Genomic DNA, 67,588 nt, shown 5'->3' with positions numbered 1-67,588 from the left:
CGAGTTTTGCGTGTTCAAATGGGGCAAACCACGTGTTATAGGCATTATACATTGTGTGCAAAATGCATCAGCGCAATCTAAAACAGAATAGAAAATGAATGTGATACAACAGTATACATAATAATTCGTGACAGAGAGTACCATACTACTATCTTTATAACATATATAATTATGTATAATCATGAATTGTTCAACTTCATGCTCCCACTATATGACTATTGTTACAATAATACTGATATCAGGACTGACTGGTATACATTAGTTTGTTGTTAAGCTTGCAGCAGCTACATCTTTTCTGTATTGTTAACTATTTATTTATTTTTGTTTTATTTAAGATGCACTTTGTTTTGTATTCATTTAAAGTATGTTGATTGATGCATGAAGACATAAGTTTGAAATGTTTAAAGAAGTTTGTTTCATGTAAAGCGCAGTGTGAATTTACCCTGTCTTGAAATGCGAGATAAAAGGAACTTTAGCATTATTATTTGTATTAGTATTATTTTTTATTTGTATTATTATTATTATTATTATTATTATTATTATTATTATTATTATTATTATTATTATTATTATTATTATTATTATTATTATTATTATTATTATTATTATTACTATTATAAGACTGAGATCAAATAGAAGTAAATAATGCCCTAATTTGAAACGATGCAATGCCGTTATGGTTCCGATTTCTTCACAAACTTACAAAGCAGTATTGTTACTCCATGGATCATAGTGATACTGTTTATGTTTTTTGTATCTGTATGTTAATGAGCCGCCAGCCAATATCCATCTATGGATACTATGCCTGTTTCTTTGAGGTAAAAAAAAGCATAGTATGTACGTATTCATTATGCTTTATAATGAACAGACATATTGTTATTTGTTTGTTGTTTATGTGTTCTATTCACAAATGGCCACAGAGGCTGTTTTCATTCATAACCACATACCCATATCAAGACAACAAAGACTATACCTGCGTGTACACAGTTGACATTGGTTTTTTTTTTCTGAAGAGGTGTAACAGCAAAATTCACAGAGATAAATAAATACGTAGTGTGGTTCAATATGCAATACTATGTGTCAGTCCATTCTGTATTCGTATGCCACGGTGTGTAGATCTTGTCGATGTATGTCTGTCCATTCAAGGCGTAGTATGTGTGTGGTGCGCGCACCCGTGTGTGTGTGTGTGTGTGTGTGTGTGTGTGTAAGGGTGAGAGGGTGTGTGTGTATAATCAGTACCTGAAGTGAAGTATAATGGTTGCATTGTTTATCTAATTTTTTTTTGAGCAAGCAATCATTAATATTCAACTGAAAGATCACGTTAGAAAGAAATGATAGAAAGATGACGGAATGAGAAGAGGGTTTTTTTTTTTTTTTTTTTTTTTTTTCTTCGATTGAAAGACCTTCACTTGTATTTTAGGTTTTCTTTTTTTTTTCTTTTTCTTTTTGTGAAAGAGGGAAGGAAAATCGTTAAAGATGTTTACAATGACTGATTACAATACTCAAAGCTGAAGCAAAGAACTATAAAAGTATGACAGCAAGTCATCAATAGAAAATTATAGAAATCGAGGAATGGATGGAATGGAATAAAATGTTTACTAAAAGAGTTGTTTTGACATCAAGTCATTTCTAGAAAGAAGTTGATGAAAAGATAGAGAAAGGGTTTAACTGATAAAAAAAAATCACTTCAGGCTGAAAATTTTACCTCTTACTTTTCTGTTGCTGTGGGTTTTTTTTTCTTTTTTTTTCTTACTTTTGTGTTTTTTTATGGCTTAGCTGAATAAAATGTATAAAATGTTGACCTGGGTACAGTGTAACTTGCAGTTGTAAGTGGTAAAGAAGGGAATGGTGGATGAAGGAAAGATGAAATGATAAGAAACAGAAGGAGAATGCATTCAGAGTCTTCAAAAGGAAAGTCTTTCGCTTTTCTTTTCCTTTTTTTTGTGGATAAAATAACTTCAAAAATGTGTAAAATGCTTGAATTTGGTATAAAAATTTAAACAAATAATAATAATAAACATTCAGCTGCAAGTAATTAGAAAGAAATGATGGGAAGGGGAAGAAAAGATAGGATGGAAATCAGACAATGACTCTTCCAATTGAAACTCCTTCTTTTTCTTTTTTCTGGTCGTTTGATGATGATATGTAAAGCTGAAGCAAATAAAAGTATCTGACAGCAAGTAAAGGAAACTTTTGGAAATCAAGGAAAGGACGGAATGAGATTTAACAAAGGGAAGATAGTTTTTTTGTTGTTGTTGAAGTCTGAAAAATGATTCCTCACTTTTCAGTTAGCTTTTTTCTGTAATGTTTTAAACGACAGTTATGAATAAGTCAGGAGAATATAGTTAATTTGGGCAATGGATTTAATTGAAACAGAGTAAGAAGACAGAAAATCCTTCCCTCTCCTCTCGCTGGTATTTAAAATGTATAAGCTGTATATTGAGTATAGGATTATGGAAATGTGGACTTGGATACAGAGTATCTAAAAGAAAGTGATGCAAAATATAATAAGACATTTAAAAGCAAGTATTTAAGAAGGAAGTAATAGAAAAGAAAAGATGAAGAGAGTGTGACATGTAATGAAACATAGGGGAATGTAGATTCTGTAAACGGATAATCCCTCTTTTCTTTTATTTTTTATTTTCGATATCTGTAAAAGGTATACAAAATGGCTGATTTGGGGTTCTTTTAAAGCTGAAGCAAATAGGAAGGTATTATAAAGAATTCGTGAAAAAAAAATTGTATAAAGGATGGGAAGGAAATGAAACAATGAAAACTTTCTTTCAGATTGGACGTCCTTCTTCATGTTCTTCACTTTGAAAAGAAGGGTTAACGACATGAAGCAGAGTTGGAAGAGTTTTTTTTTTTTTTTTCCTGTTTGGTTTTTGTTTTGTCAATGATGAGCATATGTATGTTAAATCATTTTGAGTACAATGCTGGTTTTGTGACAAGTAATTTTAAATGTGAACTCTGGCGTGTCTTTAAAATGTATGTTTGTTAAGGATTGCTTGGTATCCCTCATTTTGTTGAGGTTTGAGGATGGACGAAAGGTTTTGCACATAACGATATTACAGATAATGCGGCTTATTATATTCACTCGCGTTCGTAATCACTCGCGTCGGGTTGGTAATGGGCACATGAGAGTAATTCAACCGCGCGCAAAGCATGTCGGACAGGCGTAAGTAAAGATCACATGACTTTATTGATTAAAATAATTCATTAAAAATGGACAAAATGTTTGTATATCAAAATATAAATGATAGAAACAATGTCATGTTCATACTCTTTCATAATTAAGGCCTTTGGGGAGGCTAGACTGCATTTTTGTATTTCATTTTAATTATTATTACCCACAATGCAGTTCGGGTTTTTCTTGCGATGAACTGGCCGAAATTATGGTTAGTCTTATTTCAGGCCACTTAACTTTTGATTGAGCCGGGCAAGTACCCGATTAACATATCAGGTCTTAATGTACAGTTAATTGTGACTAATGTCAGAGAATTAAAGCAAAATCTATCGAGGGATTGATTTTTGATGATTTTTTGATGAGCTATGATTTAACACGTGAGTCAATGGGGGTCTGTAATACTCATGTGTGCCCTGTACCGCGACTACACTTCTACACAGTCGTTGCTAAGGCTGAGCGTCGTCTGCTAGAAATCAGTGATGGAATGCTTTAAACAGTTTTATACTATGAAATAGGTTATGTTTGACAACAGTTGATCGGTATATAACTCGGCATTTAGTGCATTTATCGCTTACTATGATGAAATGACGCTTTCAAATGCATATTCAATGCTTATTATCATTTATCATGCAGAAATGCGAGTTTCTACTGTCAACAGGAGATCAGATCTGGTTGGTTTGAGAGTGTGAAATGAAATAAGTAGGATTTAAAAATGATGAATAACTACTAATTATCATCAAGGATTCCCAATTTTAGTGTTTAGAGCACGCCGAGAAAGAAAGATGAACAAAACATTAAAATTCATAAACTTGTCTCAGTCAGATGTGGATTGCGCACTTGAATACTATTCACTTCGTTGAAAGCTACGCGAGGGGGGGGGGGCTGAGTCGGGGTACATACCTCATCCTCCTGTCTTGTAAGCAGGGCGGGGTTGATGGTATATATCTATAGCACCCCCCCCCCTCCAGCTTGTGAATTATAATGTGGAAGAGAGGCGATATACGCACAAGAATTGCTTACACTCTTTGTTTGTTATCCATTTTCTTTTATTTACTTTGTTTATTTTTATGCGAATAAAAAAGGTAATAAATCACTTCGAACAAAATTAAACATGCTAACAAGAAGTTTTAACTCCACACAATATATATTTTAGCCCATTGATGGACATCAAACAAGTATAACTTGTAGCTGCAATACCATAGCCTATAGGAAGCGCACAAATTATATGAATGGAACACTGTATTTTTACATTAAAATGAGGGGCGTCTAATGAGACGTTTTCTTTTCTTTTAACGCGTTTAGTCAGATTTGGTATTGAATGCAAGGTATCAATCTATTCAGGAGAACCCACTCTTTCTTTTGAGACCAAAATATTCAACTTTTCTTTGTTCGACCCTCAGTATAGGGCACATGAGAGTAATTCAACCGCGCGCAAAGCATGTCGGACAGGCGTAAGTAAAGATCACATGACTTTATTGATTAAAATAATTCATTAAAAATGGACAAAATGTTTGTATATCAAAATATAAATGATAGAAACAATGTCATGTTCATACTCTTTCATAATTAAGGCCTTTGGGGAGGCTAGACTGCATTTTTGTATTTCATTTTAATTATTATTACCCACAATGCAGTTCGGGTTTTTCTTGCGATGAACTGGCCGAAATTATGGTTAGTCTTATTTCAGGCCACTTAACTTTTGATTGAGCCGGGCAAGTACCCGATTAACATATCAGGTCTTAATGTACAGTTAATTGTGACTAATGTCAGAGAATTAAAGCAAAATCTATCGAGGGATTGATTTTTGATGATTTTTTGATGAGCTATGATTTAACACGTGAGTCAATGGGGGTCTGTAATACTCATGTGTGCCCTAATCACACGCGTTTTTTATTTTTGGCGAATTTTTTTTTTTCGGTGCGATTTTTTTTCTAACGGTGTCTTCAATGGGACAAACGTACTGGAAAAATAAAATGAAATTGAAATTCGAGTTTCGTTTTATTTTAAGCTGGTAAGTGCCTTAAATAAAACGTTCTCGACCACTGTTTTAAGATAACAAGCAAATTTTGACTACTGTTTTAACATAATCACATTCCACATCTTAAATCTTAGAGCCATAGGCGGCGGAAGCGGGGGGGGGGGGCTCCCCCTAAAAAAAGAGAGAGGGGGGAGAAAGGAAGGGAAAGAGGGAGAAAAGAGAAAGAAAAAAAAAGACAGACAGAAAGAAAGAAGCAAGGAAAAAAGGAGAAAGAAAGGAGAAAAGGAATAAAGAAGAAAAAGGAGGAAAGGCTACTCTCGATTTAGCTTTGCCTTTGGAGGATTTTCCTGAAGTCTGTGGTATTCTTTATAAAGCATAGCGAGGTGCTACAATTTCATAATATCACTTTTTATTTGCTTCTCCCTTTCTTTGTGAATTATTTTACACTAACGTAAAAATCAGGGAGGAAAAAAGTGCTGAAGAAGAAAAGCAAGAAGGAAGGAGGAGGAGAAGTAGAAGAAGAAAAAAGAAGATGGAGGACATAAGGGGGTAAAAATGAAACTAAAAAGAGAAAATTGAGGGGAGGATGTAGAAGAAGAGAAAGAGAAGATAAAATAAGGGGAAGACTGAGAAGAGAAAAGGAAGAAGTGAGAAGGGAGATGAACACTAAGGAGAAAGGGAAGAAATTGAGAAGTAGAAGAACAGGGAGAAGAATAAGATGACATAATAATGGGAATAAAAAGAAGACTGAGAAGAAATAGAAGTAGGAGGGGGAGTAAAGTGCACTCTGGTTATAAAGAAGTCCGAGGGACCAACAAAATTGTTCCTTTATACAAATAATTGTGTGTGCGTGTGATATAAGTTTTTTTTATATAATGATGGTGCACTGAACAAAATTTAAAAATGGTAAAATGGATTTTCATTAATCTTGCAGGACGTTGCAGGGTGAAAAATATGAAAAAATTTGGGGGTTATCAAGGACAAGAAATCTACACTGTATTGTAATTTGTATTGTAATGTATTTACAAGTGTATATTTGTTGTTGATCACAATGTTTTATTTATGTTTATGTATCCAGCCTACTGTGACTCCCTGAAGCCATGTCTTCTGTTTTCCAATCCATTATTTCTGACTCAATCTGAGTTACCTCGTGCTTGGAGTTGTTTAAGGGGCCTGGATAAATGACGTAGCCGACAACTTCTGTTTTCAGGAAGGCACCGGGACGGTACGGTACCTTGGCTTTGATCGTCGCGCGAATTTTTACCGTGAGAGCGCGCACAGCCACAGGGGCGGATCTTGACCAAAAGCTTCGGTCTTTGTGTCTATTAATTATTATGTTGGTTGTTCAGCTGAACTCCGTTGGCTCCACTCACCAAATACAGAGAAATTAAAAAAAAAAAAAAAAAATGTTTGAAAAAAACTCCTCGAAACAGACTGCTGCCAGCTGTCTGGGGCGGATCAAGCTTGTTTTCTATTCTTTAATTGCCGGCTTAAAACGAAACTCAAATTTCCCTGCATGTCTGTCCCATTGAAGACACCGTTAAAAAAAAATCGCACCGAAATAAAAAAAATCGCCAAAAATTCAAAACGCGAGTGATTACGAACCAGAACGCGACGCGAGTGATTATAAACTGCCGATAATGCTGTCGTATTTAATCAGATGTAACAGGTGCAAAGTCCGGTAAATTATTTTATTTGTGAGGTTCTCATGCATCTGATTGAGAATATCAATGGGAAATTAGAATGTAGTTTCCCCGTTGGTGTCTCTTTTTTTATATTCATTTTCTATGCATTTCTACAAGGTGCAATTACAATGAAGACAGAATGTTGGAAAAGCTTAGAGATGGAATATTTCATTCTCCTCTCCTTTATTATTTGTTTTCCTTTATTTTCTTTTTATATTGGATCATCTTTGTTAGCGTTTGATGATTTGCAAGCATTACTACTTTTCTTTATTTTGTTCGTAAAGGGTTATTATGTTTTACTTGGAAAATATTTCCTAACGAATTTGTTGAATGTGAATTGGAAGGGAGCTCTCTCTATGTTTAAGGCTATTTTTAAGTATGTGTGTTCTTTACATGGGTCTGTGCTTTTTGATGAATAGTGTAATTGTGTTTCGATTGGCATGTACTTGGTGTTGGGTGTATGCGTGTGTCTGTAAATGGGAGTGTCTTTGGTGTGGTCCAGTGAATGTGAGTGATTGTTGTTTGAAGCGTGGTTATGCCTGTTCACATTTAAATCTGTTACTTGGTCAGTTTCATTTGCATATTTTTCGGGATAGGGTGTTTAGGCTTCAATAGTAGGTCGTATTTTACTTTATTAACTTTAAATGTCAGAGGGCTAAGAGATAGAATTAAAAGGAAGAACATTTTTGAATTTTGCAGAGATAAAGGCAGTAACATAGTATTTTTACAGGAAACATATAGTACGGTAGAGGTGGAAGAAAAATGGAAATCAGAGTGGAGTGGTCAATTACTGTTCAGTCACGGAACAAATCATAGTAAAGGTGTTTTAGTTTTGATTTCTCCAAATATAAATATGAAAATTAAAAATGTGAGTATTGGCGAAAATGGAAGATATATTATAATGAAATTAGAATATCAGCAATCTACTTTTTTACTAGTAAATTGTTACTTTCCCACCAGGGATAAAGAAAAGATGCAAATTGAATTTTTAGATGAATTGGAAAATTGTATTTCAAAGCTTTATAGTTCCGGAGATACAATAATTTTAGGAGGAGATTTCAATATGATAATGAATGGGGATTTGGATTATATGGGGCCTCGAAAGTCTATAAAAAACAAATTTAACGAAAAGTTCGAAGACCTCCTGGACAGATTATTTTTAGTAGATATATGGAGAAAAAAGAATCCAGAAAAAAAACAATTCACATTTAGACAAAAGTGGCCGGTCGTTCAGAGTCGGTTGGATTATTGGTTCCTTTCCTCTACATTACAGGATTCCGTTAACTGTTGTGATATTTTGACATCAATTACACCAGATCACTCAGGTGTACTGCTTCAATTACGTAACTTTGTAAATGCTCCAGACTTTGGAAATTCTTATTGGAAATTCAATAACAGTTTGTGCGTAGATCAAGAATTTGTTAGGATGTTTAAAGATAAAGTAGTTGCATTAAAAGCAGAATGGATTCCAAAAATAAAGGACAAATTACTGTTATGGGATTTTTTGAAAATGAAAATGAGACAGTTTATTAATACATATACAAAAGAAAAGGCAAAGGTCAGAAAAAATGAAATTAAAAAAATAGAGAAAGAAATAGAAGAATTAGAAAATAAACTTTTGTCTCAGCCATTGAGAAATATAATTGATGACATTGATGAGAAAAAATCTAATTTGAACAAGTTATATGATTATAGTCGACAAGGTTTAAAAATTCGGTCAAGGGCAGTTTGGTTTGAGGAAGGAGAACAAAAAACACAATATTTTGAACAGTTATTGAAGTCTAATAAACGGAAAAGTGTGATAAAAGAATTATATGATGACGATGATCACATCATTAAGGATAGAAAGGAAATATTGAAGAAGATTGGAACGTATTATGAAAACTTATACTCATTGAGTGAAGCTATTGTTAATGAAAATTCTTTGTTCCTTAAGGATATTCCTCAATTAAGTAAAGAAAGTTGTAATATATGTGAAGGTAGAATAAGTATTCATGAATGTTTAAATGTTTTAAAAGAAATGAAATATAATAAATCCCCTGGTAACGATGGTTTTACGGTAGAGTTTTATTATACTTTTTGGAATTTATTAGGGGGAGTTTTGGTAGATGTTTTAAATGAAACATATGAAAGGGGAAAACTGACAACCTCACAAAAGCAAGGTGTGATAACGTTATTGGAAAAAAAAGATAAAGATCCATTATAATAGTCCAAAATTTTAGACCAATTACACTTTTAAATGTGGATTACAAAATATTGTCAAAGGTTTTAGCAAAAAGATTAAAAGGTATACTAAATGAGATAATTCACAATGATCAAGTTGGCTATGTAAAAGATAGAAACATTGGGGATGGTGTAAGATTAATAGATGATATGTTATATCAATCTAGTTTCAAAAATATTGGATATTTAATCACTGTTGATTTTGAAAAGGCCTTTGATTCTGTTTCACATGATTTTCTTTTTAAGATCCTTAAACTATTTGGATTTGGGCACTCATTCTGTTCGTGGGTCCGTGTTTTATACTCGGATATTACTAGTAGTGTTATGAATGGGGGGTTTTCTTCCGGTTATTTTAATATAAAGCGAGGGGTAAGACAGGGGGATCCCCTCTCCCCATATTTGTTTCTGCTCTGTATTGAAATACTTGCTCTGGCAATAAGGAAAGACAGACAGGTTGAAGGAATTCAATTTCAGAACCGTGAAATAAAGCAAATTTTGTATGCTGATGATATATCATTGTTTGTTAAAAATACACACTCTTTAGATCGTCTTCAATACCTTTTTGAAGAATTCGAGAAAATTAGTGGTCTAAAAATAAACAAAGGAAAAACTAATATTTTGTGGATGGGTCGGGATAATGACAGACCTCAGACACAGTTGTTTGGGAATTTTGTTCAGCATATTAAAATTTTAGGTGTTTACTTTTCTCTTAATGTTATAATAAAAGAAGACATGAATTACAAAGAAATACTTAGTAAAATAAAAAGACTGTTGGGATGGTGGAAACAAAGGGATCTCACACTTATGGGGAAAATTCACTTGTTAAAAACATATGCATTGTCAAGGCTAAACTTTGTTTCGTCACTAATAGTGGTTCCTCAGTGGTTGTATGCTGAGGTTGAAAAGATCACATTTGAATTTTTATGGTCCGGAAAAGATCGGATAAAGAGAATTATAATGTACCAGGATTACTCACAAGGGGGTTTAAAAATGATGAATTTTAAGTTGTTTGTAAAGTCTCAACGTTTAATGTGGCTTAAGCGATTAATTTACGGAGAACGAGATGCAGGATGGAAATTGTATTTTGATTTTTGTTTTCGATCAGTTGGGGGGAGATTTCTGTTTCTATGTGACTTTGACACTTCAAAATTAAATATAAAAATGCCCCCATTTTATTCAGAAATGATGAAGGCTTGGCAAGACTTAAGGAGATTTCGTTATTCTGAAGAGGAGGTTAACCCTATTATATTCAATAATCAACATATTTGTATAAAAGGTAAAACAATTTTTGACAATGATCTTTTTAATAAAGGAATATTTAGCGTTGATCAAATCTTTGATAATGGCCACTTGAAGCCTGTGACTTTTTTTCAAAATCTCGGTATTACCGCAAATCAACTTCTCCAAATAATAGATATTGTGCACGTTATACCAGCAAGCTGGAAAATTTTTAATAGTTTAATAAAGTTTAAAAAAATTGATTTGGTAGACTTTGGGATAAGTATGAATATTGGAAAACAGGAAACAGCTTTTGAAGTAATTAAATCAAAAACAATTTATAACTTGTTTATAACTAAGCTACAAGAGCTATACAAGTTAACACTTAAGGATGGTCACAGTGATTTTGATTTTACTGATGTAGAAATTTGTAAATTATTTGAATATATCAGGAGTACAACTCTTATAAGAAAACAAAGGGAATTTCAGTTTATGCTTTTACATGGAGCAATATATACAAAAGAGCATTTGATGAGATTTGGTTTCGTGGGAGATAATTATTGTTCGTTTGGTTGTACAAAAACTGAATCGTACTTTCATATACTCATGGATTGCATAAAAGTTAAACCTCTTTGGCAATTTTGTATTGATCATTTTTGTTTAGCTGAATTAAGAACTTTGAATTGGAGGGAAATATTCTTAGGGTTACCTGGAAATTCTTGTAGAATTAAATGTGTCAATTCTGTTATTCTTTTTATTAAATATGCAATTTTTAATTCCAGAGCTGAAGGCCGGGTACCGTCATTTATTAAAATACACAAATATATAACGGGTTGTATAGAAGAAGAAAGACGCCTGGCAACGAAGTCAGGCAAGTTAAAGGGGAATCCAACCCAAATAAAAACTTGTTTTTATAAGGAAAAGAAAAATCAGACAAGTTGATAGGTGAAAGTTTGAACAATATTGGACAAACAACAAGAAAGTTATGAATTTTTAAAAGTTGTAAATATTGGTAATCACTATACCCATGGAGACTTCAAATTGGCCGCATATGGGATGTCATAGTGATGTAAGGCAAGGACTACCCTTCCATGTACTCCAATACATATTATGGCTAAAATGTTATTTTTCCCAAAAGTTTTATTTCAAATTATATTTTTCTTTCATGAGGACATAAAACAATGTACTACCTGGGTTATATTTAGATTACTGCCCCAGGGGAATGGGTACTTAGGAGAAAACCACAAATCCCTGATAATAAAGTACATGGCCTATGGGAAAGTTGTCCTTGCCCCTTGTCATAATTTACTTACCCAGTTGCCAATTTGAAATCTACATAGTATTAGTGATCTCAATTTTAAAGCAGCTATAACTTTCTTATTGCTTGTCGGATTTCTTTCAAACTTTCACCATTCTGTTTAATTTATTTTTCTCCTTCCCAACGCAACATTTTATGGCCAAGGCTGGATTCCCCTTTAAGTTTACATTTGCAGAAATGGGATGAACTGAAGGTGAAAAGGGATTTGAATGTGAACAGGTGGGATGGGTCTAGTGTGGTGCGAGTGTGAATCCTGGTGTGTATGTTGATGTTTTTTTTTTTCTTTTTACTAGTTCTTTTCAATTTCCCCTTCTCTTGTATCAATATGATTTGCAGGGTTTTTTTTTCTTTCTGTATCCTATTGCGCCAAAATGTTAAACGTTCATTATGCAGATTTGTATATATTATGTTTGTTTACGTATGCGTGGTATGTGCATGTGTGTATGGGTGTTAAGGTGGGTGTGTATGTGTGTATAATTATGTAAAGTTATGTTGAAGCTTGATTTAAAATGGGATGCAATGATAATACATTTAGGTTGATTTCTGTTTTCCTGCAAATCATTTATATAGCCATTTAACATTAATTATTATTGAAATACATAGAGGGTTGGGGACTCAGTTGAGTTATTTTTTTTTTTTCAGATATAAAAGTATAATTTTAAGGAGTTTCATTCCGTCCTTATTTGCTTCAGTTCTTGGTAAATATATATGTACTTTTTTTGCATATCCTTGTTGATATGAAATGAAGATTTGTATTTTGTTTTGTATTCATCTGCAGTTTATGTAATTCATTTGAATGAAATCCTTAATAAAAACATATTGAAAAAAAAAAAAAAAAAGTGCGTGCGCGCTTGTGTGTGTTATTTTACCTCATTAAGTATGCATCAGATTGCACGATTTCAAGTTCAAAATTGCAAAAGCTCCCTACCGTGGGAGGGGGGATACCCCCTCCCACACCCTCCCCCCGCTCGGTCGCTTTGCTCCCTCGCTCGGGCGCTTCGCGCCCTCACTAGCGTTGGCAGCCCAGTCATCCCCCCCCCAGGTGTACGAACCTGTCTACGCCACTGCCTTGAGTGGTGACGGTATATATTAGTAGTAGATATGATTATGATGATCTGGGGATTACTGCATCAAAGATGTCACCACCGACAGGTTATCGAGAAGCACCAGAGTAATCGGTGGTAACCGTCAGACACCCTGTGCTTCTCAGCCAATCAAAATCATGCAAAGTTTCGTTATCAGACGACAGATATTGATGAAACGCCCCAGGTCTTCAAATGTCTTCATGATGTAATCTCAGCAATATATATAAACACTTTTCTTTGAATATTTTTCTGGTAGAGAATTCTTCAGAACGATTGGAAACATAATATTCCGGGATAACATTCTATATTCTTTATAAATCATTGTGGTTTATTGAAAAAGAGCATGTCCAAAGCTTTCAGTTACAGTGATTTATGTGAAAGATGTGTCTTGGTTAGGTTCGGTGAATGATGATTGCGTTGATTTAACTCTATGGAGCTGTCACGTGGTGACGATTATTGGGGGGCACTTGCCCCCTAGAGGATTCTAAAACCTACTTCTACTGTTCTGCTCTTTCCACAGCTGTGAACATTGCTGATTTAGTACTGAATAGAGACAAACGGTACAGAGACCCATTTATGTTCACAGCGAGTATAGGGTATGTCTCTCTCCCCTTGCCAGGCATGTAGCCTCACCACTGTATTTTCGTCCTTTCGAGGCCTCCATCAATTTCAAGCTCCCACATTTCAACTTACATCATGATGAGAGCCAGAAGGGACGTTATTGCAGCTGAAAGATGTTCCATTGCTGTTGCTGTACCGTTTGTCTCTATTCAGTATGCTGAATCAGCAATGTTCACAGCTGTGGAAAGAGTACAGTAGAAGTAGCTTTTAGAATCCTCTACCCCCGCCTAAAAACAAAATCCCAGCAGGAAAAAATCCCTTTTTCAAAATGGAAAGTGCCCTTTTAAAAATGATATGTGTCCTTTATCAAAACAAAATACCCTTTTTTTAAGTAAGACATCAAACATTTTAAGTTAGAAAATCACAATTTTTTGGGCTCGCTTAAGCAAGGTACTCATTCTGTTTTTGGCCGGGGTTCTTAGTTGCAAAATGTGCTTAGAATGTCAATTTTTTAGGTTGAAATATTACAAATTTTCAGCTCGCGCTTTGCGCTCGCATCAATTATTGTTAAGTAAAGTACTCATTCCAGTAGCGTACCGTGAACCGCAGGAGACAAAGCATTGGGGGGGGGGGGGGGCAGTGCATTGTCTGTGAACAATGCTTTGCCCCCCCCCCCCCCCAATGCTTTGTCTCCTCCGAGTCACGGTACGCTACTGACTCATTCTGTTCTGGGTTACAAATAGTGCTTAGAATATCCAGTTTTCAGGTTGGAATATCACAATGTTTTAAGCTCATGCTTCGCGCTCGCATCAACTATTAAGGTTCTCTTTCTGCTCTTGGTTACAAAGAGTGCTTAGAATGTCCAGTTTTTAGGTTGGAATATCACAAATTTTCAGCTCGCGCTAATTCGATTGGTGAGATATGACTGTATATCTTATTCATCAGTCTCTAAATGCAGTCCTTACCAGCTTCCTTTTCTGGCCAGTGTATTAACAATTTCAGCTCGCGATTCGCGCTCGCAACATCTCGCAAGGATGCCCTTTTTAATTTGCGGGATAATAATATTGACCAAAAAGCGAGTTTCACAACTTCAGATTTGATTTTTTTTTCAAACCACTCACTCGCTATGCTCGCTCGCGAAAAATAAGCCTAAACATATATTTCCACGATCAGAAATCACTTCATAAAGGCTTTGCTCAACTTAATTGCTACAAAACACACAACTACTTAACGCTGATGATAATGGTCAAAATATCCCTTTGCTTTGAAATGCCAATTTTGACATTTAAGTGCCCTTTTTTGGCTCCCCCCCCCAACGAAAACGTTCCGTCGCCCCTTAGAGGAGAGGAGGTGCTGCATGGTGGAGAAAGAGGATGGGCGGGCCGGAGGAGGAGCAGGAGGAGGAAGAGGAAGGGGGAAGAGGAGGAGGAAGAGGAGGCCGAAGCAGGCCGGAGGAGGAAGACAGCGGCGGTGGTGTTTTTTACCCGATTAAGAAAGCATGCTATAGTTATAAGGCAAGCATACTAAGGTCCCTTCCGAGGCCATGAAGGCCATCATAAGACCAGGGGAGCGTTTTATGATGGGACATTATTATAGTAACAGTGCTTTTGAGCCAATCAATGAAAGTTGTCAGATCTGACAAGCTGTCGGATAAACTGTTGGTGAAACGATCCCCTGTTAATGAGGATCCCTTAACACTATAGCACACCATTCAGGGGTCGCTGAAGCGGGGGGAGGGGGGGAGGGGCTGGCAGGCTTCAGCCCCCCCACTTTTTTCCAAAACCGTGTACAAAAACGTAAAAATGACAATTTTTTTATGATTGCATGGTCAGCCCCCCACTTTTGGCTCAGCAGTAAGCCCCCCCCCCCCCACTTTGAAAACCGTTCCTCGGCCCCTGCCATTGGCATGTAAGAATCAAACCCGGATCGGCGGAGTCCGAAACCCCCGCTCTATACGACTGCATGAGCTATCACACTTCGCTATAAAAGCGATGATAATTATTAACTTGATTAAAAATGATGACGTTGATCACGATGATGATGACGAACATGATTATGACTTCGATAATATTGATTTGAAATACGATAGTAGATCCCAGTTATTGATGATTGAGGAGTTATAGGTAGCTGGAAAGGGGGTGGGGGCTTCAGATCATATAAATAAAATAAAAAACGCTCTGGCAATCAGCTCGGTAGCTCTGATTAGTACCGATCTAAATTATATCATTCTTGAATAATTTGGACCTCCTAAACCGAGCTCTCCTGAAAGAAAAATCTGCACAGCCAATTGTCACAATATATTGCAGCCAATGGCTCCGATCGAAGGGTGAAGCGAGCGAGCGAGTAATAGTTTTGGCAGAAAGTAAAAAAGTTTGATGAAATGGAGCGCAGAGTGCAAAATTTAGTGAGAAAGCTTGGAGGAGAAATCATTTCAGATTTTTTTTTCTCAAGTTTTTCAAAGTGAAAGGCCGAGGTATATAGCCCCGGGGTAGGCAATTTTAGAGCAATATAGCTTGCCTGTAATAGGACTTTGCATTAAGACCTATCCGGCTATACTGTATACCCTATACCGGTATTTACAATTTCCTTTATAATTTAGGCCTACAAAGCTAAAGGCCGTTATACCGGTACCGGTATATTTCTTCTTTCAAAAATTCTGAGGCGGCAAAAGCTTTAGGCGGTGGTGGCGGTCCGTCCAATATGGGCGAAGAATGCCCCTATATGCGTATAAAAAAAACGGGACAGTTTTGAAGTCTATAAAAAATTTGTTTCAAATTATGATATCTATATTTTGATGTTAATGGATGCTCTGAAATCTTATCTTTGAAATGCAATTTAAAAATAAATTTTGTTCATGCTTGAGCGAACACGGGACGTTTTTGTCGGGGGTTCAAAGAGAGGCTTGTGCCAGAATGGCGGAATATGAGTAATATGATGATCAGACTTCTTACTAATCAGCAGACCTCCTCTTATAACCTGTCAGGTTCCATAATTATGCTGTCAAATTTTATTTAAAAACTTGTTTACTTACTTGAATTATTTTGTTTTTTCATTTAAACTTCTTTAAACTTTGAGTTTTCCTTCATAAGTAAGAAAATAAGACTTTTTGTCAACCCAAGCAAGAAGATTCGCATTATTAATTGGGAAAACTTGTAATTATTCAAATCCTTTTATCATGTGAAACAAGTTATGTTATGGTACCTTTAAAAGACACGAATCCAAGGGGTTATTGATTCCTTGACCAAGTTTAATTATATGCTTGACAGGACATACATAGGAAGGGATTTATGTCTTTCAATGGCAATGGTGTATTGAGTCAATTTTGAAGGAGCTAGATATGGATGATCGGGTAAAATGTATTAAAAAGTTGTGAGCGAGCGAAGCGAGCACGCAAATATTTCCACTTTTTTCATTTTGTGATAGATTTCGACATAATATTTAGAAAATGATATCATATTTTACTTTCTATCTTTCCTTTTATTTCCTTTCCACTTTGTTTTTCTTGGTCATGATTTTTTTTTAATTGAGGGGAGGGGACATTCTCGAGCCCCCGCCCATCTGTATGGCACTGTTCAAAAGGCACCATAACTTTTGTAGCACACAATGAAAGGATTTGAAAAAAAAAATATACGCTCTCCCATACTTTGGTTGAAAAAAAAAATTGTTTTTGCTTGAAGAAGGAATATTCAAAAAGCTAAAAGAGAACATATGAAAAAGAAACAACAGAACAATTCAAGCAAATACATAGGTTTGAAAATAATTTTTTTGTACCGCATAATTTGAAAATTATGGCAAAGATAATGAAAAGGTTAAGAGGAAGTCTGCTGATTAGCAAGAAGTCCGATCATAATATTTGTTATTTTATGCAATTTTGGCGCAAGCCTCCTTATTAACCCCAGACAAAAACATTCCGTGTTCGCTCAAGCATGAACGAAACTAATTTTTTTAATAACATTTGAAAGATAAGACTTCAGAGCACCTATTAACACCAAAATATAGACATCGATCATAATTTGAAACAAAAATTTTATAGACCTTTCAAATCTGTCCCGTTTTTTTTTATACGCACTGTATAGGCCTATGCCCCAGCTGTAGATCTTAATTTCTCTCTTGGTTCTTCCTTTTCTGTCCCCTCTCCACTCCACCCCCAAGCTTAGGTGATGCTAGTGGCGGCGTCGATCAAGACCAGCGCCAACAACAACACCCGTCCGGCGAGCTAGCGTGAGTTGGTGGAGCGCTGGCGTACGTCGGGGGAGCTGCGGGGTGGCCGGCCGGGGTAAAACGAGTAGGCGCCCGCGGCCCTTCTACTTAATATTAGGCCTATTCCGAAGCCCGGTTCCGAAGTCTAAAAATGCGGTAGACCCGTCTCGTAAGTATTTAGTCGCTCATTAAACCCTTTTTCAGTTCTGGATCCAATTACATCCTATTTCAATATTCCGTGTTTCGCTCGCTTACTGAAATCATAAAGAAATTCTAATTTACACCAGGTCCAGGGCAGTAAAAACGTATTAAAATGCGTCACACTCTGCTTTGTTAATTATTATAAGCGGCACTCAGTCTGCGGCCAGTCAGGGGATCGGAGCTCCATCATCCCCGCCGAAGTCGGCGGAGGACCCTCTCCTTTTGCCATTTTGCTTTTTGGTTCATGCCCTCCATTGGATTTTTGTTAGGTCAGCTTAAGTAATATTAGCAATGTTTTGAAATAAAGAATACTGTCATTGATAATTGATCATGTTAGAACCTCAAGAATCTATAATATGCAAAAGCCAAAAAGTTACTCCCAAAGTTTTGAGTTTTGTCAAGTAACGTTAATACAAGAAGTTAACAATAACAGCATTTTCATTAGGTGTAGATCTATCTAGACTAGATCTAGACCTAACGTAGATCTCCTGTTAAGTTTTACAAATTTTTAAGGGCCAAGCCCCATGTTAGGCTTGGAGAAAAACTTGTGTCTGATGTTGGATCTAACTTAGAAATCTAGTAGGAGTCTAACGTTAGTCGTTACTGTTTTGTTAAGTAGATTTTAAGTTACATCTAGACCTACCTCAGGCGATGTTCGTGCAGGCTCCACTTCACTACCGCTACACTACGCTCCACCTACCCGAAGCGTAGTGTAGCGGTAGTGAAGTGGAGTGGAGCCTGCACGAACATCGCCTGAGGTAATCTAGACCATAAGTTTTGTTAGATCTAACTTACACTGTCCAGATATTGATTTTATTTTTGGGACAGAAATGTTTTTTGGTTAGACTATATTTCAGAATTCAATATCATAGGCTAGTTGATCTATATTCCATGCAGTTCTGCTCAAGTACTTTCCCTCTAAGTTAACGTTAGATTTAGATCTACAAGTACAAGTAGTAACTAGATCTACAACTATTATTAATATGGTATAAGATTTCATTCAAATAAATGATTAAAAAATGTTGGTCACAATGTCACACTGATCATGCAAACATTTGTGTAAAAAGGTGATCAAAATAAAACTAGCAGAGAAAAAAAAACGGTAAAAGTTATAATATAGGCACTAGATCTATATCTAAATTCTAATCTTACATTTTGGTTTGCTTTTGTTTGACCTCTGTTTAGTTCAGTTAATTAGGCCTACTTAATGCAATCCAGTTTCATTTTTTAGTTCAGTTTAATTGGTATGTATTTCAGTAAGCTTTCTGTAGTCTAGATTGTGTTCTTATCACATCAGCCATTCTATCCTACTTTTCTAGTCGTCTCCATTCCTTTCCTATCCAGATATGCTTGTTCATTCCATCCTCACATCTGGTTCTTATGTTGAACATTTTTCATGACATAATCACTGGTCATTTACCCATCCTCATTCTTTTTTTATGACTTGGGTTAGATCTACTACAGTTTAGTTGGTTCTTCTATTTTCTGTGATTTCATTGGTTAGCTTAAGTTTAGGTTAATTTATATACATGTATTGTTATGTAAAGGCGACCGCACACCTTACGATTGGTCTGCGATCCGATTTCAGAATAAAAGTTGTAGAATTTGATGCTAATATTGAGACTTGGAATATCTTACTGTGTAATGTTCTAAATCATCATACGAATACTTGTCTTTAAATCTGTGTCTATGCTATCATCCTTCTTAGAATAAAAGCGAATTTAATATCTAGTCGTAATGACGTCATAACAGTCGTACGATTGGCTACGATTTGAAACTAATTTGGCCTTTACTCCAAAATAAAGGCTTGCAATCTTTCAAAATGGTTATATTAGTATTATTTTAATTAATTTTAACCTCAAATAAAATGATATGTTCCATTCACATTTTAAGAAAATGAGCAAAATGCGATTTGTTCCAAAATCGGATCGCGAACAATCGTAAGGTGTGCGGTGGCCTTTAATGTGGATACTATTTTGATGTGGGCCGGGAAGGCAAAGTGTGTAAGAAGACAGATATATTAATAAAGATGCATACAGATAGATGTAGACACATGATTCAGATCTCTTCGTTACTGGATCGTCGAAGACTACGAAATAACAGAGGCTAGGAAAGCCGCTTTAAATTGGATAGTTAGGCAGGCTCACTACCGTGTATTATTCAATCTGTATAAACATAAGAAAACGAAGTGGATCATAAATATATGTCCAATGCTTTGACAAAAATAAATGTTTTCATAATATTCCCAAAATTGTCATCTCTTTTAAACAATAAGGAATATAAATCTAATTATCATTCATATCAGGTGTATAGAACGAATATATATAAACAAATATCCGAGTTTTCCTCGATAGAAAAACCAGTTTAAAATTTGTCCATTTTCTTTAACGTCTTGAAAAAGACTAACTTAAATACATGCATACATATTTGCAATAAATCAAAGTGAACTGCTTAAATATATACCTTTAAATCAACTTTGCGTTCCCACTTAGTAATTTCTAAATTCTGAACAAAATTACCTTAAAAGGTAAACAGACAGCAAACTTGTCTGCTAACTTCAGCTTATATCCAAATAAGTCCGGTAAGAAATAAATTACCAAGGTGTTTCATTATTATTTATCCCAATTTTGACATTATCAGAAAAATCTAAAATATAGACCGAAAGCTTTCTTTAGCTAACGGTTGCACACTAAAATTGAATGTGCGAAAAACGGGACGAGTGACCCTGACATGACCTTGCACATAATTAAGCCTCGTTCGTATGAAAAACTTCTGACCAAAAATTGTCTTAACAAGTCAAAATTATGTTGGTTACAAACGCACAAATTCTTAAAGTGCTTTATAAATGTTTACTCAAAAATATCTGACTGAATATAATTAAATGTAAACAAATCACGCAATTTAAAGACCACGCCCATACACGCACGATTCGTGCCCATCAAGCTCCTAAAATTCACCTTTGTTCATTTCATAAGCTTAATTTTCCTTTAACTCATACTACTTTACTTTTCTTGAAATAATCTAACAAATCCATTAAAAGCTTTTATTTAGTTTCACAACTTCACTCTTCTCATAAAGTACAACTAACCTCCTAATTAAGTGTGCATAGCTAATCGCGTTCATTTCACATCCACTGATTGTACATTACACATATCTATGGCGTTCATTACACATACTGCGTGTTCATTACAGTTCAAGTATCTGCATACGATTTTTAATGCACTTTTTCTGCTCATTCACTGAAAAATATCTCTAGCTTTTAGCACCTCCAAAAAATATAACATTTCTGTCATCAAACTTACTTCTTGGGCGGCATTTCCCAGTCAACATCAAGTAAAATAAGATAATTTCATTTTCAAGCGTCCCTTCTCCCTGTTCTCTGCAAACTAACAACGTGGCATCTGCGAGATGCATATTCATGAGCAGAATTACATTACTTACGAAAGCTTCAGGGTAGCACCAAAGTGACAAATTAAACTTTGAAAATACATATAATAAAAATGTGAAAGAAAAAGACAAATTCATAATTTTAAGGTTTGTTCAGCAAACCATCCTCCCCCCGCCAGCAGTAGCGGAAAAGAGCTAAATTTCTCCTGACTGAATGAATTCTGTAATTATTATTTTATTTTATTTTTGTTTACAGACCAGATGAAAAATATTCAAGTTTTGCACCGACATAAAATTCAGGAGTATCAAAAGCAATTTTCTTTCAAAAAATTCAAATTTTGCACCGACATAAAATTCAGGAGTATCACAAGCAACTTTCTTTCCTCAATGGCATTGAAAAACCAAAACACAATTTATGAACTCCATATTGTCTACTCCTCATACCCTTCTGCCGGATATATTACAACGATCTTCGAAATCGGCCGCTTATAATCAGTACCTTTAGATTGTACTTTAACTGTTCGAACTTTCCCATCAGTCCCAGGATACACTTGGATAACTTTACCCAATGTCCACTTTCCTCGAACTGCATTAGGGTCAGAGAGTATAACCACGTCATCGATTCGGACGTTCCTTCTGTCACTGTTCCATTTTCGTCGTGGCACCAGTAGTGGAAAGACGTCACGCATCCAACTCTTCCAGTACGCGTCGACGATTCGCTGGACAAACTCAAAGCGATGTCTCGGGTTCTTCGTCTCTCTGAAGGGTCCTTGAGGGACTGCGCTCGAAGATCTTCCAAGCAAAAGATCGTTTGGACACAGATATGCTCCATCATCGGGATCATTCGGAGTTCTTCCGATAGGGCGCTGGTTGACGAGATTTGCGACCTCTTGGAGACATGTATGCAACTCAAAGGGTGTGACCAGTTGATCCCCGACTGCTTTCTTCAAGGCGATCTTGCAACTTTTAACTAACGCTTCAGCACATCCATTGTGATGCGGTGCAGATGGAGTGGTGAACTTCCATGTCGTTCCTCTCTCGGCGCAGAAGTCCTTTAACTCCTCATAGCTCCAACCTCTCACCATCTCCCGTAACTCTCTTTCTGCCCCTACGAATTGTGTACCGTTGTCACTTAGCAGTAATGCAGGCTGACCCCGCACAGCAAAGAATCTTCGTAGTACCTGCATGAACTCCATGGATGAGCAATCAACGGCCACTTCAAGATGTACCGCTCTTGTATTCAGGCAGGTGAAGAGGACCCCATAGTGCTTGGCGGTCTTGTTCCTTCCAACTTTGACTGGTATCGGTCCAAAATAGTCGACAGATGAGAAGTGAAACGGTGGTGTATATGGGGCAACTCTCTCATCTGGTAGATCAGACATGACTTGTGACTCAACCTGATGCTCCATGCGTCGGCAAATCACACACCTATACTTTACAGTCTTAGCCAGTTTATGAATTTTCAGGATCCAGTATTGACGTCGAACCTTCGCTGCAGTAGCTGCCACGCCTCCGTGTCCTAGCTGATGCATATGTCTCGTTATCAGCACTGATACCCAAGCTCCATGTGGCAGCAGAGCAGGGTGTTTGTGCTCATAAGAAATCAGAGCCTTGTCTAGTCGCCCTCCAACTCTGATAATTCCCTCGTTGTCTATAAAAGGGCTGAGAGTCTTGAATTCTCCATTCTGTACACGTTGATACAAGGAACTCTGGGCTTCCTTAATTAGAAAGTGTTCAGCTTTCTGCAACTGAGTTGTCGATAAGTTTCCATCTCCAAGATTGACATTAGACTTTGCCCGAAGTACAGCTTTGAGCTTGTCGATGAACTTTAAAACATAAGCCGTTACTCGGATCAGTTTTTTCCAGCTGGAGAATCTCTTGACATCGATCACATCATTGTTCTTGACTGAGATATGATTAACCCTTCGTCGTTCTGCTTCAATCTCAGTCTCTGCTTCTTGAATAGCCTTTTCTGACGGCCATTCCTCGTAAGATCTGTACAAGAACGCAGGTCCTTGTTTCCATCTTTCTGAGAGCTTCCTTACTGGCAGGCCCCTGGAGACGTCATCTGCTGGGTTCAGCTCTCCGGGAACATACTTCCATTGTGCAGGGTTGGTATAACTTTGGATTTCTCCAATCCTTGCTGCGACGAATGGCTTAAATCTCCTACCCTCACTTCGAATCCAGGAGAGGGCAATCATGCTATCAGTCATGAAGATGATCTTTTCAGGCTTCAGACTCAGTTCTTTCATCACTGTTGTGTAGACTCTTGAAGCCATTACTGCCGCCTGAAGTTCGAGTCTAGGCACAGTCATCTTTTTCAGGGGAGCAACTCGAGATTTGGCAACTACAAATCTAACAGCATATTTACCATTTTCCAGCTTCCACTGCAAATACACACAGACTCCAAATGCTACCTCAGATGCATCAGCAAATATGCACAGTGAAGGGTGACCAACAGCCATTGGTGGAGTCAGGCATCTCTCATATTTGATATCATTCAAGTCCTGCATCTCTTTCATGAATGTCACCCACCACTCCTGTAGATCGGGAGGCAGAAGTTCATCCCAATCATATCCTCTTTGCCACAACTGCTGCATTCCAATCTTTGCACGAACTAGAAAGGGGGCAGCAAATCCTATCGGATCAAATATTCGTGCAATTCTACTCAGAATCTTCCTTTTGGTAAGTACACTCGATTCTTCTTTTCCATCATTAGGAAAACTGCTGACTGTGTCCTTCAGTTTGTAGAAGAACATATCTTGCTGGTTGTCCCATGCTATTCCCAGCACTTTGTCTTCCAAGGCGGCTTCGAGGATTTTTGTTTTACCTTCCTTCTTACTTTCTCCTCTCAAAGCTTCGTTGCTGGTCCAGCCTTTAACTTTAAAGCCACCTTCCAAAAGTACTTGATCAATTTCACTTGTCAGCTGCTCTGCTTCGCCTACATCTCTCACCGAGTCACATATGTCGTCCATGTAGACACTCTCCTTCAGTACCTGTGCTGCTTTCGGATATCTAGCCTCTGCTGCTTCTGCTGTCATCCTGAGTGCCAACTGGGCCATAGCTGGTGCTGGCTTGTCGCCAAATGTAACAACTTTCATAATGTAAACATCTGGCTTTTTATCAGTCTCCATATCTCGCCACAGGTACCGATGTACATTCATATCTCTCTCAGGAATTGAGACCCTGTGATACATCTTAGAAATGTCACCACAAAATCCTACTTCATTCATCCGGAATCTCAGCAACACTCCAAGCAGATCATTGAGAAGATCTGGACCCTTTAGCCAATAGTCATTTAAGCAATGACCCTGATATGATGAAGACGAATTGAAGACGATGCGTACAGGGGTACTTCTCTTCTCAGGCCGGAGAACAGCGTGGTGGGAAATGTAGTGAACAGGACCCTCGTACTGAGCTACTTCATTCTCTGTTAACTTTCGTGCAAATCCATTCTCTATCAGTTCCCTCATTTGTTTTCTATATGCATCTGCATGGTCTGGGTTTCGAGCTAGTCTTTTCTCATTCGAACACAGTACCTTCTCTGCTTGTGCTCGATTGTTAGGAAGTAGGTTTGGATCCTTTCTCCATGGATAAGCAATCTCCCACTTGTTTCCAACCTTTCTACTAGACTCTCTGATAATCTGCTCCTCAACCTTCTCCTGCTTGCTCAAAGGGCTTGGCTCACAATGGCAGGAACTAGACTGCACCCCCATAGATTCTGAGCTCCAGAAATCGGTCAAGTCAATTGGGGATGTCAACTTCACATGCAGCACATTCATCCTATCATTCCTTCTTTTGGGAGCACCAAAGATGACCCAGCCCAGTGGGGATTTTCGGGCTACTAACTGTCCCTTCTCTCTCGTTTCACCAAGATGCATCTTTGGGTAGTCAATACCTATGAGAAGATGAACTGACCCACTTCCTCTGCGTAGATCCTCAGACTTCAGATTAAACTGCTTGGAAATTTCATTCATCTTCACTTGTGCAATATTTTCACTGATACAGGGTAATGCCACTGCTGCTAAAGAATGAATGGCATTGGTAGAGAGGGACCTCACTTTTATCTGATACTGTTTGGTTTCCATCTGCTCTTGCTCTCCACCAACCTTAGTGATTGTGATATTTATGTTGCTTCCCTTCAGATTCATCTCCTTAGCAACAGACATCTTGATGAGGCTTACTTGAGCTCCAGAGTCTAAGAGCACATTTCCCTTACAGACTGCTCCTTGTTGCCCCAGGATCTCCGCTGTAACTACGGGTAACAGTGCCTCAGAGTTGCCCGCAAAGGCGACATCTACATTTCCACCTCGGACCTCTGTTGAAGCATGAAGGAGGGGGTGGTGGAAGTACTTGCATGGTTCTCCGGCAGTAGTTTCACTACATCGACGTTTCCGTTTACAGTTTGACATTCTGTGATCCTTACCAGCCTTCTTTAGACAGCTAAAACAGGCATGATGATCCTTGAGTAGCTTCAGTCTCTCGGATTGTGACATGGCTAAAAACTTACGACACTGATCAAGCCAATGTGATGATGTTTCACAGAGCCAGCATTTGTGAAATAACCTCTGGACTTTGTTTTCCTGGCTGGCTACTGTCTTCCCGACTAGATGTACACCACTTGACTTCGAATCACTTCGGACTGGGGCCGAAGCTCTCATCCTTGACTTCAGTTCAACTGTAAGCCATGTCAGAAACATTTCAAAGCTTGCCTTGCCACTTGCCTCTTGATGCCTAAACCACACCAGTCGGTCTTCCGGGCTTAGCTTCTTTTCCATTATGGCAAGCATATGGCTATTGTTCAAATTTCCTGGCTGGTTGATTTCCATGAGGGTATTGTAACTCCTCCGAACGAGATGCACAAACTCACAAAATCTTTCATCTTCTCCGCTTTTGAGTGGTTTGACTTTTGAGATGTCATTGATTATAGCGTCGGCAACAAAGCGCTCATCTCCATATATCATGTCCAACTGTTCCCATGCTGCTTGGTAGTTATGCCCAATTCCTTTAATCAACTGCAAGGGTTTGCTCTGTAAACATGACCTCAGAATCATTAGGGCATCTCTATCCTCATACTGTCTGCCAACAGCATGTAAAAAATCTGCCTTGAAAATGCAGTAATCACGGATGTTGCCATCAAAGGTGGGAAGTTTAGGCCTTTCCATCCTATAAACAGATCCTGACATTCTCCTTCCTGCTTCAGGAGGCTGATTTGTCTGTCTTGGTGACTGATCTTGCTGTTCATCTGCTGATAAAGTTGTTTCCATACTCTGATGGCTTGTCGATGCTCTAAGATGATGCTCTTGGAGCTGCTGTGCTTCTCTGTGGCTCTCATTATCTTTGCAATAGTCTCTTTCAAGGATCTGCAGCTTCAAAAATGAATTGTGGCACTCTTTCATCCACAACTCTTCTCTTTCAAATTCCTCGTCATCCTCTAGCACTTCCGAATAACTGTCATGCTTATTTTGTAAATCCTCAAAAGCACCAGCATACTGTGCAAACGATTCCTGAATTTCTGGAACAGGTCGCTCTCCATCGATCAAGCTGTGAAGGGCCTTTCCAAACCTGGACAACTTGGCTTTTGCCCCTCTCCGCTGCAGGCGCAGATTCTTAACCTTCTCGGCTGACATATTTCTTAAAGACTTCTGATCCCTGATGTAAAGAGTCGTCAGATCCAGACAGCAGACTACTTGTGGTGACCATCAGACCTCTTCCCAGATGAAAGAAATTGAATTGATGGATCGTCGAAGACTACGAAATAACAGAGGCTAGGAAAGCCGCTTTAAATTGGATAGTTAGGCAGGCTCACTACCGTGTATTATTCAATCTGTATAAACATAAGAAAACGAAGTGGATCATAAATATATGTCCAATGCTTTGACAAAAATAAATGTTTTCATAATATTCCCAAAATTGTCATCTCTTTTAAACAATAAGGAATATAAATCTAATTATCATTCATATCAGGTGTATAGAACGAATATATATAAACAAATATCCGAGTTTTCCTCGATAGAAAAACCAGTTTAAAATTTGTCCATTTTCTTTAACGTCTTGAAAAAGACTAACTTAAATACATGCATACATATTTGCAATAAATCAAAGTGAACTGCTTAAATATATACCTTTAAATCAACTTTGCGTTCCCACTTAGTAATTTCTAAATTCTGAACAAAATTACCTTAAAAGGTAAACAGACAGCAAACTTGTCTGCTAACTTCAGCTTATATCCAAATAAGTCCGGTAAGAAATAAATTACCAAGGTGTTTCATTATTATTTATCCCAATTTTGACATTATCAGAAAAATCTAAAATATAGACCGAAAGCTTTCTTTAGCTAACGGTTGCACACTAAAATTGAATGTGCGAAAAACGGGACGAGTGACCCTGACATGACCTTGCACATAATTAAGCCTCGTTCGTATGAAAAACTTCTGACCAAAAATTGTCTTAACAAGTCAAAATTATGTTGGTTACAAACGCACAAATTCTTAAAGTGCTTTATAAATGTTTACTCAAAAATATCTGACTGAATATAATTAAATGTAAACAAATCACGCAATTTAAAGACCACGCCCATACACGCACGATTCGTGCCCATCAAGCTCCTAAAATTCACCTTTGTTCATTTCATAAGCTTAATTTTCCTTTAACTCATACTACTTTACTTTTCTTGAAATAATCTAACAAATCCATTAAAAGCTTTTATTTAGTTTCACAACTTCACTCTTCTCATAAAGTACAACTAACCTCCTAATTAAGTGTGCATAGCTAATCGCGTTCATTTCACATCCACTGATTGTACATTACACATATCTATGGCGTTCATTACACATACTGCGTGTTCATTACAGTTCAAGTATCTGCATACGATTTTTAATGCACTTTTTCTGCTCATTCACTGAAAAATATCTCTAGCTTTTAGCACCTCCAAAAAATATAACATTTCTGTCATCAAACTTACTTCTTGGGCGGCATTTCCCAGTCAACATCAAGTAAAATAAGATAATTTCATTTTCAAGCGTCCCTTCTCCCTGTTCTCTGCAAACTAACAACGTGGCATCTGCGAGATGCATATTCATGAGCAGAATTACATTACTTACGAAAGCTTCAGGGTAGCACCAAAGTGACAAATTAAACTTTGAAAATACATATAATAAAAATGTGAAAGAAAAAGACAAATTCATAATTTTAAGGTTTGTTCAGCAAACCAGTTACTTTACCATTTTTGTCTCTGTTATGTTTCGTGAACTTGAGTTGTTGAATGATTATTTGAACTTATTTTTCTCTCATCAATTAACAATCAAACCTCCCTTACAAGTAGGTGTTTATTTTCATGGTTGTATTTATTCACATTTGATTTCGATAAAATGCTTGTTGGGTTTTTCTCTTATTCAAATCAACTTTTTGTTGGGGTGGACTTGCCCTTTGATTTTTTGAAATGTCATCATAACTTCAAAAGTATATAGATCTATTGCATGAAAAATGGACATGTCACATAGGAGTAATCAACTATCACTGATTGTCTTACATGATTTTTACCCGAGGGGGGGGGGGGGGCAGTCAAATATATTGCTGTGCACACGCATGACCAAAAAACGTGTTTAAAGGGGTGTTTTTTCAGCTTTGGACGCGGGCCGCGCGTGCACTCGTTAAGGGTATCAAAAACACAGATTTTCAAAAAAAGGGGTAGTTTTGAAAGACTGGTCAATGGTCAATAGCAAGGTCATACATATTTAGGGTATGTTTTTTTTCCAAAACTTTTTTTTTTAAAGACTAGCCAAACATGTTTAGGGTATGTTTTTTTCCCCGGGGTCATATTCTGGCGAAAACTTGTTTAGGGGCAAAAATGTGTAAATAAAGCCCGCTAGAAAAATGTTCAGGGGTTTATTTTGCACACAGAGAAAAACTTGTTTAGGGGGTGTTTGGATATAATAATTTGGCCACGCGTGTGTACAGCAATACATTTGACTCCCCCCCAGGATTTTTAAGTCATATGTTTAAGGTCAACGGTCATATAGGGTCAATGAGCTTCGGACATATTGGGGGTATTTTTGAAAGTTTTTATCATAACTTTTTTTATCTATCTAGTTCTGGGTAATCAAGTACCATTGACTGTCTTGCTTAAGTTTCACATCACATGATTAAGGTCGAAGCTCATTTACTTGTAGGGTCAATGAGCTTTAACCAAGTTTAGGGTTTTCAACATTGCACTGTTAACCAAGGTTAAGCTTTTAAAATGTCTTAAATAAATGGATCTATTACATGAAACTTGGAATGTGAGGATACTCACGTATCACTGATCATTTCGCATAAGTTTCAGGTCACATTATTATAGTCAAAGGTTATTTAGGGCCAATGTACTTTCACCATGTTTGGGGTATTGAAATGCCATCATCTTGGACATAAGGGTAATCAAGTACCATTGATCCTCTTGCACAAGCTTCAGGTCACATGATCCAGGTCTATTAGGTCAATGAACCTAGTATTTTATTATAATATGAGTGTTTTTTTTTTGTGTGAATAATTAATCATCTTAGTTGCTTTACTGCATCGCATAATCCAGGTGAGAGTACCTGAGGCATTCCAAATGTTGCATCATCTTTTTATGGACATTTTTATTCTAAAAAATATATTCTGTGAGTTCATTTACAATATACCCTAGCATTCCTCTTCAGAGCAATGTTATCAACCAATGAAGTCAGAATATTTTAAATATATATTTTTAAAAATCACAATCCTGTATATATGAGTACCAATTATTATAATAGTTTAGGAGTATCAAGGTCAAAGGACACAGTGGTAATATAATAAAGATATGTTGAAATATTTATTTGATAAATTAAGATAAATTTTGAGGGGTCAACCATAAACTTGGTTCATATTCATAGATCAGAAGGACAGTGATCTGCTTAGGTTTAGGGACGCGAGTTTAAAGGAAAAATGTTACAATTGGATATCAATCAAAAGTGGATGCAAATTTAAACATAGATTTCTGTCCAAAAATGTACCCTTTGATTTTTGACTTAAACGTGCCTTGTGAGTTGTGATGTAATAACAGGTATTATAACATCAAATAACATGCATTATGATGGCATGAGTTTGTTGGGGCAATTTTGACTACTTTTTGAGACTTGATGCATGTATATGTACACTGTAAAATTATGCTGAACTTTGATGATTGTGTGTTTCTTTACACTTTGTACTAACACTGAATGTATGCTTACCTTTCAGGTCAACAATTACTAGAGAATAGAGAATGGGGCTGTACAAAGATAGAGATTAAAATGGTCACAAAGAGAAGATCGTCATGGAAGGTAAAGTCTTTAAAGAACCCAAAGATCCAGAGGTGGTTCCTGAATCTGAAAGAGATAAAAGAAAGGACTGTTCAGCCGTAAGACTCAAGGAAATCAAAATTGTCCTCAGAGACATACAGACACCAAAGTCTGCTTGGCCAGGAGAGCATCTACAGAGCTTATGTGAGACTTGTAAGCCAAAGGAAATACATGAGCTAGCTGCTAAATCTGATGTCAAGTACAAGAGGGGCAACAGAAGGAAAAGTTGTGACGAACTGCTCAATTCCTGGAAAGCACCAACCAGAAATCACCAACTGCCAAAACGGCTCCAGGACTTTGTTGTAGACAGGACTGTTTTGCACTTGATTGAATTCAGTAATTGGTATAATATGGGGAGAGTCGCCAGACATTGTAATTTGCATGTAAAATCTAAATGTGTGCCAAAGCCAGAAAGTAGTCCTTACAAAGGCTCTTCGAATACAAGGAGGACCTATCAGAAAGAACAAATATCGTATGACAATGAAAAGGTGATGAGACCTGCAAGTAAGACGACAACAAAGCACAGAGGCAGACCTAAGAAGCAGTTGAATGCAGCACAAACAGTGGCAGCAGGTCTTCATAAGCACAGAGGCAGGCCAAAGAAATGTGAAGATGAAGTGCACATACATACAGTTCCAAGTTCTAAATCAGCACTCATGAAGCCAATGGGTAAATGTAAATCTCTTAAGAAGATGAAGTTACCAAAATCTCCTGTATCTGTAAAGTCAAATCATAGAATGATATCCAGGAAAAGTCAAGATTTACAAATCTCTGAACAAGTTTCTAAGCAAAGAGGCAGACCCAAGAAGTGTCAGGATGTAGATCACGGTGTGACAATATCTCAGTCAACTCCTGCGAATCATCAGCCAAGAAACAAACAGAAGTGTTTAGGGGATTCAAAACAAACTATGCCAGTTTCTCAATCATGTCCTATAAATCCTAAGCCAAGAGGTAGACATGCAAAGTGTAAGGATTTACAACAAATTGTGACAGTTTCTCATACAGGTTTGGGAAGTTCTAGGCTAAGAGGCAGGCCCAAGAAGTCTAAAGATGCATCCAAATCTGTACTCGTTCCCATTTCTGTCTCATCTTGCACTGAACCAAAGTATCAATGCCAATCAGAGAAATCTAAAGGTGAAAACAACATGGCTTCAGGTTCTGCTGCAGGGCCTAAACAACTACCAGTAAGCAGACTTAGAAACAAAAGGAAAGTACAGAAGACAGAGACTTTGTCTTCAAAAAGTGATGGTCCAGTTCTTAAGTTTCGGGGTCGGCAAAAGAAATGTTCTGTCTTGCTCAAGGATGGGAAAATTAATTTAGAGCACAAGATACCTGATAATGCAGAGCAATTTAGCAAGTGCTCTATTAGGTCTAGGAAACGAAAGTTTGATGTCTTCTCATCAAAGCAGAATCTGCTTGCATCTACAGGGACTACTCGAGGACTTGTACCACTTGTCAATCCAGACTTCAGTATAGATGAAAACAACCCATGCACAATGAACATCAATGAATACCTTACCCAACTTGGCAGTTACCTTGAACCAACAGATCACTGTGAAACAACGACAGAGAGGAACGTGAGTGAATCCGGAGAAGGATTATGTGATGAAAACAACAATATAATCATCATGGATTCAGATGCATTACAGGAAACATTCCCATCACAATGTAATAGAGCTATCAGTGATGAAGGAACAATATCCACAAGGAGAAAGGAAGGTAAAGGTGAATCACAGTTTGGAAGTAGTGGCAGAAACCTGGTCACTGATACAAACAATAACCTGACCATTGAAAAGAACATAAGTATGACCTTTGAGACAAACCAAAACCTAGTCACTGAAGCAAACAATAACTTGGTCACTGAAACAAACAACTTGGACACTGAAACAAACAATAACTTGGTCACTGATACAAACAACAACCTGGTCATTGAAACAAACAAGAATGTGTCTATTGAAACAAACAAGAATCTGGTCACTGAAGCAAACAATAACTTGGTCAGTGATGCAAACAACAACCTTGTCATTGAAACAAACACTGACCCAAAAAATGATACTGGGACGCTACGAAGTGATAGTGTTGTCAGTGACATCAGTTTTCATACCAAACAAGTCTCAAAGCCCAAGAGATCCATAAGAACACAGGAAGATAAAGTACAACTGCATTCCTCAAGTTTGAACCTTAGGCGTAGTGAAAGACTTCGCCTGAAGGAGAGCTACCAAAGGTATAAACAACTGTGGACTAATACTGGCATTTGTAGAAAGTCTGAGAATAATTCACAGAGAGAGTCGAGCATCAACCTAGAAAAACTGGAGAGTAGTTTGGATGGTGAGTAATAGTTGCACATTCAGTGTTGACTTGCTCAGAATATGCAGGGAGAGGAAAGGGGGAGGTAAGGAAAGTTGTATATCAAGTGTTATGTTTAGTCTGTGGGAGATGTCTATCCATTCTCTTGAGCACTTAATAAAGGGTATCATTGTAAAAGAATTGTACATTTTGGCTTTTGCAACTATTTCAGCTTTATTGACCCTTGGGTTTTTGTAATGATTGGATTAACTTGATAGAAATGGTGTTCAATACTGAAATAAATTGTGAAGTTACATTTAATTAGGATGGAGGACAGTTGATATCAGGCAGTTTCTCACACCATTGTGTTTTGCACATGGTTTAATATATTTTTTGCACCATTTCATTCAATAAATGCAGATGATCTCCTACATGAGTTTGTTGCCATGTGCCCCCTGGAAAGCGATATACCTCTCTCAGACAACGACTGCTTCTCTTTGCTTGCGGAATCTCCTATCTTTACTGGCATTGAGTTAGGATCACTTTCAGGGTTTGACATGCCCATTGAGGAGGAAACTGGGTGAGTATTGAGGGAAATTTATGTCATTATGGGGGCTAATCTCGAGGTTTTTTTTTCAAAGTTATATTTCATGGGGGCTATTTTTTTTCTCATTCTGTTTTTTCCCATTTGGAATTGTGTATGGGGATTTTTATAAGTTAAAAGAGTTTATACATGTATATGTAATACACCGTTGGTGAAGGCGATGTGCAAACTATCACTTTTGAGGCAGGCAAGCTGCATGTAGCCATCTTTCTGAAGCAAAGCTGAGGAAATTTCAGATAGAGAGAACATCCAACTCGCAGAGAAAGTGATAGTTTGCCTCCTTACCCGAAATCAAGAGGTGATTATATGCTGTATATTCCACATCTGGTACCATACCACTATAAAAGAACAAACCAATATTCATATTTTTCATCAATAAAGAATTTGGTTTTTGAAAAAAGTATGGTTTCCTGCTAAAAAAACACTGATTTTTGTTATGGCAAGCGCCTATGTTAACAGCGCGCAAGCATCTAGATCTTGCTCAAGCAAGGTAATTGTGACGTCACGAAGGAGTATTACCCTCACAACAAAACAATTGAGGGTCAATGAACTTTTTATTTTGTGTAAAGTTTTAACGCTAGTGCATTTGTAGACTGCGTGTACTCACCTAGATCTTTCGTGATTGTCTCTGCATGTGATGAGAGAAAAATGGAACCAAAAATTGAAAGCCAATGACCCCTTATTTTGTGCATACTCAAAATAATTTACAATGCATTATAAGCCTGGAATCATGGAACAAACTAGATTGCTAAGTTCTGAATTGTAAAATGGATTGTCAGATAAAAATTACTGGTAATGGCTATATCATTCCTAATCAAAGCTATAAAATAAAATTTGCTTCAGATTCATAATTTTATTGAATGTTACTAGCTTATGTGGCAATTAATGTGAACACTTATTATTACACTTATTATTTAACATTTTGATAGAAGCATTCTGATAGTCATCCAAAACCTCAATTTAGAATATATATGTTTATAGTAGTAGTACTAGAAAATAACCAAACTGCTGTTTCTTCCAAAATCGCGTTGGTAGACCAGTCGTGAGGTGTGCAATGGCTTAATAACATTGTCTCAGTCTTGGCCTTTGTCATATAGTTCACTGTCTCTGATCCCTCTCTCCGATGTGCATGTTGTGTTTCACACTTATGATGAGATCATAATTTTATTATGACACATACATCGTGAATACACATCAAATGATATGAGTTTGTCTGCCCAACTCTGTTATTCTGGGCCAACTTTCGGTTGGCTTGCAGTGTTTTATTTTTCTTTTAGGTAAGAAACAAAAAAAGAAATATTTTCGTATGCAGTACCCTATATTGCATTATACACAAATTTGCTGTGAGCATTGTTGGTGATCCTTGTTGCTAAGCATTGACATGCAATGTGTTGTGATATCTAATGCTGATGTGAACAGAGTATTTTTTATCTTTATTTCTTTTTACATGACATCAGTTAACATATTCATGCAGTGTAAAGATGAGAATTCTGTTATGATGAGAGTTGTGTGAATGATTGACTTTACCAATTATAAGCAGGAAATAATTTTGACATGGTACTATTTAATCATACTACCCTGTTATTATTCAATTGCACAGGAGCAAGACAGTGGATGTCATACATCCTAGGAACCCTCCAAAGGTGAAACGTAATATCTGTGAATTTCTCCTCAATGAACGCTCCATTCGTTCGCTAGCTGACCAACTGATCCACTCTCCTCACCATGGTCCTGGAGGTGGTGCGGTTGCTCTTCGAGGTTGTAGGAACCCTGCAAGATCGTGGAAGATGGGTCCAGGATTTGGACCACTGGTAGAGTGGCAGGTGCTGATTCTCAGGAAGATTGGCTTGGAAATGACGGGTGAGCTTGAAGATGTAGGAAGGATTCATGAGATGAACAATCGGTCACAGAGCAGGAGAAGTAATAAAATGGTCAATAGGTCACCGAGGAGGAGCGTTGAGATAGTCAACAGACCACAGAGCTGGAGTGATGGTATAGAAGATAGGTCACAGAGCACACCAGTTCCAGGTGTTTATCATTGGTATTGTTGATAGCTAGTCAAGGGGCGTGTTTCATAATACTGTTCATAAAGTTAAGCACAACTTATTTAGGGAATACTGGTATGTGAACACCATGTTAGGTTATCAATCTATTCTATCAATTGGCCAAAGTTGCCATATGTTCATACTATTAACCCATTGTCTATCAGAATCATGTGGTGCCTGTACAAAAGTCTATGCAGGCACAGCGCTACACCCATTTATTGGTCTTTGCATCGTACATGATTTTCATACTAAATAAACAAGAGTATCTGAACGGTGCAAAATAAAGTAAACAAATTTAGAAGCCAAAATCTTCGTTACTGGCTTGAAATTTATGAAATGAAGAAAGTAATAAATTTCTAAGCCGTAGGTTAGTCCAATGTTGTGAAAATAAGCTTAAAAATGTTGAATTTTAGGGAGGATATTTATGTCCGGGGAAAAAAAATCATAGTAACAAAACCCACCTAAAATGACCAGCCATTTTGTATTGAAACCCTTTTTTGCTTGCTTGTCAAATTTAGCGGTCAAACCCCCTCCTTGGTAAAAAAAGCTAGATCCACCCCGGCCTGTCTCACATTGCAAGGGATCACATTTTCCATTAGTGCTATACTGGATTGGAGGTCTTACTTGTTTTTTTTTTTCATATTCTTTGGTAATTGTTATACAGGTAATTTAATGAATCAAGAATCAGACAGAAGGGGTCCGCAAAATATGCCACGAGATCGGAAGGTGAGAATACATGTTTTTGAAAAAATACAATTTACAATAGAGACTTACAAATAAAATTTAGTATTGGTTTTGAATTCGAGTAATGAGCAAACTGTCTCAAAGTGATTGTAAAAGGCTGTTTGTAATACACCTAAAGACTTGTAGTTGCTGAATGGCAATGGACACGACAGACTGTTATCAACTTTACTATGAAAAATTATGATGAAGGCCATACATACTGTTAAGCATGTGCGGTACTACGCCCAAATTATTGTCCTGGCAGTTTCTGCTGTTATTTTGAACGTGAGAGCATTAGCAGTGGACCAATTTTTCATGATATTCTTAAATATCATAGATAGAATTTAAAGCTTACAATAATTATATAAATCATTACCACAACTTTTCTTAATCTTAAACTCTTTGCCTGCCATGGACATAGTCCCTCCTGTGCTACATTATTTTTAGGGTATGCGCAAGTTAGCGCAACCATATAAAAAATAACTTTTTCATTGGTTTATTAAAAGAAAAGCTGTTTGTACAATGTACTGTACAATGCAATGCAATACAACATTACCCTAGTTCTTTCATTTTCAGTTCCACTCTAGAAAGGATCAAAGAATTGGTGTTCAGGAGATCTTGAAGCTAGCTCATCATGGCTCACCTTTGTTAGTCTTCATCCACCCAGGAGCTCAGAAAAGCTACCATGCAGTTGCTGAGGTGTGGCTTCCTTCTTTTCTAGTCGAGACCAATACCAACAGTGTTTTCTTCATGCCAATGGGAGAATGGGATGCCATAGAGAAATGGTGGTGTATCCAAAAGGTCCTGTGGAAGAGCCGTGTGGATGGTAGTTGGCATGTCATCAGTGCGGCTGAAGAAGAATTCATGGATGGGACATGCTTCGTCCCTGAGGAATCTTGGTTAAGGAGTCAGGGAGTCGGAGATCAAAGATGCAACAGGATCTACCATGTAAGGCAACCTCCAAGAGGTCCTGGTATGTATGGGTGTCCATGTCCAGGAAATCCTTCAAGAACACTGTACCTCAGCACAGATCAGGAAGCATTGGAAAAGAACCTGAGGAAGCAGAAGCAGCAGCATTTTGTATCCATTCCTCCAGTTTGTGAACATAGTTTCCTTCAACCGTGCACCGCATGCCATCCATCTGTCCTGTGTCCTCAGGTCATGGCAACATCCACTGGATTCAACCATGTCCCAAATACGATCCTTGGAAGCACCATTCGTGACCTGAGACCAAGGCTGGTTCCAGTGTTTGATCAGCCACAGGAACATAAATCTTGTGAAACCTTAACTGCCTGTTCAGTACCAGGATACCCTCATCTCCCTGATCCAGTACTGCAGGGAGTCTTCCAACATCAAGGCAGCAACATCTATGGCACAACAGCTCACCAGGTCACAAACGGGCACTTCATTAGTCTCGATGGTTACATGGCAGTGTCACATGATCATAATTATGATACAAGATCAGATATCCTGGTAAGTGCAGTTATAGTTTTCTTACAAAGATACTATTGGTTATTTTTTAATAATTTGTATTGTTGCAGTCACTCTTATGCATATTTAGCCTGTGAATGGCTGCATATCGCACAATTTGTACACACAGGGATGCAAATAGCCCCAATATCCCCTAAAATTCCCCCAAATGCATGCTTTGGGGCACCATTCTTCTTAGAATAGCCCCAAGATCTGTCACAAATAAGATTCATGATTATTTAGATAATCAATATATTTTAACAATGACAGAATTATATTTAAATTCACTGCATAATAGTTTGCAAAAAAAAAAAGAAAATGATAGCACTAGCTAAAACATAAAAATTATCCTGATAACTGGAGATGTGAATTGCAAGTGCATATAGTAAGTTGTCACAAGGGGTCAGGATCAATACCTTTTGCCATTAAAGTTCTCTTCTTTTTTTTTTCATTTTAAATGCAGCCATTGGGAAGACCACATCTTGCAGAGAGCATGGTTTGTGATGGCTGCAGTGATGGCCTTGGTTCAAGGAAGAGTCTTGAGAAGACAGTGTTGGCAGGAAAGACCAAGGAAACAACTAATCTACTAAGTGACCAGTCAACTCACATCAGCCACAGCAACGACAACGACAATGGCCACCATGAACTGGTAGGACATGGAGCATTACTGCAGAGTAACCAATCCTCATACCCAGTTAAAGACATCAGCATCAACAGTAACACCCTCCAAACTGAACTTCCAGATGAACCTTTGCAGAATAACCAAGAGTCAAGAACAGATATCAACAATGACTGTGGTCCTGTTCGTTTGCAAGACATGTAAGTTGAAGTATGTAAGGTTTCTTTTATTTGGGATAGAGTAAAGTCCCCAGTGATATAAAAACAGAAATGAATAAATCAACCCAAGAAGAAAACAGAATTTATGAAATTTCATGGAAAGCACAAGTCTTTAGGCCCCGAACAGTGAATCAGGAAATTTGCAGGGGATATCAAGAATATCAGAGCAAGTCCAATCAACAAAACTGTGCAGAAATGGAAATTCTATACTAAAACGAAGCTTTTTTTTTCTGAGATTTTCACTATTTACAGTTGCTGTAATTATGGCAGAATTTGGATTTGAGAAAACAGAAAACTGGGGACTTTAGTGTAGGGTATTTTTTTATGTATTATTTTATTGAACAGGCCTATTCTCATCAAGATTCAGCAACACTTCGATGTATCCCAGTTGGAAATCAACCCGTTTGTTTTAGTTGTGCACAGCTGCTCGCATCTGTATAAACTAGTTCATCGCAATTCACTTTTGAGGTGAATCAATTGATTCCAGGGGCCCGTAACAAAAAGCTTAGCAATGATCGTAGAACATTTTTCAACGATTGATTGCATTGACTGAAATGTACAATCAATTGTGAAAATCAAGCGTATGATTAATCGCTAACTTTTGTGTTACAGGACCCTGGAGTGTTCTATGTCATGAAATTAGTGTTTTTGTCTCACCTGCATAGCAGAGTGAGACCATAGGCGCCGCTTTTCCGACGGCAACGTCCACACCAAATCTTAACCGAAGGTTAAGTTTTTGAAATGTCATCATAACTTAGAAAATATATAGACCTAGTTCATGAAACTTGGACATAAGGTTAGTCAAGTATTACTAAACATCCTGCCTGAGTTTCAGGTCACATGACCAAGGTCAAAGGTCATTTAGGGTCAATGAATTTAGACCCTGTTGGGAGAATCAACATCAAAATCTTAACCTAAGTTTAAGTTTGTGAAATTTTGTCATAACTTCGAAAGTATATGGACCTAGTTTATGAAAAAAGTTGGATATGAGTAATCATGTATCACTGAACATCCTGTGCGAGTTTCAGGTCACATGTCCAAGGTCAAAGGTCATCTAAGCTCAATGAACTTTGGCCATGTTGGGGGTATTTGTTGAATTACCATCATAACTCTGTAAGTGTATTGGTCTAGTTCATAAAACTTGGACATAAGAGTAATCAAGTATCACTGAACATATCATGCAAGTTTCAGGTCACATGACCAAAGTCAAAGGTCATTTAAGGTCATTGAACTTTGGCCATTTTGGAGGTAATTATTAGATGGCTGTCATAAGTTTATAGATATAGTTGATAAAATGTGGATATAGGGGTAATCAAGTATCACTGACAAGTCTTAGGTTGCATGATCAAGGTCAAATGTTATTTATTGTCAATGAACGTAGTATTGTATCATTATATGAATGGTGTTTTTTGTGAATAATTATTTTATAGTAGTTTTCAAAGTCAGCACTGCTGCTATATTGAATCCCGTGATGCTGGTGAGACTGCCAGAGGCGCTCCACTTGTTTAATTTGCAATCTGTTTATTTTTGCAGAAACAAAAGTAATGATCTGATTAGAGAGAAAGTCTTCAAGACCCCGCCCTCATTAAGCAAAGCATTAGATCAGATCAAGGTATGCTATGTGTTTTATTATGAAGTTAAATGATTTGATGAAAAGAAAAAAGGATGCTTTTTTTGTTGTTGCTGATATATAAATGATGTGGATGGCGGTAATGATATTAATATTGTTTATGGTTAAGATTGTGAAGATGAAGATGATGATGGCAGTGATTGTGGTATTTGATGATAAGGACACTGATGGTGATTTAGTTAATAATAAGGCCACTTGATCAAGGTCAAACGTAATTTTGGGTCAATTAACTTGACCATACTTAGTGTGTTGCTCCTTTTTTTTGGAAAAATGACTGACTCTACCAAAGCAAAATGTAAGAATCCTTAACATTTCCCTTCTTTTCTAGGCATGTGAAGATGTGTCTTTAGTTGGAAAGCTGCTATCAGAGTGGTGTCGATCAGGTTTGTCCTTTAGGAGAGATAGAAAGATCTTGGAAACAGTTGCAAGGAGGTTGGAGATGGGAGCATGTTACCAGTCTTCTCAGAACTTCTGTGCATTTGTTGCAGGGTTCCATGCTGCTTCACTAAAAGGTAAATCGCACTTTTCTCTAAAAGGAATGTACCAAATCATCGATTGGGAAAAAAAAAAATATGAAGTACCGGAAGAAGAAAAAAACGATATATCACACCAAAGCATATATTCTATTAGCTTGATAAAATAGAAGGGGGGGGGGGAACAATCGGGTTTCATGGAGGATGCTAATCAATGAAGATTTCCATCATTGATATTCTATTGAATTAGATTATTGTATACTGAAAATATGTGGTCTCGGCACAAAATGAATGGAAATTATTGAATTCAGTAGAGAACAAATTCAGGAACTATCTTAACATTTTGTACAAAAAAGCACATATTAATTCCTTTACCTGAAAATACCTGGGATAATAAAAGATTTTTTACATCATCTCTTTTCTGGAAGTGGGATAGATGTAAACATGGGTGGGCATCATACCATGCATCTGAAAAGTGAATTATATTATACACATAATGTAGAGTTAATGATATAAAATAATGCACATTTATGAGTGTGTTAGGTCGATGCAGCACACTTGAGGATATTTGCGCGATATGCGACAAGCACAAAGCCCTTGCGTCAAGTGCTTTTGCATGTTATTGCGAATTATCCAAGATACTTGCATTGCCATTACATCAAAAATTTAAAATTGTGCATTATTTGTTTTATAAAACAGGTCGGCAGTATCTTTAATGGGAAGGTTGTTTAGATCCTTCAAGTTTTTTGAAAATGAAGAGGTCAAACCTGCTTTCTTTTATGAAATCATAGGTGTTTCTAGTATGTGCGTCTAGTGCCGACAGCACACTTTTCCTTTGAAAGAATGCATATTTCAGATGTCGGCTCAGTTTTTACACGCTTTGGTTAAAATGATGCAACCAAAATTGGACAGTGCTGCACAATAATTGCACAGTGCTGCTCGAAAAATGCATGTCTTGGAGGTTGAATTAACCCTTATTAAACTGGGGGGGGGGGGTCAATTTGACTTGACCCCCCCCTCGACAAATTTCGTCACTATGCCATCGCGCAAAATGTTTTGACCGCGCCGCTCGCCATTTATTTACTTTCAAGACTTGCGCATTTTTTTAGACCAAGTTTGCGACGCCCGGGTACGCAGTTCTAAAATTACGCAACATTTTGTAAGTGCATGTCAGACACACAATTGCTCAAAAAACATGATTCTGTGAACAAAGTCAATGCAAATTGTGTTTTTCAACCAAAAATCATATATGTATAATTATTGTTACTTTTGTTCCTTTAAATAGATTTTTTTTAATGGTATTCATGATCGCAAAATGGTCCCCGACAAAGTTCATTGGAAAAAACAATTAAAAACAAAAGTTAGAAAAACAAAAAAATACATAAGAATTTTAAAAAACAATAAAATACATAAGAAATGAATTATATTTTTGCAATTTTTAGTAGATATTTGTTAGAAATATAATAATTGATACTCCCACCAAAAATTAGCATTCTACTAACTATATAAATTGAGTTAAAGGCAAAAACATACAAAAAAAACAAATTTAGGGCAAATTTCATATGCTTATTTTATAATTAATTAATAGAAAAATATAAACGATCAATTTTTTGAAAATGTTACTATACAGTTTTGTAGTTTACATCCGGCTCTATGCGCGTGCACATTCTCGCGGCAATCGCGCAATCAGCGGTTGAGATCTGAGGGGGGGTCAAATTAACCTTAACCCCCCCCCCCCCCCCACGTATATCCTGGTCTGAAATAGCCCAGTTAAGATAGGGTTAAAGCAAATTGAAAATGTGATTTTCATACACACTCACTATGAGCTTTATCCTTGAACCTATTTTATAATGGTGTATATAACATGTTTTATTGTAAAGAGTGAAATATTGCTCAGAGTATTTTCATTTGTCCTGTGGCCCAGAAGAGTAGTCTCCAGACTTTGAACAGAAGGTGATCTTGGGTTCGAATCTCAGCCATGGTGTATTTTCCTTTAGCAAGAAATTGATCCACATTGTGATGCACTTTAATTGACCCAAGTGAGGTGAACGGGTACCCATTAGGATTCATTAAACGCTTTAGCATCTATATGGCTACAGCCCGAGTAATAATATGATACCAAGTATTAAGGGCAGTATACAAATAGCGAATAGACATGAGTGCAATGGTGCGAGATTTCACATAAGGTGAAAGAAAGATGCTCTATTCAACGCCTCGTTGAATAGAGTGTCTCTTTCACCGAATGCGAAATGTTGCACCATTGCACAAATAAGAATATTCAATATTTGTGTTGTACAACGCCTTGGAAGTTACAAAATACGAACAATAATTGATGTTTTTCCCATGTTTATATACGAAAATAAAGAATTATTGAATCAAGAAGTAAAATCCCTCAAACACGCATCTGATCTACAGCAGCAATGAGCATTTAGCCAGTAAGCCCTGTGTGTATTGCACAGGCATTTACTAAGCGCAATATATTGAATCATAATTTTTATAGTGACATCATCTTGTTCCTGACTTTGCAATGGTACATTATGGATGGTACATTTTGTACGTTATGCGTGCAATGGTACTAATGTTTGACATTCAGCCCCACATTTGCTCTCGTACGACAAGCTAAGTAGGCGATGTACAACAGAGCATTTGCACATAGTAACTGCACTATATAAATGGACTTATTATTATTGTTTTAGGCAACTATGCTGTGGATTATGATGATGAGTGCATTCTGGTCCAGCTTGGCTTATCTGTCGTCTCTCGATGTTTGATCCAAGAACAAAATGGAAACCAATCAAGGGACCAGGTAGTACCAGTGCAAGATGACCCACATCAGTCTCAGAACCGACCTGTACAGCTTCTGGACCAACCACACAAGGTGAATACACACCAAGCCCAGGAGCAAGTTTTGCAGGTCCAGGACCAGTCGATGCCAGCAAAGACCCTTTCTACATTTATTCAAGGTCAGTGCTCTCTTGCACAGCTCCTGGATCAGCCCTTGTACAACACCCCATCAAATGAAGATGAAAACCTCATTCAGAATCAAGATGAGTTGGGGCCAATTCAGACTCAAGACCAAACAATACGGGTCCAGGGCAAGCAGGGAACACATGTAGTTGAGACCCTGGACCAAACTACACAGATTCCTAATTATTCATGGCTATCTGAGACTCAAGAACAACCTATGCAGGTCCCAACTGAGGCCCGAAAGCTGACCATGCAGATCCAGGACCATTCAGGGACTGCTGAGACCCAAGACAAGACCATAATGGTACAGGAACAAGCCATGCAGGTCCAGGGTCATTTGGGCACAACTGAGATCCAAGATGAATCTATGCAGATTCAGGATCAGCCAATAGTTGTCAACCCTAGGGAGGATGCCTACTGTGTTCTTCAGATGTTGCACCATCTCAAACTCCCTTTAACTGAAGTTCTAGCATCTTTGTCAGATGTAGCATCTCAAGATGCATCACCAGGTTTCTTGCATAGATTTGACTGTTCTTCTTCTACTGTACAGGATGTGCTTGGTGTGTTGGCAGACTTTGATCCTTCCATGGCTTTCACTCTTATTCAGGGTAACTATCCATTAAACACCAGGAACAATTTATATCCAAACTCACACAAAAACAGTATTGCTCTGTGTGTGTTGAGTCCATTAGCAGTTCAATTCTGTAAGGCTATTACATATTACAATGGTTCAATTTCTAGTTATGTACAGAGCTTTTGCTATAATTTTTTATGATTCATTGTGCATGATGTAATGTTTAGTGTGATTGTTTGAATATTGATGGTAAAATGATATATCTCTCCTATCCTGTCGCTCACCAGAGCACAAACAGCCTGCAGCATGTAAACAAGATAGGATACGTACCCCCTGAGCCAACCCCACCTGTTCCATCAGCATCTTCCCCTCCACACCAGCTAAATGGTCAATATCTTTTCAGCCATGTGTCATCCTCCCAAAGCACTTCCTATGCATTTTTTTTTTTGCCTTCATTAGAACCGTGTACACTATTTCTTACTAACCCAGGTCTTGGATGGGGCCATACTGTCAGAGAAATCTCCAAAGAGGATCGTTCCTTTGGGTCACAACTTCTTGCATTGGCCGAGGCACTACTTGACTGCAAAAAGTTCTGGCAGTGTCGAGTGCTTCTCTCTAATCTCATCGCGTATGATGGTAAGTTGAATAATCTTATACCAGTGGTTCTTAATTAGCAGCTTGCGAGCCACTTGTGGCACATCATGCATTGCACATTTGCAATTGCAAACTGATATGAGAAATGACAATAAATAAATGTTTCATTTTTATTCATGAAATGTGTTGAATTTGGATTAATGTTTCAATCAAAAGAGTAAGTAAATGGAATCTGATGCAGGAGGCCTCTTGTATATTCTTAATACAGAATATGTTTGTTTATTTTTCTTTCTTTATTTTTTTTTTTATACTTCTGATGTATAATAATACAGAACTTATAAGGAAAATTTTCAACTGTCACTAAAACTCCAATGTAAGTCTTATTTTAGAGTTTATTTCCAAATTCCTATTTCCATATTACAAATGATTCAATTAATGCAGTTGACCTGTAGCTTTCTTTTCTGTATGTACTTTTACGGGTAGTCAATTTGAATACAGAATCCCTAATTGATGTTTTAGCAAAACAATATTTAGGAGGGAATTGAAATGACTGAATTAAAATCTGAAATACCGATTCAAAGCTTCTATTTATATGCCTTTCTGGTTAATTTGAATAGACAACCATTAACTTTGAATTAAGGAAACTAAAATATCAGAGAAAAAGTTTATCTTATTTTTGTTGTTGTTGTTGTAGGTTGTAGAGATGCATGTAAACAGCTTTACAGCAATCTCCTAGGCAAGATCATAGATACAGAAAGAGATGATGAGTTAGCCATGATGGTGTTTGAAGAAATGATGGAGTCTTATCTAGTCATTCCTGCACCGATCATCAGGAAGCTCTTGACAATTATGTGGCAGAGGATAGATTATGACAGGTTAGAGGATGCCCTATGTGTGTTTCACTATGGGATGGGTCTTGGGGTCTACCCCATGTACAGGAACGTCAAGACTGATCTATGGGAATCAACAGTAATGGTCGGAGCTACCCATGCAGAGATTTACTTCTGCTTGAAGACACTCCTGGATGAGGTCCACCACCAGAAGAGCCACCAGGATGGACAGGTGAAGGATGCTGGCCAGAGAGATGGAGCAGGAATTGGTGCTAATAGTGTCATAGATGGTGGTAGGGATTTGATATTGAGGAAGTCTGCAAGGTTTGCCGGAAAGGGACGGTGTGGAGCAAGGAAGCAGTCTGTGCATCAAATGAAAGGCACTCCCAGATTACTCAAGAAGAAAGGAAGGACAGTGCCATCAGCATGCTATGTTTTACCAAAGGATCAACCCAGAGGCATGAGAAAGTCTAGGGCAAATACTAAAGTCAACATCAAGTTGATGGACTTGCAGCATGTCCAACAACATGGCATCTTATCTTCAGAAGAGTTCTCCAAGTTGGTGGACACTAAGTATGCCATCCAAGAAGTTCTTGAAAATCACTTCCACCCGTTAACAATCAAACCAGATGCTGTGCCATGGAACAGCAATAGGAGAAAGAAATCCTACACACTTACCATCAACGAAGATGCCTTACACAGCTGGTTGAGTTCTAAAGGGAGGAGTGACACTACTTGAATGATCATTGATTGATTCACAGATTTCAACGTTAATAGGATGATCTTTAGTCTCTGGAGATGGTTGACTTTGAAAGATGTCATTGAAGAATGCTGTATGTCATGAAAAGAGAAATTATGTGTGACCTGTCACCCCAAAATTAACAATAAGTCTCCCAAAATAATTTTTGAGGTTTTTTTTTTGCTTGAAAAAGCACATCCTATTAAAGCTCTGAAAATGAGATATAAATTGTCAAAATAAAAAAAACATAAGTAACCCACAGAAATTCTTGATTGAATGTAGAAGAAATTCAGCGAGAGCTTCAATTTGTTCAAAGAACAAGAAGAATATAAGTTCACTCAAGCATGAGAAGTGCCACTTTGTTATCTTGAAGTTTCCAAGCAGTTAGGAAAAAAAGTGATCTCAAGAAATCTTTTGTATCTCATGTTTTAGTTTACTTTACAATTTTAAATTTTGACAGAATTTATTTTTCTGTTTTTCAGAAAAGCTTATTTTCAATTTTTGTCTCGCCTGCATAGTAGATCGAGACTATAGGCACTGCTTTTCCGACGGCGATGGTGTTGTCAACATGAAAATCTTATAACCATGGTTAAGTTTTTGAAATGAAATGTCATCATATAACTTAGAAAGTATATCGACCTAGTTCATGATACTTAGACCTAAGGGTAATAGTGTATCACTTAAGATCCTGCCTTAGTTTTAGGTCACATCACCAAGGCCATAGCTCACATAGGGTCAACAAACTTTGGCCATATGTTGGAAGTATTTGTGGAATTGTCATCATACTTTAAAATTTTATGGATCTAGTTCATGAAACTTAGATATAAGAGCAACCATGTATCCCTGAATATACTGTGAACATTTCAGGTCACACGAACAAGATCATTTAAGGTCAGTGAACTTTGGCTGTGTAGGGGGTATTTGTTGAATTGGCAATCATAACTTATAAAGTTTATGGATCTAATTCATGAAACATAGACATAAGGGTAATCAAGTGTGAATGATTGGTTTGTACACGACTTTGGTCACATGATCATGGTCAAAGGTCATTTTGGGTCAATGGACATATTATTTTATTATTGAATGTTTTCTTTTGTGAATAATTATTCAACAGCTGTTTTCAAAGTCAGCACTGCTGCTATATCGAATCGCGTAATGCAGGCAAGACTGCCAGAGATGTTCCTCCTGTTTACTTTCGAAGACCAATTTGCTATTTTTGGGCTATTTACAGAGAACCTTCCTGGCTACTTATGTTGATTTTGGGGTGGCGGATCACATATCCTTCTGCAGCAAATGTGGACAGTGCCAAGATGTTCTGCCAGTACGAAAACAGCTCTCCCAATTTAGGTTTTATGACCATGTTACAAAGGATAAGACTAAAAAAAAAAAGGTTTTTGAATTTATTCATGTATATATTTAATTCATGGTTTTTTTTTACCCACAAAAGAGCTGAATATGAGATGTGGACAGCAACAAAGGAATAGGAAATGTGATAGCATATGAAAGGTACATAATTCTGAGTTGCTTTTTATGTGTAATCATGACATTAGAATTTGGTTTTAGTTCACATTACATGTAGGTTATTCAAAGTGAAGTGAAGTATATTTTTGGTATTGTTGAAAGCTGTTTTATTTTGATATACAGCATGTAGCTGTTTTAATCTGTGTACAGTATTCCCTTGCCAAAGATTTCTCTGAAATGAAGTACTCTTGCTAGATGCAATATTTCTACTATATATCAGAAATCGTTTGTTGCGTTTTAATCTAAAAAGGAAAAAAAATACCATACCGGTAATCATGCTATCTTGTTGAGGTTAATTGTACAGAAAGAAAAGTTGTTAAAGTTACCTTACCCTTGGATGAATATTCATGTTCAGTTTGCAATTTAAGTTTACAAAGTAAACTCAGGTCTGAAGATTGTGCTTAAAAATTTGTTTCAAATTTAACTTGTTAGTATATATGACTTGCTTACTGTCAGTTCTGAAGATGTATATTGAAGGTTATTTATTTCTTTATTTTTTGTTGTACTTCTCTTTTCCATGCACTTGTACATACTGCTACATGTATATATAACACTACAGAATCCAGCTTTTACAATATTTGACATTGGTCTTTTTTTTTAATGGGGAGTTGAGGTATTTGGCTTTAAAATAAGCATTTATTTTATGGTTATATCATTTTGAAAGTGATTTCTTGAAGAGGCTACCTTCTCTAAAAGAGAAAGAGCTCTGTGCATTAGTGCATATTTATATCAAATAATGTCTAAAGGCGTAGCTTGTACATTTCATATATGGTCAAATCCTGCTTATCCCACTATGTTTATTTTTGTTTTATGGTTATGTTATTTTGAAAATGATTTATTAACTAAGCTTGGTAAGCTACATCCTGTAAAATTAGAAAAAAAGCTCTGTTTAGTGGATGCACATTTTATCAAATAATCTCTAAAGGCACTTGTACATTTCATATATAGTCAAATCCTGCTTATCACAGAATGGTTGTATTTATTTCATGGTTATATCATTTTGAAAATGTTTTCTTAAATAGGCTACCTTCTCTAAAAGAGAAAGAGCTCTGTGCATTAGATGCACATTTATATCAAAATATTTCTAAAGGTGTAGCTTGTACATTTCATATATGGTCAAATCCTGCTTATCACAGTATGGTTGTATTTATTTTATGGTTATGTTAGTTTGAAAAAGATTTATTAACTAAGCTACCTTCTGTAAAACTAGAGAAAAGGCTCTGTTGTTTGGATGCACATTTTATCAAATAATGTCTAAAGGTGTAGCTTGTACATTTCGTATATGGTCAAATCCTGCTTATCACACCATGGTTATATTTATTTTATGGTTACATGTATATGATTATCATTTTGAAAATTATTTATTAAATAGGCTACCTTCTCTAAAAGAGAAAGAGCTCTCTGCATTAGATGCATATTTATATCAAATAATGTCTAAAAGGCATAGCTTGTACATTTCATATATATGGTCAAATTCTGCTTTAATATCCTGGTAGTGTAAACGGAGGGTTCTGATCAAGCAGGCACTTGTGTGTCAGCAATGGCTTACGTACCCTTTGGATTCTTTTATCAGGGGTCCTGTAACACAAAGCTTAGCAATTGATTGTAGGGCTGATTATTATGATTGATGCTACACATTAGTCAATGCAATCAATTGAAAATACCAGCACCATGATCAATCGCTGAGCTTTGTGTTACAGGCCCCTGATTAGAGCCCGTAACACAAAGGTTAGCAATCGATCGTAGAACATTTTTCTACGATTGATTGCATTGGCTACAATGTGCAATCAGTCGTGGAAATCAAGCGTACGATTAATCGCTAACCTTTGTGTTACGGGACCCTGGTGCCACTATCTGGCCATGAAGGAACCTTGATCTGGTCAGGTATGAGAATCATATCAGTGTGCATCATATTTATGAAAGTTTTATTTGTTCTAAAGTTAAACTATTTATTTTCTCAAGGTGGAAGGTTGTAAATTATTATTGTCTTTTGAGATGAAAATGGAATGAAAAACTAGTTTTCTTTTTTTAATTGAACAATTAGTAAATGCTGACAAGGACACTCTGTAGTTCCTTTTTATGAAAGAAATGTCAGGGTATTATGTAGCACTTACAAATCATGCCAGATTTGATTTTTTAATTTTTTATAGACTTTTGATATGGTACTTGTGCATTTATAATGTTGGGTTATGTGAGGCAAACAGGTAATCACAAGTTACATCTTTCAAAAATATTAATATGTTATGCTTAAAAATGTAATCCCCATTACAGTATTTGTAGAAGTGGAATATGGCTGTTTGAAAATATGCAGATTTTCTCTGAGATTTCAGGGAAGGGTTCTGTTCATTCAGCCACCCCCTCCCCCATCTGGTAACATTTTGTGTGATAAGTCTGTCCTGCGAGAAGCCGTCGCTGTGACGTTTTATTTTGTTCATTTGAGTCTTACGCCCTCTGGAAACCTCAACCGACAAGGCTATTTTGACAGAGCTGTCAAGCAGTACTGATTTTCAGTATTTCGTATTGCAAAATGAGAAGAATACTGATGGTTTCCTGCAAAATACAGATTTTTGAAGTTTTAGCTTTGTGTTGTCCTATGGTATTTCTTTGGAAATAATGATTTTCTCACCAAAATACTGAAATGTTCTTGTTCAGGTTGGCAGCTTTGCTTCGATGCCTAAAAGTCAGAGGGTTGGGGTCAAGATCTTAGCTGGTGACCGGTACACAAAAATTGGCACCCATGATGACGTAATCTCCAACAGTGAACGCGTTCAGAAAGTTACTGTATTTCATGCATGAAATTCGATTTCTGACACCCTCTTATAAGTTGATTTTGATCAGTACTAGGGAAAAGTAATCATGCATTTGTGAATTCTAGGTTGAAATCACGTTTTTCAGCAATCTTTATTCTGTACAGGTTCAATATTGTGTGTAAATTCAGAACAGTGTTACCAGATGGGTGTTTCATAAAGCTGTTCGTATTTAAAGTTAAGAGTGACTTAAAGAACAATTGGTGAACATTTCTTATGTGGTAAAATAATCACCAATGAACATTCAATGATGAATATCATTTACCGCAAGAAAGGATCACCAGTCGTTCTTAAACTTCACTCTAACTTACGAACAGCTTTCTGAAACGGCCCCCTGGTATTGCAAATTCGAGCTCAAAGACGCACGAGAATTGAAATATAATAAAAAATTGTGAAGTGTTCATGGTGAGAGTTGCTCACGTGCAATTTCACCATGAAATGTCAGCCCTCAGTCTCTAAACTGCTTAGCTTATTAGTAAGAAGTTTCAAGGTTGTATATGGAGATGTAATGACAAAATAAGGTATGTTTATGCTATATTTTAACAGATAACAATCACTAGTTTTATGAAGGTTTTATGAATATTTTATACTTTTTTTTTCATCTGAAGTTTGTTGTTCATTCAACTACCTTACCTTATCTTTCAAAACTGAAAGAAATATTTTATTTCACGAGAAGTTTGAATAGAGGATTGTTTATCATAAGTAATACTACGAGGTAAAAATGTTTAGTTAGCATGCTCTCTTATTGAATTTTATATTATTTCTTCTCTATATTCATAATATTTGTAGAGTATAACTAAAGTGGTTAGAATTTGCTATATGATTTAATTACATTTCATGGTTTATATTTGAATGTGTCAATCTAGTGAGTTTTTAAAATTTCTTCTGTTTCTGAAATCTAGAACATGTTACTTTTCTTTATTAATGCCTCAAACAATAGAAGATAACTGATAAGTAGACCTTCGACTCATTACCCAATCAATTTGGACAGAATTGATTTCATTATATATGTTTGTATTCTTAATAAAGACTTGTTATAATAACAAATGTACAAATTTACTACCAATCAGCCAATCAGATTGAAGGATTTCAGTAGCTTTAAACTGCTTTTGCAAATTTGTTATTATAACAACTTTAATGAAACAGACCCCCGTTCTATCTCAACTATGAAAAGCCATAAATGTCATGATCCTGTCCACAGGATGCACACAAATTTGTTACTTGCATTGATGCATGCATGGGTATACACCATGTATAGAAAACACTATAAATTGACATATTAATTTTAGTTGTTGGGATCGCTCACTGCATGGCTTTCCATAGTTGTGTTCAAATCAGATCAATCACTACTCTTTGCAAGATTGGGCGCTAGTGTTTATATCATTCGCACTTCAACATACAAGTATTACAATTTCAGACAAAAGAAAGTACAGGATACTAGTACATGGTCTGACAAGTGGTATACATATATTATGATTGAAATTATGTTCCTAATTTCAGCAAAATAATTGATGAAAATTTATATAATTTTTCTTCCATGGATGTAAATGATCATGACGTACAGAGAAGGATGAATAAGAAAATTAACATGTGGAGGTGTCATTTAATTAATGTAAACAATGCCTCGACTCTGTGAGCCATATAGAGGTACAGTGATTAGGCCATGTGCTCATCTACGAGTGTTGCCAGTTTAGGGAAAACAGAAAACCAAAGCGATTGTTTGACGTAACCCAACCGACCCTTGTCAAACCTGCCGACTTTTAATGCTTTTATTCATATTTTACCCTAAAATGTGCAGACCGCCTTGATTTTTGTCTCACCCACCAGAGGTGAAGGCATAGGGATCCAAATGTCGACCGGCCGTCCGTCGGTCACAATTAAACCTTATGACACATAACTCCGCAACTCTAAGTCGCTTTTCAACCAAACTTGGATGGTAGATAGATTTGGGAAACCTGCCTATTATGCTGGATTTGGAGGTCACATGGTAAGGTCAAAGGTCATTTTCAGGTCAACGTTAAAGTTTACATGCAAGACTCTCTTGTGACACCTAACTCCGCAACCGTAAGTCACTTTTCAACCAAACTTGGATGGTAGATGGACTTGGGGAACCTGCATGTTAGGCTGCAGTGGAAGGTCACATGGTAAGGTCAAAGGTCATTTTCAGGTCAACGTTAAAGTTTACATGCAAGACACTCTTTTGACACCTAACTCCGCAACCATAAGTCACTTTTCAACCAAACTTGGATGGTAGATGGACTTGGGGGACCTGCATGTTATGCTCCAGTCGGAGGTCACATGTAAAGGTCAAAGGCCATTTTCAGGTCAACGTTCAAGTTTTCGTGCAAGACTCTCTTATGACACATTACTCTGCAACTGTAAATCACTTTTCAACCAAACTTGGATGGTAGATGTACTTGGGGGACCTGCAATTTATTGTGTTGGAATGTCACATGGTATGGTCAAAGTTCATTTTGAGGTCAACATTAAAGTTTACGTACAAGACTCTTATGACAAGTGTTATTCCAGTAATTTCACAATGAACTTTTGATACAATTCTGTTGCATGCCCTCTCAAATCACGATATTTCTGATTATTTTCATCCGGGCGAGACACAAAATGGCTTATGCCTTGTCATTGTTTTGCCTACTTCGTTTTGTTTTTTTACTGGCTAATTGTCACCATTCATGACATGCTGGGAAGGGGAAAAAAACTAAAACATTTTCATCCGACAAATTTCTCTGATGTTGATTGGCTGAGAGGTACTGTTACTATGGTAACTGTCGGATAAAATGGGACTTGTCGGATAAAACGTCCGACAAGTCCTTTCATGAAACGCTCCCCCGATCTACCTTTTCTCCCTCCATTCCGGCAAACCTTTTTTTAAAGGCATTAACAGTTGTTTGAAACATGGGGAATATGTTATACCTTCCTGGCATAGCTGCATTGGACATATACTAACCAATTTGAACCAGTCGTTCAACTATCCTGATCTATGGTTCAGCTACAAATCCTCTATATTCCCTCCTTAGTTCATTTATGGCAATATGGTCTGTAATATGCTTTCAAGGCTAAGCTATAAGTAGTTCTATCAAGTGAATTCCTTTCTAAATTCCTTTTGTAATGGAAAGAAGTCGGCATAATAGAATATTGACACCACTTGACTGGGAAAATGGTAATGGCTTGAGTGAAATTTACACCAAACTCTCATTAGACCTACCAATAATAGATAGACCAAATTAGTTTAAGTATGTGGGAAATATCCAAACTAGGAATTAGACCAGGTGGGAATTCACCTTAATCATATTATGGTGCATAAGGTTATCAGTTTAGTCTTGCGTTTATTAATTCATTCCCACAATTTAATCAACCGTGACCTTTAATTCAATGCAATATGATATTGTATCACAAACTTAACTTGCTGAAAATATGCAAAGCTTACCGAAAATTCCTTACATGTCATGTTTAATTTTATGAAAAGTGCTTTTAAAGGGGAATCCAGCCTTGGCCATAAAATGTTGTGTTGGGAAGGAGAAAAATAAATTAAACAGAATGGTGAAAGTTTGAAAGAAATTGAACAAGCAATAAGAAAGTTATAGCTGCTTTAAAATTGAGATCACTAATACTATGTAGATTTCAAATTGGCAACTGGGTAAGTAAATTATGACAAGGGGCAAGGACAACTTTCCCATAGGCCATGTACTTTATTATCAGGGATTTGTGGTTTTCTCCTAAGTACCCATTCCCCTGGGGCAGTAATCTAAATATAACCCAGGTAGTATATTGTTTTATGTCCTCATGAAAGAAAGATATAATTTGAAATAAAACTTTTGGGAAAAATGACATTTTAGCCATAATATGTATTGGAGTACATGGAAGAGTAGTCCTTGCCTTACATCACTATGACATCCCATATGCGGCCAATTTGAAGTCTCCATGGGTATAGTGATTACCAATATTTACAACTTTTAAAAATTCATAACTTTCTTGTTGTTTGTCTAATATTGTTCAAACTTTCACCTATCAACTTGTCTGATTTTTCTTTTCCTTATAAAATTTAAGTTTTTATTTGGGTTGGATTCCCCTTTAACATGTACTATGGAACACTGTATGTATATTTTCATTTTTATTGCACATTTTGATAACATTTTTCAGTACTATTATTTGATGTTATGGTGGTTGTTTCAGATAAGCCAAACTGCATTGACGCATGAAGCCAACTCACCAAAGACTTAATAAACACTAATAAATGTTTTAAACATAACTGAGTAGTATTATTGAGTATTACATTAGATGATATATTGGGAAGTTGAATGTAGTCAAATCAATGGTGAAATTCATATTTGACAGTGAAATGTTATAACAAAAGCTGTCACTGCTCTGCCTCCTATTTCTCAATCAGAGTATTAAAAGTTCAAATCCCACTCCAGGCAATACTTTCTTTCAGCAAGAAATGTTTCCATATTGTGCTGCCCCAAACCCAGGTGAGGTGAATGGAACCTGGCAGAATCTTAATCTTACAAAAAAATGTTACAGCTTCTCTGCAAACACTAGACTAATTATTTTTAAATAATTAAAATTCAATACTTAAAATTCTAATAACTTTTTTTATATTCTGAAATGGATTTTTATCAAGCCTTCGACAATTTTAAAAACAATTTTTTTCTGCTATTTTTACAATCAACATTTTGTCAGGGTGAATTTCCTCTTTAAAGGAGAATGAAACCCTTGAAACCAGCTGAATCCATATCAAAGAGAAAAATCAAAGAAACATATTGTTGAAAGTTTGAGGAAGATTGAATGAATAATAAGAAAGTTATGAGCATTTGAATATTGAGATCACTAATGCCATGTAGATCCTCCCTTTGGCAATGCGACCAAGATCTGTGATGTCACACACGTACAACTCCCTCATTACTTTAGTACTTATTTCACTTATATTCTCACTTTTATAGAGTCTATCACAAGGTGAGGTGTTCTCTTTATGAGAGGACAAGTACAGAGGTTTCACAACATTATATCATTGATGAATCGTTTGTCATGATTAGAATGAGCAAAAAGAGATGTTTTGGGGTATATTTTCAGTGTCCAAAAGGGGAGAGTTGTTCATCTGTGACTTCATAGATCTTGGTCGCATTGCCAATGGGAGGATCTCCATAGCATTAGTGATCTCGACATTCAAATGCTCATAACTCTTCTATTGCTAGTCTTATTTTACTCAAACTTTTGTTGATCTTATTCTTTGATTTTTCTGCTTTCACAAAAGCTAAGTTGCTCCATGAGTTTCATTCTCCTTTAACATTAACTTCATTAATTTTATTAAATGGATCCATTGTTTACATTAGTCAGCCCACCTGTGTGCTTTGAAACACCCGTGTAAAGGGCCCTATAAATATTATTATAAGCAAGTATAGTCATCATGGTAGGAATTTTTTTTATAGGGGCTATTGGGGCATTTGCTGTATTTTGGGGGCTATTTCTTTGATTTCAAAGCTTTTTGTGCAACAAGTATTTATGCTGTAAAAGCATTTCGTATTCTGCTGTGTGTAGAAAAATGATTTTCCAAATTTTCTATAATACTGTCTATGGCAGATGTTTGGGTGACTTTAGAATAGATAGTCGCCCCAAAGCATCAATTTGGGGAATTTTGCAGGCAATTAAGACTACAAATAACTGCTACAGTTTCTAGCTCTGCTTCTCTTTGCATTTCAGGGCAGTTGTAAGCTTGGCTAGGTTTGGTTTGCTGGAGTTGGATGCTGATCTATTGGTGTCCATATCTGGAGCAGTAACCATAGGAATCTTCCTTGGAGCACATCGAAGTGTTGAGGATTGACTTGGGGTGGTCTTCCATGATGGGGATGTCACTGGTGGGACTCTAGGCTACACAGCAAGAGGGAGAGAGAAAGATATGGAGAGTTAGAATATTTCACAGATGAGAGAATAAAGGGGGGGGGGGGAGAGACAGAGAGAAGGAACTGGCGGATGGAGAGGGAGCACTCACTAATACTTTAGAAAGAAATCCTGCAAACTCTCGTGGACGAATGATTTTGTAAAGAGAATGGGTGCAGGGCAAGAATATAATGGGAATAGAGCATTTATCGTACAAAACATCATTGTGAATGTCAACTGACCTTTTCAGAAGGATAATGCTGACTTTGAAGATGATGGCAATACCCTCCCCCCCCTGAAGTTAACTTTAAGAGGAAGTTCACCCTGACAAAAAGTTGATTGTAAAATAGTAAAAAAGTACTGCAGAAGGTTTGAGAAAAGTCCATTTAAGAATTAAAAAAATAGTAGAATATTAATTATTTGATTTATGACTTCATATGCGAGCAGTTTTCCTACATATTGTATGGTAAAAAATCAATGAACTGTCATTTTTTTTAGAAAATTTAAAATGGTTATTACTTAACCTTCATTATATCAGTAGAAAAATCATTTTCACATCCGTTCCTAAATAGAAAATAAAAATAAGTCATCACGAACCATTAGAAATTGAAATTTATGCATTTTATATTACATAAGTTATAGGGCAGCTGCTTGTTAATGAAATCACAAATCCAAAACTTAAAATTCTAATAACTTTAATCTTTAATGGATTTTCCTCAAACCTTTGCCAATATTTTTATCATTTTTTAATGCTACTTTTACAACAAACTTTTCTTCAGGGTGAACTATCCCTTTAAGTTACGGTTTCCTCTACTGAGAGACTTGGGGCTCTGATACTGCAGCCTCAAAAAAATATAAAGCAAGTTTGTGTAGAATATATGAGATCAGAGGATAAAGCATGTCATACTACCAAGGTTGGATCTGCATTACAGAAGTCGTGTTGCAAATCTGAAGCTGCTGAATCAGTGGTCTTTAAGGCCCCATTCTTGACACCATTCTCATACTTTCTAAAACTGGTTTATTGGAAACTGGTTCAGGAAACCAGTTTGGAAGATCGCTTTGCTAGCATTCCCATTTGATCACCCGAAAGTGGTTTTCAAAACCACTTCACGTAAAGTGGTCTTGTTGCTATGGGAACACTCTCAGTGGGGTGACATGTTTCGCGCGAAATATGAAACCGCAGTGTAGGCATTCCACACACAGTGTGTGGAGTAGCGCGCTCGAAATGTGCGAAGATCGCTTCCAGAAGAACGGTTGGGTCCTCACGCTAAAACCAGTTTAACGAGGCAAAGCGATCTTCAAAACTACATTGGGGTGGTTTTCTGAACCAGTTTGGAAGATCTCTTCCAAGACCGCTTTGACGGTTCCCATTACACGTGAAACTAGTTTACAGTAAACTAGTTTTAGGATGGTAGTGAGAATGGTGTCAAAATCTACTCTGAACTGGTCTCCATTAAACCAATTTGCAAAACCAGTTTCGAAGATCGCTTTGATCTGATTTCGTAATGCTTCACGTGATGTGGTTTTGCATTTTGCCATGGGAATGCCCTTGGTGGAGTTTTATGTTTCGCATGAAATATGAAACAGTGCGTTAAGTGTAATTATGCAAATTCAGACCTTTTCATTATATGTTAAACTGGTTTCCACTAAAGAAAGTAGCTAAGAACAGGGTCGAACAGACAGGGTCATAGGTACCTGGTCAAAAGACAGAGCAGTGGTTTTACCCAGGAATCTCGCAATTTTTCATTACTGATCTAAAATTTCTTCAAAATAATGGGAAATGCATGAATGTCGTAATGAAACGACGCCTTTATATGACAGGATTCCTGCTACAAGTTGCATTTCAGACTTTTGACAATCAAGTTACCCAAATTAAAAAACATACCTGGGTAGTCCATTTGAATTTTGACAGTGTCTTGACAGAAGCTGAAGAATGTTGTTTCCTCAGCTGCTGCTGCCACTGTTGTCTCTGCAGCTGATCCACCCGTTGCCGCAATGTTTGGCACAACCCTTCCAAAGACTCCTCATGGCAGGCCTCAAGCTGGCTCTGCAACCTGGACAGATCGAACATCTTGATTAGTCAAACTGAATTGAATCGTATACCTATGAACAAAGCTCCATCCATCTCGATACACCAAAATAAATAAGATAAAAAACACTATAGATCTATAGGCATTCTTGGGATAAGTTGATCTGTCAATCGGTTCTGTAGTTATCACCAGAATGAAAATAAGACATCCTGAAAGTATATTACCTCTGGTAACCACCTATGATGGGCATGCTGAGAAATAAACAGGTAGAGGATAGTCTGCAGGCACAGACTCTGATTGAAACTTCGATTAACAAATGGGTCTTCATACAAGATTATAAAACTTGCTGTTTAAATTTCAGAGAGGGTCTTCAGTACACAAGTAATTGTAGGCTACATATTCAAACCACTTGAGTGAAGGGTTTGCACAGCAGACTAGGTAGAGGTAGTTGGAGCACAGTATAGACTTACCTTTTAAATTCTGGATCAGAATGTGGTTTGCCGGATACCAAGGCCTTCTCATTCTCTAGCTTTTTTGTTTTGTTCTTTTCAGACACCATACTCTCCTCAACACCTATGTGGATAGATGACAACAAGGGAAAACAATGACAATGCCTTCTCGATGCCATTGAGATGTTGACATTCCATAGCAATAATTACTCAAACACACATTTCTATGAAAAGTTTGTGGGAAAATTACATGTGAGAAATGAATACATCCTGAAAATGATATTGTTCCTAATATGAGCTTTGAAATAGAGGTCACAGGTGTAAACTTCAAGTTCACATATATCAGGATTATCAACAGCAGGTCTAGAAATTGAAATTTTGATTCAAGCAAATCTAAGTATGGTACAATTTCTTAAAAACCTTGTGCAAGCAAAAATGTTAACTACTTGTATTTAAAATACATACAGCTCTAACTGCAAACAAAAATAATGTAATTTTACAGTGGGAGATGTTTACATGTTCTTGAGCATTTTCTGACAAGCAAAGCAAGGTCATCGACTGCATTCACCATCTTCGTGACACCAGAGTTGGGGTGGGGAGCAAAGTTTATTCCTTTTTTTCCTTGCTCTTTTTGATACATGCTCACATTTATCAATCCTCCAGCCCCCCTTCTCTCTAAAATAAGGGAAGAAGATGAGTGAGGGAGAAACAGAGAGAGAGAGAGAGTGACAGAGAATGGCACAAACAGAGAAGGGGGGGGGGGGCTGCCAAGCCAGGTGGGGGATGGGGGAGGGTTAAAGTATCTAAAATATATATTACCCTGGTCAATGAAATCGTTTTAAAAGGATTCAGTCAATGTACTTTACCATGTATCTCAATTTCAAGTGTGGCTATGATATGCTCTGTTGTTTCCTTCTCATCCTCTATGCACCTCAGCATCCTTCTCTGTCTATCATATGTGTCAATGTCTGGGGGGGGGGGGGAAGGTATCAATAAATGAAGAAGCTTGAAGAAATACATTTTTCAGGCGCCAAATGATTGTAATACATTTACAGTACAGTACCCCTATAATTTCCATGCATGCAAATATGTTGCAAAATTAAATCCCTGAAATAATATTGAATATCGATCATGCAAGAGCTAGACTGTAGTTTGTGATTTTATTTTTTATAATAGGCAGTGTTTTGATATTTTTTAGCTGTTCATTAATATTCTGAACATCTTCACACACAAATAAACATGCAACTTGGGTTTATTCAAATTCAACCACCATGTTATGAACTTGAAACACTCGCATTATACCAAAAAAAAATCACTTATTTTTTTCATAAGATGAATGAACCACGTCATATTTTTCTTCTAAATATTTGATAGGAGCAAATTGTTGATTAGAATGTAGGCTACATTGGGATCCTGCAATTTCCAAAGAGTTAAAAATGATAAAAAATAATTCCACATTAAATCAAATCTCGATATTGCATGGTTAGGCCTTCATCTAGGTCTTTATAGAGAGATCTTTTGATCTCGTCCCACCGGTGTTTAGGTCTAGATTTATCACTTAGTCAATTATGATCTACATCTACCCTGAACTGTACATAAAGAGATCAAAAGTGGTTGGAGTATTGACTTAGATATTACAATTTATCTGTGCAGGAAAGGCTACTGATTTTCCTCTCTAACTGAGACCAAAACTACATGTAGATCTAGAGAAGATGTAAAACTTGTCAGTTTATCAAAAACAGGAATGGGCCCGGAATGCTATTTTCCCCACAAAAATCACAATGTTTTTTTAAGCCAGACTGATTAAATATTTGAAAGACATGTAATTAAAATGTGAATAATTGTCAATCTCAATCATCCTATCTCCATGAAATAGGCCTAATTAGTTTTTATCTTAGGAATTACTGGTATACTGCTAATATTGTTCTCAATAAAATCTTATGAATAAGGGTATATGTATATATATATACAAGCATAAATACAAATCTGTGAAAAATGTATTTCTCCGAATAGATATGGTATGATATACATATTGAAAAGAGCCAATGGATAAAGTCACTATAACAGGAAAATTAAGAATGGGCTTTATAAAGCCAAAGGGTAAAGTAATTGTCCTAAATTAATAGCAGAAAACTGATTAAATCCATTTAGGAAATTATATGTACAGAAACCAAGAACTACTTAAAATATTATACAGACAGTGAAGGCAAAGGTTAATCATCCTAAATGGTCATTGTGAAAAACTGCAAGAATCCATGTGTGCAACATGTAAGACCTCCATAACAATCTTGAGGTTAGCCAACAACTTCGCCTATTACATCCATAAAATACAGAATACATAACACATCAATAAATGGAACAAAACCTCTAAAATTTGTCTATAATTTTTTTTGGATAACCAACTTAATAAATACTGATTTTGGGCTTTAAATTTGATTATAATGTTTGATGAAATTGCCTTATGATCTTATCTATTCTAATAAGGATCAGACAAAAAATTATATATTTTTTCAAGGGCTACTTTTCACAACCTACTGTGTAAATCTGCACCATTCGATAACATTTAACATTGCAGTGAATGGGAATTTTCAGGGGGTCTTTTGAGCATTTCAGGGGCTAAATCGCCCTCAGCCCCTGTGTATTATTTTCCCTGCTAAGGATATATAAAGAACCATCAGATCATGGACCTGGGAATCAGGTGCACCCCAAAGATTTATCTAGGGGTTGCTGCACATCTTTTAGACACCACAGGCAGCACCCCCCTCAGAATCGGGTTGGTATGCCAAAAAGTAGGATTGACCAAAATCACCTTCATTTTGGAGTGAAAATCTTTTTTTTCATCGCTTGTAATTTTTTTTTCTTACCTAGTTCACCTTCATTTTTGAAAGTTTTTTTTGGCTTGTCATTTTTTTTCCAAACCAGCACCCCCTCTTAAAAAATCACTCCCAGGGCCCTGCACCAGATCAAGTTTTTGATCAGTTTTAAGCAAAGATGAAATGCTCCTCCCCCACTGCCCCCCATCAATCTAATTTGAGTTTGATATTTGATTCTAATCAATTGCAACTCTTTGACGGTAAAACAGGGCCCTCACCTTGCAATCTGTTGATTTTTTATACATTGTATTTTTATCTTAATCAAAGTAAGCAACATTGTAATGCTCAACAATAGAGATAATCAAGGAAATTAATAATTATGTACCTTGTTGGAGCTCCGTTTGCCGAACTTTCATCTCTTTTATCTGTTCTCTGACTGAAGCCAATCTGTGTTCCTTGCCTCTGGTTGTTAATCCAAAGTCATGAATGAAAGTTGAAATACTGGATGGGAAGTCTTCTTTCATCTTAGCTTGGGATTCTTTACTCTGATGCTAAATGAAATATAGACAGATCAAGTGAGAGATAGAGAAAGAGAGAGAGAGAGGGGGAGAGAGGGGAGGGCCAGGATTGTATCACTTGTACACCTAAATTGCTGCTTTGTGTGAATGTGATAAAATTTCACAATTAAAAATCCTATTTGAGGAACATTGGAAAAGCAGCACCTAGATGCAGGCAAAACATAAGAGCTCCCCCTTTTTTGCGGAATGACCCTAAAAAAATAGGTCAGGTTTGATGGCTCAAGCAGCATATTACATAGTACTGAGCCAAATCTATATATTTCATCATTGGTAATGTCACTGTCAGTCCTTAAAACTGACTTCAGACCAATAAAATCTCTTTATGTTCTTCTCAGAGACAAAATGGCCCGTATTCTGAACTCTGGTTTAAATTAAACCCTGGTTTAAAGTTGTGGTTTGACTATGGAGAGCCAGTTGTGGCACAATCCTTAACAGTACACATCCAATTTATTACCTCATATGACATCCAAACTGTCTGGGAATGATAACTGAAGTAGTTTAAAGTATTTTTTTATTATGAAAGCTAGAAAAGGAAACAAAATAGTAAACATAAAAAATATACAATATAAACAGAATGTTAGAATTTTTGGCTCATCATAATTTTAGCACAGACTTAGACCTTGGTCTAAGTTAAACCTGACTTCAGAATACGGGCCTACAATCGGTTGGTTTAGAAATGCTTTCATAGGTGTGACTATTCCAGGATGGAAACTAATTGCAACTTACAAGTCGTTTGCTGTGCACATGTTTTTCTTCCAGTAGGCCCTTGAGTTGTTCTTCAAGGATAGATTCCTTTGTAGTAATCCACTGGCATTCCAACTCTTCCGTTAACAATTCTTGAACCTGAAAATAAAAAAATTAAAAAATGTTTCGGATTTGATGTGGACTTGCTTAGCACCATATGGGGAGTAGTGCTAAAAAGATTTTGTTAATACTGTGGAAGCATCATGTTGTAGCGTTACCAACTCTCGCCTTGTAATCAGAGGGTCGTATTTTTGAATCCCACCATGGCCTTGTGTCCTTTGGCAAGGCATCAGTCCATACTTGTGGGCATCCCAGAATCTAATGGCTGGGTTAATGAAATATCTCTAAAGTGCTTAGAGACATTGTTCCAATGTATTAAGTGCTAGTAAAAAAGGATAATTATTTTTACTATTAAATTAAAATATAATGCAATCCTGGAATCAAGTTGTATAAAATGAATGAAAGTGCATCAAAAAAGTTTGTTCATGATTGAGTCTTTTTCACTCCATACTTTTTAAAAGAATCTTGTTTAAAAGAAGATTAGCTGTTTCCTGAATGTTGTCAATAAGTGGCTATATAGTCTGTGACAGGAAACATAGTGATAGCTTTACTAGTGACCATTACTTCTTAGCAAATAACCCCTTTATTAGTTACTTGACAAAACTGACATTCATGCACCTGCAGATCTACAGAGGAGGAAGAAGAAGAGAAAGACGAAGAGGAAGCTAGAAGAAGAGAAAGAAGAAGAGGAAGAAGGATAATAAGAAGAAGGTAGAAGAAGAAGACAAAAGAACAAGAAGAAGGAAGAAGAAGAGGAAGAAGAAGAAGGAGAAGAAAGAGGAGGGTAAGGAGGAGAAGTTAAGGAGAAGAATGTATTTAAAAAAATACTTGCCTTTGCAGCCAAGTCATTATGGATTATGTTTGCCTCAGTTTGAGTTGCCTCAAGTTCTTGTCTCAATGACAAAACTTTGCTTTTTACTGTATAAAAAAAAAGGAGGTTTAAATTGAAACAGAAGTCATAGTTTAAAATAATAATTTATAGTAAACCAAGTCAATGCCAAAGCCAAGGGTTTTATAATGGAACAATTGAATAACAGGCCTACCCTACTTCAACCATTATTTTCAACCCATTGGCATTTCCAAATTTCAGGATGAAGTATAGAATGTTGTTAGCTAACATGTGCTAAATCAGGTTATCAAACAATAAATCTCTGTAGATTAAAATTGTTTATACTAATACTATGTAACTATCCAATTGCAACAAATATAAATCATCAAAACCTTAATAGGTTATATCAACCTGCTACTTACAACATAAAATTTCATTCAGCACATTAACAATAACATATCAGCAGTCATGCATTAATTCATGTGACCATTTTACAAAAGCTTAACCCTAAATAGACTGGGCTATTTCGACGCCTAAGAAGACTGGGGGGGGGGGGGGCTGAATCAGCCCCCCCTCATGATCTTGGCCGTTGATTGCGCGATCGTGCCAAAAATTGGCACGCGCATTACCCATGGCATTATCTACAAAACTATAATATCAAATTCTGCGAAAAATCTTATTGCTCATTAATTATGCTAATTTATGCGTAAAATCATAAGTTTGTTCTAATTAATAAAATAATGCCCCTTAAATGCTAATTTTTGTTTCACATACTCTAGATAGGCATCTGATCAAATTTATTTTTCAAAAATTTCAACATCACATTTATTTTCTTATGTATTCTATTGTTTTCTAAATTTCTTATGTATTTCTTTTTTTCGACTTTTTGTTTTTTATTGTTTTTTCAATGGAAATTGTCGAGGACTTTATTTTGACCATTAGAAATATAAAAATAATTGATTTTAAGCAGTAAAAGGAAAAATAATGATACATTTATGAATTTTGGCTAAAAACACTATTTGCATTGGATTTGTACACAAATTCACGTTTTTGAGTAATTTTGGGTCTGCATGCACTTACAAAATGTTGCGTAATTTCGGAACCGTGTACCCGGGGGTCACAATTTTGGTCTCAAATGTTGCGCTAGACAGGAATAACCGTCGTTTCTGGGGATTTATTCAACAATTTCTGACATTTTACTGTAATCCCCATTTACCGACGGTAGGGTGTACGTGTGGGCTCGCATGTGTTCTCATTCCCTCCCTTTTGTCAATTCACAGTCCAAAGTTTGATGTAATTTTACACATCGAATTTACAATCTAAGGATGTATAAACAACAAACTTTTAAAACTTCATGTTTTAACATTTAAATACTTTAAACGATATAGATGAAAAAGGCATGAAAAATATACTTTACCGATGTTTAATTGGGTTGAACACGATAAAAATGGTCAAAATGGCAGCCAAACTAAAAAATATTTACAAACGAACGTCAACAATCACGAATGTGATATCGATATTGCTTTCGATATTATACGATCTGCTCCATATGCGAACGAAACCGAAGATAAACGATACTAGTTATACTAGTACTAGTACTAGTTATAATCGCGATATATCGATTCGAGACATTAAGTTAATACGATAATGACGTCATTCAAGATGGCAACTTGCAAGAAAAACCGTCAGGTCAGGTGAAAATGTCTTAGATGACAGATTTCTCAATCATCCAGAGGATTTTTTTCAATAACTCCGGCCCAAGGTATGCAATTACTTAAGTTATTTATATTTACCTGATAATGGAAACCATGAAACTTTCAATTTTGCTTAAAAAACAGTTTTAAATCGCGATCTATAAAACGCTAGTTCACTATACGTTGGCTGTAGGTACGGGGCCCCATCCCCTTCAGTCTATGTATGGTGAGTGGAGCCAACGTAGTTCAGCGGAACAACCAAAATACAGAGACTGAAGCTTTTGGTCTAATGTTGCGCGAGACTTGAAATGAAAGTAAAAAGTCATTGAGCGACGCGGTCAACAAATTTCAAGCGGCGGATTTATCGCGAAAAATGTTTAGGGGGGCTGAATCAGCCCCCCCCCCCCAGTCTTCTACTTAGGGTTAAGGTTGTCTTGAATCAGTTCCCAAACCAAAGTTGAGGGGATTGAATATAATGAAGCGCAATATTTGAGGACTTGTGAGTCGAATGTCAATATCTTTTTTTTTAAAGGGGGGCACTATTAGTATACCCAGTTGTTGTGTGTCCGGACGATCAATTTTATTTTTAGAAAGTCATTTGGAAAAATTTACAAGCGAAGTTTCATCAATTTTTCGTACAAAATGTAAGGAAATATTATGGAGAACAAAATGGAAGATGATTACAACTATTGAATTCATATTTTTAGTGTAATCCAAAGACAAAAAAGGCTTCAAAAATATAAAGTGTCCGGACACCCGACCCCCCATCCTAACACTTATGCTTAACTTAGTCCCCATCCTATTTTTTTTTTCCAGCCTCCCTCCCTACGATGCCGTGGATAATTGTATGCTGGTGGCCGGCCGTGGCCCATGCCATGGTCGACGTCTAACGTTAGGCGGTTTCGCCCGGCGTAAATACTGTATCTACGCTGTATCTTAGCCCAGGCTAACCCAGGACCAGGTCCAGGACTGCTCGCCCGCCGGCTTCTCGGCGGCGTGAGAGCCAGCCTGGGAAGCCCAGGCCAGCTAGCCGTAGCGTAGAGTACCGGTAGGTGAAAAAACTTACTTTCATTTAAATGACTCTTCCTTTCCCTTGCTTTTTGTTCAGATTCCAGTATTTGCAAGAAAAGTTCGTTCAGACTCATCTCTGAAATGTGTTTTGCTGCTGAAACGTTTGAAACTCGATGCCAAATATTTAAATGTTAAGTTAGACAGATCGGCATAAGATGTTGACTAATTCTGTTCTGCAGCGGTCGGGAGAGGGCGTTAATCAATAAATCAATAACTCTTCATCTGCGAGCCATAATATTCAGGGCTACGAGAGCCGACCATTTTGTTTGTTTGTTTGTTTTATTTCCGTCATAAAAAAAAATACATAACAATATATATACAAGAGATACAAGGAGTAACATACACATACATAATGAAATAAATTCTAAACATTGATTAAAAAATAAAAGGAAAAAAATGATTGATTGAAACATGTTAAGAAAGTTAAAAGATCAAACTTAAGATAGGAGACGGTTGGATAACCCATATTCAGCTGCACCAATTATATGTGCGGCTGGTCTTCCATGGGGACCAAGTAAAAAGAGAGTCATAGGGAGCGGAAAATGAGAACAGAAAAGAAAAGACAAAAGAGGGAAATGAAGGAAGAAAGAAAAGAAAAGGTAGAAAAAAAGAAAGAACGAAAAAAGGAAAGGAGAGAGAAAAAAATCAGTATCGTGCTAATCCAGGCATTCACATATCACTTTTTTAGGCTTTATAAATTTTGTTCAGAATATTACATACGCAGGATTGTTTATAATTCATTCGGCCTGTTTAGTAATATTACGGTTATCGCAACAAATACCATAACAATTTAAAACAAAATGAAAAAAAATCAACAAAAAATCAAAACTAACTGCATTACACAAATAAAATGAAATCAATTTCAATTCAGACCAACCCGATTAAATTAAAATGTTCATTTCATTTTTCATTTATTGGTTTCCGTTTCACAATTGTACATAATAAAATGAACA

General features: G+C 36.7%; 3 protein-coding genes across 3 annotated transcripts; 1 reads left to right on the top strand and 2 right to left on the bottom strand.

Annotated features, from left to right (window-relative positions):
• Window positions 1–21,474: 21,474 nt before the first annotated feature.
• Window positions 21,475–26,673, bottom strand: LOC135156196 (uncharacterized). Its single transcript, XM_064107869.1, has one exon. It carries the CDS (start codon window positions 26,671–26,673, stop codon window positions 21,475–21,477), a length of 5,199 nt encoding a protein of 1,732 aa, XP_063963939.1.
• Window positions 26,674–30,274: 3,601 nt separating this feature from the next.
• On the top strand, window positions 30,275–47,733 carry LOC129273521 (uncharacterized). Its single transcript, XM_054910565.2, has 11 exons — window positions 30,275–32,706; window positions 33,085–33,244; window positions 34,869–35,296; window positions 35,978–36,039; window positions 36,613–37,509; window positions 37,970–38,325; window positions 39,877–39,955; window positions 40,302–40,485; window positions 43,143–44,021; window positions 44,477–44,623; window positions 45,276–47,733. The coding sequence occupies exons 1-11, from the start codon at window positions 30,354–30,356 to the stop codon at window positions 46,148–46,150; spliced, it is 6,420 nt and encodes a 2,139-aa protein (XP_054766540.2). The 5' UTR covers window positions 30,275–30,353; the 3' UTR covers window positions 46,151–47,733.
• Window positions 47,734–49,759: 2,026 nt separating this feature from the next.
• Window positions 49,760–63,655, bottom strand: LOC129272393 (uncharacterized). Its single transcript, XM_054909548.2, has 7 exons — window positions 63,650–63,655; window positions 62,964–63,080; window positions 62,045–62,210; window positions 59,713–59,814; window positions 58,868–58,970; window positions 58,253–58,421; window positions 49,760–56,358 (listed from the first exon to the last, which is right to left on the bottom strand). The coding sequence occupies exons 1-7, from the start codon at window positions 63,653–63,655 to the stop codon at window positions 56,164–56,166; spliced, it is 858 nt and encodes a 285-aa protein (XP_054765523.2). The 3' UTR covers window positions 49,760–56,163.
• Between the last annotated feature and the right edge of the window lie 3,933 nt (window positions 63,656–67,588).

The sequence above is a fragment of the Lytechinus pictus genome, chromosome 12 (assembly GCF_037042905.1).
Source record: "Lytechinus pictus isolate F3 Inbred chromosome 12, Lp3.0, whole genome shotgun sequence".
In the NCBI taxonomy this organism is placed as follows: Eukaryota; Metazoa; Echinodermata; class Echinoidea; order Temnopleuroida; family Toxopneustidae; genus Lytechinus; species Lytechinus pictus.
The sequence above is the reverse complement of the archived record's forward strand: the minus strand, read 5'-3'. Positions and strand labels throughout refer to the sequence as shown.

Bases quoted from the DNA above. Each gene is read 5' to 3' on its own strand.
- LOC135156196 (XM_064107869.1), bottom strand. From the start codon at position 26,673: ATGTCAGCCGAGAAGGTTAAGAATCTGCGCCTGCAGCGGAGAGGGGCA.
- LOC129273521 (XM_054910565.2), top strand. From the start codon at position 30,354: ATGGAAGGTAAAGTCTTTAAAGAACCCAAAGATCCAGAGGTGGTTCCT. The intron at 38,326-39,876 runs GTAAGTTGAAGT...TTATTTTTGCAG, and splicing joins CCTGTTCGTTTGCAAGACAT to AAACAAAAGTAATGATCTGA. The intron at 44,624-45,275 runs GTAAGTTGAATA...TTGTTGTTGTAG, and splicing joins TAATCTCATCGCGTATGATG to GTTGTAGAGATGCATGTAAA.
- LOC129272393 (XM_054909548.2), bottom strand. The intron at 62,211-62,963 runs GTAAGTTGCAAT...TATTTCATTTAG, and splicing joins ATGTGCACAGCAAACGACTT to CATCAGAGTAAAGAATCCCA. The intron at 59,815-62,044 runs GTACATAATTAT...CCCCCCCCCCAG, and splicing joins GCAAACGGAGCTCCAACAAG to ACATTGACACATATGATAGA.